Source organism: Gigantopelta aegis, chromosome 1, assembly GCF_016097555.1.
Source record: "Gigantopelta aegis isolate Gae_Host chromosome 1, Gae_host_genome, whole genome shotgun sequence".
Taxonomy (NCBI): Eukaryota; Metazoa; Mollusca; class Gastropoda; order Neomphalida; family Peltospiridae; genus Gigantopelta; species Gigantopelta aegis.
Genome location: NC_054699.1, coordinates 6722711 through 6779229, shown reverse-complemented (window position 1 = coordinate 6779229; position 56519 = coordinate 6722711). Strand labels below are relative to the sequence as shown.

Here is a 56519-nt window from a genome sequence, read left to right as displayed (position 1 = left end):
GCCACGCATCCTGAAAATGGCACTGTCCAGGCATCGCTGCTTATTGTCCGAATTTCTTTGAATTTTAGCCTGTCATCCAGCGTGGCCAAACTACGTCATAAGCAATGGGCTTTCCGTAAGCAGAAAACGGGCTACGTTACTAACAGTATTCATGGTGGCCGAGATGACCCGAATGCAGACACGTGACCAACTTCGGGCTGTGCTCACCAGCATGTCTAGACGATCGACCGGTTGACGGGAATACGACTTTAATACGCATGCCGCCGAAAAATGTTTTGACAAAATATTTTGTAGGAAAGACGAGCAAAATCAAAAACAGAAATTTTATAAACAACAAAACACGATTTTATAAGGACTTTTATTGACTTTTGAACAGTTTCCTGAAATTTATGGATATTTAAGTACTTAAATTTTACAGTTCAGAAATCTTGGACTTTTATGGATTTTAAGGACCCGTACGAAGAAGAAAGGAATGTTGTTAAGAAGAAGAAAGACATATGCGTTAAGGAGAAGAAAGGAATGTTTGTTAAGTAGAAGAAAGACGTATGCGTTAAGGAGAAGAAAGGAATGTTTGTTAAGAAGAAGAAAGGCATGTTTAACGCGTGACTGCAACTGGAAATAACACTTCAAACTAATCTATACCCAAGAAAAATAACTGCATTTTAAATAAAAATACCGTTCGCTTTATGGTAGAGGGTCATTTAATATAAATTTACCAAATGGTAAATACAAGGGGCGAGATGTAGGCCAGTGGTAAAGCGGATGCGCGGTCGGTCTAGGATCGGCCCCCATCGGTGGCCCATTAGGCTATATCCAACTAGTGCAGTATGACTTGTATATCAAAGGCTGTGGTATGTGCTATCCTGTCTGTGGGATGAATTGACAAATAAAACGCAGCGCACATATAGGTATTTAAGCAACATAAAGACATATGCGTTAAGGAGAAGAAAGGAATGTTTGTTAAGTAGAAGAAAGACGTATGCGTTAAGGAGAAGAAAGGAATGTTTGTTAAGAAGAAGAAAGGCATGTTTAACGCGTGACTGCAACTGGAAATAACACTTCAAACTAATCTATACCCAAGAAAAATAACTGCATTTTAAATAAAAATACCGTTCGCTTTATGGTAGAGGGTCATTTAATATAAATTTACCAAATGGTAAATACAAGGGGCGAGATGTAGGCCAGTGGTAAAGCGGATGCGCGGTCGGTCTAGGATCGGCCCCCATCGGTGGCCCATTAGGCTATATCCAACTAGTGCAGTATGACTTGTATATCAAAGGCTGTGGTATGTGCTATCCTGTCTGTGGGATGAATTGACAAATAAAACCCAGCGCACATATAGGTATTTAAGCAACATAAAGACAGAGAAACGTATTGCGAATGGACAATTTTAAAATCGTGTACATCTAATGGTGATTTGTTTAGTATGTGTAGACAAAGTCTTTTAGCATTATTTGGATAGACACATTTATAGTTTAACTTTGGAAGACTTTCATTGGAGGATTCTAAACATGCATTCGAAGCTTCAGAGTTTGCTAGAATACAACAACAACAACAACAGAGTGGTAAGGGATAGAAAACCACAAAACGAAAGAGTATAGGCCTACAATGTCAGATATCATCATCATTACGATTTGTTTCAAGCAGCCTCCTTTTACCATTGTCTATATAACCTGCAGGGCGGTTCATATACTACTCAACCTTTATATATACCAAATATATGTCAGCAATTTGTACACATCTAAACTTTGTGCAACTATGAGACTGTGTACATCCCCAAAATTATGTATGACTGATATACTGTTTTTCCTAATATCCTTAGCGAAATTTGAAACTTTCAAAGCATTGGCAGTATATTGCAGTGAAAAGAAAACACAGTGCCTACATCCATCGTTTCGAGCGGGACTTCTGTGGACTAGCGAAATTTTGGTTTGGTTTTTCATTTATTTCTAAATTACAATCACTACAGACAACTACACACACACACACACACACACACATATATATATATATATATATATATATATAATGGACACACGTTGGGTTACACCGAGAGGCCTTAAGGGAAACAGGTGAATAGTATTAGTGTACATTTCTCTTCGTCATCTTCGTCCTCATCATTATGGGTATCGTCGTCGTCTACTTCGTCCAAATATCCGTTGACCCATTAAAGGAGGGGACACTCAAGGCATTTGACCTGGTATGCGTATTCAACGATATATAATGCACATTATTGCTTAATATCAACAAGTATAATCGTATAGTTAATTAATAAAACGGTTAAATGTGACGGCTATTATATATAACGGGCGCAGCCATTTTGTACCATCCCAGTGAATACGCCCTCTGACGAGCTGGTGGTTACGTAATACCTAATGTGTCACGTCAGGAATTAGTCTTCGAAATGAAGAAACAAAACATACCTGATTTTTGCGGATGCATCGCAATATTCTGTAATAATAGTCATCCCAGTAAGCCAGCAACAATTATATATTATATTTAATACAAAATAAACCACCGTTGTCAAAGTGTTGAAATAACTGTATTATTGTTTGTACATAAATTAACCGACGTACTGAAATAATAATCGCAGTGTTTTCTTAGTTAATTGGTCGTTTCTTTCCGTGATCTGTACCTGTGGTTCCTGATTGGCATGTGTATATTTAGACGGTATCCAGACACTGTGTCTAGACATACTAAAAAGACGTGCCTTTCATTAAGAGCATAGGGTATTGTGTGTTAACCGCACGGACACCCCTCTAATCGTAATCGATCAGCCATCTTGCTTTATTATTGTAAGTAATTCTGTAAAACCCTTGATTAAGTAGGCTTTCCCATGTAAAATCACAAAACTGACCAATTAAGTAGTCCCAAAGAAAAGACAATTATCACTTGGGTATCGTGAGTGGTCGTTTTTGCACGAACGTAGCATACCAATAGGCTTAATAATATGCATTTTTTTCTTTGGATTTTTTAAAAGAGAAAAATACTATAACTCCATTTCGTTCTATTGATGCAAATTGAAATATATTTAGTAAAATAGTTTATTATACTATCAAGTCATTTATCTTGTTTTAGAAGTCAGGTTGATGAAAGCGAGGCGCCTTGTTGTAAATTAGAGCATTTGTTTACACTGCATAGAGCAGAAGGACGGAGCTGACGTCATTTCGCTCCAAGCTATACCACCGGACGTCACAAAAAACGAAATTCACCATCCACCATAAGATGTACACCTTCATTTTCCAGATCGGACGATGGCTCTTCATTTCCCTCCTCGCACGTTTTAAATCGCAGATGTTGCTGCAAGTCGCTTCCTTCTTTAAAGATCAGTCCACACGTATCACAAGACTGCATCCTCTTGACTTTTTCAGATAGGGTTCTTCCTCATCATCTTCTTCGTCGTCACTTTCATAGGCGGGTATGCCTGGTAGTTTTCTCTTGAATGCGTTCCTTTGCATGATTTGCATGTAGAGCTCTTTCTTCGACGGTGGTTGCAACTCTATTGAATTAGTTGGTAAATTCTGTAAAACCCTTGACTAAGTAGGCTTTCCCATCTAAAATCACAAAACTGACCAATTACGTAGTCCCAAAGAAAAGAAAATTATCAATAAAATTAGCTCTACTGGGTCTACCAGTAGTTCTAACAGCATTGCGTTGACTCCCATGTCCAGGTGACATTTCATCTATAAATGACAATTTAAATATCGACCAATTACACTTCGCCTTTCATAGCCTTATTCGGGAGCATACAAATTCCAAAAATATTGGGCTAGACTATTTATGCAACGGGCGAACTTGTTGGTCTATTTCAAGATTGAAAAAACAGCGGGTAAAGTGCAATAATAAACTCTGGATTGTATACTAGTATAAATAGATTTCATGGCTATACCATCACGGGGTTGTGTTTTTTTCGTCTTGAAACTAATTTTATATAAAGTTTTATATTGCAATTAGTTTGCGGATTACTTCGTAATGCACCGGAATCATTTCGTATACCCTCGGCATAATCCCGAATGTTTTCAAATTCTTTTCAAATCACTGGCATGATTTTGTAAGCAAGGTTTTGATTGGTCGAATGAAAGGTCAACTGGACATAAGCTCCATGTAATAGTGAAGCTAATTATAATTAGATTGCCATACAATAGGGTTGAAACAGATTTGAAAAATTGTAATAGTTCAGGTTCAGTTGTAATTCCATGGGAATATAATCAAGAAAGTTGGCAACATATAGCATTTTAAACTTTATTACAATAGCAGTCTGAAAGGTTTTGGTGCTATTCTTCCCCAAATATTTTAAGGTCATATTTCAGGTCAATGACATAGCACCAAAAATGCTGTATTGTGCGTATATGTTCATATATTTACACTGTTTTAGCGTATTTTGAGGAATTGTGGTTGGGACTGGTGTATATATTGTCTTTTAAATAATAAGACTTTAACCATAGTATTACAAATTACAAAGGTGACAGTTAATTTTATTCAGTTTGAAGGTGAGGTTAAAGTCTGTTCAGAAATACTCTATATTTTGCATGTTTGGTTATATCCACACATCTAGGTTTGATAGTTAATGCTCATAAGAGCAACATATCCAAATATTAGTAATTTCATTACAGAAATAGCCTGTCGCATTATGTTTGTGATGACTAGAATCCTGAATTCAAACAGTGTAACTTTGATTTTAGGAATGTCACATTAGAGCACTACTTATATGAATTAAATTGTACATATCTAAACACGATAACTGTCTTTTAAGCAGATACAAGACATACACTGTATTAACATTTTAAAAGTTTGATAATAATAAAATTTCACCTCATCCCTACTACCATTTTTTCCACAAACACCATAACTTAAATGCAGGCAACCGTGCTAACAGGGTGTATACTACCAAATCAAATCCCATTGACGACAATAGTAACATGTGGCTAAAACTCCTACATGAAGCGTATCAATCGACATAAACACCACATATATAAATCCTACCAACCCTCACACTTAAAGTTAATTTTAAAAATGGGGGTCAATTTGATCATTTCAGAGATAACAGGTAGCATCTATGACTACCCAAGTTGCGCACAAATTTCACAGGTATCCCTCACATGTTTCAAGCACAAGGCTAATTGATACAGTGGTACTAGATGATATAAAATTGCATACATTTTTTGCCCAGATGAAACTATTTTTTTTACACCGACACTCACATTTATCACCAATCACAGGACTTGTGTTGTTAACTTCGTTGTCAAAAGTTAAGTGCACCTCGAACTTTAACCCAGCCGGAAGTTATTTGGTTTAATACTACCTATAGAAACTTTAAGGACAGCGCATCTATGTTCACTCAGTTCAATGTTTTAAACTCTTGAAGTCCAATATAATCTCCCCCCCCCCCCCCCACCCCTGAAGTAATATCACTGTGTGCAGGTAATAATACTAATTCGTTTCCTCTCTCAATATATGTATGGTCCTTAACCATATGTCCGACATCATATAACTAATGAATGAAAAGTCCAGAAAATTGAAATTGTCAATGATAAACTGCAGCTTTATTCACTCTATCTAAGAAACGTTGTTCTACACTTTACAAGTGCCAACAGACAAATTGGTATTAAAACATTAAAAAGAACTGGATCAAAGTTAATTTATTTTAATTCACACAAACTACCTTGGTTCTGTTTAAAACATTTCATCTATTGAAGCAGAAAATAAAACAAAATAATTAATCACACGAAAATAATAAAAATTAAAAATCCAAATGTTTATTCTTAATATATCAATTTAGTGCCAAACACTATTTAATGTATCCGAAACCGTACATTAATACAAAGAAATGTCACGTGTTTTTCGAACACCGATACAGTTTCGATCACGTCACAGCGATTCGTAACAAAAGCGGATTTGCAGGAAACTTGGCTCGTTGTTTTGTCTTGCCTGTCCATCACTTTGATTTGGGAGTCGAAACCGGATATGACGTGTGAATGACGGGTGCATGACCTCTGTGGTAGTGTCAGTCCGTCACTTTGATTTGGGTGTCGAAGCCGGATATGACGTATGAGTGACGGGTGCGTGACCTATGTGGTAGTCACGTGATTGAGTCTCGGTAGAGAGATGACTTGCTCTCAGCCAGCGGTTTTAGAAATCTGAAGAAAGAAAAAAACACAGATTGAATTTTTGAATATTCACCCACTTTTTGACAGTCTGTCGTCATTTAATACAGATAGCGTTATGATCAGTAAGTGCCGTGATCATAGCTCAACATTTGTTTCTTTAAGCTAAATATGCCGCCATGTTATTCAAAGTATGCTACATTCAGTTAAATGGTATTTAATTTAAAACAAAGGTCTTTGTCATAAAAACATCCACTTGGAAAACATATTTAAAAAGTTTAAAAGATTTTGTTTTTAAACTCAACGTTTCGTCTTGAAGAGTAAATATTATTAAAATGCATACCTCCATAATCAATTTCTGGGCCGCTTTCTTTGTACCATATCTGGAAGCTGACGTCATCAAGTTGTCTTTCTGACCTTGACCCTTCATCCGTCGAACAAAATCCCAGCATGCCATGGACAGATCTTTCAACTCGTACTCGGAGGCTGCACACAGTAGACCTGAAATTGTAGAAACAATCAATTAATTACACTTATCTTACTACAGTGTTAATTATGTGAAGAAAAATAATCTTATGTAACTAAATGTCTTCATTTATGACACAACAGCTGATAGAAATGTTGTTTTTCTTTGATTAAGGACTATAACCAGTAACTAGTTCTGGTAAACATGTTGTCAACTCAACACGTCTGTAGAAACCTGCAAAACTACTTCACGACTATCACATATTTTGTTCAATATAATAATAATAATAATAATAATAATAAATCTTTAAAACAGCCAAAAATCATCTCGCACATAGTTACTCGACTTTTATGTTGCTAAGAAATTTCGTTCACAAACATGAAAGAATACTACTTGTCCCCCACCCCACCACACTCCCTCTACGGGCGTTGTTGACATTTTCGTCAATCATCGGTGACAACAAAAAATAATTTTGTGATATTCTCCTTATTTGTATATCAATTACTGTTGTAATTAAAAATCTGAAGAAAATTATATCAGTGTAATTTATCCACTTACCCACAACAGCTTTAGCGTCCACCTTCACTTTCCCACAATGTAGAAACGTCACCAAGCTGCGGAAGACGTCGATGTCGTAGTCAGGTACTGGAATGGTTAGATGAGTTCCCAAGGTCTGGCGTCTGGACTTTGACTTCTTCTTCGATGCCTCGTCTGTCATTTTCCTCTGGTGAAACAGTATCAACTGGTACAGAACTCTAGAAAAATAAAAACAGTATCATTACAAACACTGCTTAAAGATATGCATATTGTGAAGCTTGTTAAAACAGAGGAAGGAAACTTCAAAACACAAAAATTAAAGAATCTCAGAGGCCTTACTATTCACACACATAAAACTTTGTTGTTGTTTCTGTGTTGTTTTTGTTTGTTTTGGTGCGGTGGGGGGGGGGGGGTATGCTTTTTTTTCTTTTTTTTTACAACAGCAATAAAGAACATTGATTAATTAATCATCGGCTATTGAATGTCACATATTTGGAAATTCTGACACATAGTCATCATCAGAAACCCGCTACATTTTTCCCTTAGCAGCAAGGGATCTTTTCTATGCACAATCCCACAGACAGGAAAGCACATACCACGTCCTTTGACCAGTTATTCACACATAATTACACCAATTTAATATTAACAAATTCATGTCGATGCTTTTGGTTATGCGCAAAAAACCCACATTTCTACAGCTTCCATAAAAAGAGTTGTTATTCTAAGCATTTAACATTTTAATAAGTAACGTTACATTTATATTACTCCCCTGCGTGTGCTGTAACCTCACCGTGGTGCAGGGGTGTAACATTCTCTTTGAGAATGGCCAATACAGCACAAAATTGAAGTTTTGAGTAAAATTCAGTATCCGTAAAATTCTGATATTTGTGTTTTTGCGCAGTTCTTTACACTGTTTTTGTTTTAAGTCTTGAATTTTTATATTGATGTTGATCATCACTTTATTTATTTGCATTACCATAGTTTGACACCCAATGGCCGATGTATTTTTCGTGCTGGGGTGTCGTTAAACATTCATTCGTTCATATTACTAACGCCATTTTCGAATGTATGTATTATGGATTATGCATAAACGATTACTCCTGTTTCTCTGTAATTATTATTTTAAAATGTCATCGATATAATTACCTGCTTCGTGTGGCTAAGATGGCTTTAACTCCGTAAACTGGGACTCGTTCTTTTCCGACGAGGAACATGACGTCACACAATTCCGACATGGTGATGATGTACTTGAGACTGTCACACAGACCGCTCGTGTTGCTAAACAGCATTATCTCCCCTGGAACGCTGGGTGAACGGCATGTGGAGCTCACTTGGTCGTCACCGACAGAAGATCTAGAATCATCAGAGTCGTATCCAGAAGTGGAATCTGAAGAAGAAGAATTATTATATCTCACGATTTATACATACATCATTTTTTAGATATTCTTTTTCTCACATACTGTACGTAGCAGGCAAAACAAGCAATACAAATTATTTAAAGAGAATTTTTTTCTCCTTTTTTCTGAATGACACCACTAGAGTTCATTTATTAATTAATCATTAATCATGACATTTTTAAACTTTCAGTATGTAAAGCCAAAAGGACAGATAAAATATAGTAATGAAGGCTTTTTGTTTGAACAAACTGACTGGGAAAAATATTATGCTTTACCATTTCGATGTGTGAAAGATTCTAGCCTTCGATGGTTTCAGTATAGATTACTGCAAAACATATTAGCTACTAATACTTTTCTATACAAGATTAACTACACTGATTCTGATATATGTAACTTCTGTAATAATTTTCCTGAAACAATACATTTATTTTTCGATTGCGATAAGGTACACACTTTATGGGAAGCAGTAACAGATTGGATATTTACTCGAACAGAAACTATAATTCATTTCAATAAAATTATTATAATGTTTGGTTTGATAAATAATAATAAAAGTGATTTTATAAACTGGTTAATAATTAATATAAAATATTATATATACAGTATGAAAATACAAAAGAAGTGTTTAAGTATTAACGCTGTGCATGTCATAATGCAACATAAATTTGAAATTGAAAGATATATTCTTTTAAAAACTTGTAAATACGATGTATTTAATAATGAATGGGCAACGTGGCAAACACTATTTTATTGAGACTTAAAGATAATCTCGACATGGAAACAGCTTGTTTGAAAACAAAATTCAGACTACATTTTACAAATATAATACTTTTAATTTCATTTCTTCCGTATATATTTTCTGGTAGATGTGGGTACATCTGTGAATATATGTACATGTATAATATATATGTTTATTACCCTCCTGGTGAAGATATAGCGGTGTCGTACAAATTTCGTACGCACCACCAGGTGCGTATTACAAACTGTATTTTGATTTGTCAACAGGGAACAGAGTCAATTTCGATTGGTTGGACAGCGACCTTATTAGCATAACGGGACTATTTTTTTTCATTCATAATTAATGTCAAGGTCAGTAACATCCACAACTTTTACTACAAATGTCATTCATTAAAAGTTGATGTAAACTGGACCGCGCGAGAAATATTTTTAAATAAAAAATAAAAATAAAAGAATGAATAGAACAATAATTAAACATATTCATTTTATTTATTAAGTGGATTTTTTGTCTACAAATTGTTATTGTCAGTTGTGATTTGTGAATTCATCATTATTAAGGTCTACGACAGTCACTTTTTGGACCCTTGTTTTGGCTTCGTACACAATAAATGAAACATATCCAACGTTAATTTTTTCATATGATATATTTGACAAAAGGTAGTATTTTATTTTTTAAAACTTAAACTTAATATTTTTTGTAGAATTAAGAAAAAGTAAAATATACCGACCTGTAAACAGCGTTGTTTGCTTGTAGAAATTTAACAGGGGTCAAGGTTAGTAGACCAGTTTTTATTTTAATGTGGCGATGCATTGCAATAATATAGCTAATTTTGAATTTGAATGACGTCAGAATTCGAATGACGTCACTTTGCACCTCCTTACAATAACCACAAACTGGGTACATGACGTTTCCGTTTTAAGAATGCTGGAAAAAATCCAAAGCAAAATTCCTATTGATTTTTTTTTTTTTTTCGAACATTACTGAAGCACCTGAATGTGTTTGAAGAAAATTCTGTGATTGAAAAATTGTACCTTTTACGAAATATGGATTTCAAGTGAAATTACGGTTAAGATATGCTATATTTATTGTGTATAAAGAAAGCCAAAACAAGGGCGCGAAAAGTGACTGTCGTCGACCTTAAAATTATAACTTTAGTTTTCCCATGAACTCAGCTGCTTTTGCAAAAACACTTGTTATTCTCTTATTGGTAGGATTTTTGGTCAACAAATTGTTATTGTCAGTTGTGATTTGTGAATTCATCATTATTAGCATAACCAGTAGGGTAACGGGAACATTTGTTTCTTGGGGGCGTTTTGTTAAAATATGGAATTATGCATTAGTTTTACCCATTTTTCACCCAATATGAAAATAAACATATATTGATGCATGTACCTTACAGCTTTCTTTAAATTAAAAAATGAAACCCGATGGAAATTTATGGGGAAGTACGTCTACACCACGCCCCTGAAAACGTCACTGAGAAGTAGCGGAAGTACAACGAACTATTTCTCAATGCGGCGGTACGTAGTCGTGCACCGGCTAGTTATGCAAATCAACATCCGGTCTTGAAATAGGCTACAAAATTGATTGATTGATTGATTGATTTTTCATAATTTGCGTGATTTAAAGGAGGGTAATAAATAAAATACCACACTCGTTTTCGCTAGATATCATTTTTACGAAACTCGTGAACTTCCCAAACGTATCTGACCTCACTTTCGTTCGATCAGATACGTTTGGGAAGTTCACGAGTTTCGTAAAAATTATATCTAGCGAAAACTCGTATAGTATTCTATATGTATGCATTTATGTATGTGAGTATCTCTGTGAATATACTGTCATATATGCGCAATTATGCACGAAGTAACTCTGTTCCTTCTTTCGTTTCTTATTTCTTTTTTCTTTTCTTTTTATTCTTTTCTTTTTTCTCTATCTTTCTTTTCAATTTAGGTCAGTGCCCTAGAGGAGTTTAAAGAATATTTCTTCATACTAGATATGTCTATGTAATTACCTGTATATGTTACTACTAATATATATATGCTATGTATTGTAGTAGTGATTTAGGGCCCCAACCCTAACACTACGTATTCTTCTGGGACAATAATAAAAAAAAATAATAATAAAAAATAAAAATAAAAAAAAATTAATCATAAAGTATTGGATGTCAAACATACACTATTTTTTTCACATTGTCTTTGAGTAAACATGCTATATTTGTTCATTAGTGGCAAGGCATCTGTTATATGCATTTTACCACATCGAGAACAGCACATATCACGGCCATTGATACACCATTCGTGGGGGCATTGGTTAGAACGGGAAAGAACATAATCAGATAATGAAGTCAGAGAACAGCACATATCACGACCTTTGATACACCATTCGTGGGGGCATTGGTTAGAACGGGGAAAAACATAATCAGATAATGAGCTCATAGATGTGTTTCGATCCTACTCCGCAATCACCTCAGGTGAACGCTCTATCGACAATACAGCAATATCAACACATTTCGTTGATTGTAAGTACTCACCATTAAACTCTTCATTTTCGATTCCACCATTGTCCAAAACATCGATGTCTACAAGACATGTCCTTGAGGTATAGCTTTCCATGGTAAAATAGTTTATAATATGTCAACTGTTAACGAACTGCTATGCGTGTATCTATATGCTGAATGACTTTCTCATGGACTGTAATAAGAGTTTTATACGTTAATGACGTGTCAAAAATTAATTGGCGTTTATTAGGAGGGATGAGTGGCAATCAGACGACATTGAGCAAAGTGACGCGCTATCGTCATGGCAACTGGCATGCTCAAGATTGGCACGAGTCTGGCACGAGGAAGCGTGGCTTATGAGATTAAAACAAATAGTAATTAGGGATTAATATTAGGATTATAAGATTAATGTTAACAAAACGATTATTCTGGTTAGAGATCAGCATGTTAACGAGTTCTTAATTCTTTACTGACATTGAGTGTTTCAGCCCAAAGAGGAACAGGAAATACTGATGGGTCATTCTACAGAAAGCATCTCTTTTCAAAATACAAATTCAAGATAAAATAATTAAAAGATATAAAGTTTTTTTGTTAACTTTTGTAAACTAGTTGAACAAAGAAACATAAAATCATATCTGGCCACGCAGAACTGTAATCGGCCTGCACGTGCAGACACATCTTACTTTATGAACAAGCTCATTATTTCATTGGTGTTACCGGACAAGTTGGATAATTCAGCAGTGTTATCCAATTGGTTTTAAGTTATCAAAGGCACATGGATGTGTTATTTGCGTGTCCCTAATAATAAATATGGAATAACTTTAGCATTAAAAACTATTCAATGGTGTAAGTTTGCATTTCCACACAGGTATGTGTATTAAATTATATACTGTGGCAGTTTTAATTATTTAAAAATATGGAGTCCTTCAAAATAAATTTATTCAAAGTCATAAAGGTACAAGGTATACCAGCCACCGTATGTGTTGCGCTATTGCGCTACAGAGACTCGTGATAAGCCTTACTTGTTTGTTTCAACGAATTTAGCCTTTTCTATGTGAATTTAAGGTCCTATGTCAAAGTTGAAACTACAGTATTTTGTTATTTTCACATTTATCTGTAATAAATAACCACAAATTAATTGATCTCACGCATAATGTTTTCGTAATTAACCCAAGAATAATAAAACAAAATTAATCTTGCACTGGACAAGAGGGGTTTCCCGAATAATTCGAAGCTAAATATAAGATGGTCTTTGTTTCTTTGTTAGTTGTCTTCAAAGAATTATGGGAAAACGTAATGTGTTGAATGTGTACACATAAACAGCGACGTCAGTAGTCAGTGTGTGTGATACACACTCGAGATTCACCCTAAAATACGTCTTTATTCTTCTAGTAAATGGAATTATTTGGTTGTAAGTTTCATATACATATAGGTATACATTTTATGTTTCAAAGCAAATATTAATAAATATTTTGGCGGCAACCGCCATTATTGCAACTTTGACATAGTACCTTCTAGTGATTATATAGTATTCTATCACAATTTCTGGAGAAGAATTTCAGTTCAGTTTTGTAGACTGTAACGGTAGTTCGTAGAATACCACTGAGCTTTAAGCTAGTGACAATGAAATTATTTCACGAGGGACATAGGCTACTCTTTCCGATAAGCAGCAAGGGGACTTTTATATGCACTTACCCACAGACAGGACAACACATACCACGGCCTTTGATGAACCAGTTGTGGAGTACTAGTTGGAACGGAACATAGCTTCAGTCGTCATTTCTCTGGATCCATGGTTCTTTTATGTGAGTCGGGTCGGTGTGTATAATGCCACTTAAAGTTTGTATATGCGTAGTTGTAAAAGTATCTAATGTATAGGATGTAAATAACAGAAGACATTGCTTGCATTAAAGTGATTCGTTTTATTTCAGTTGGTCTGCTGATCACAATACTAACCACCTGTAACGGTTCTTTACCCGATTCACTAAAAACTGTATCAGTAAGTGGAGAAGAACCTCGAAAACAAGACAGGCACGTTCTAGAAACTCTGCCATCATCATCCCAGTGCTCGTGTGCTGCCAGCTGCAAGATGAATCATCGCTGTGAGTCAGTCGGTTTTGATCGTCAAACTCTCGAATGTCCTCTGCTTGGAGCAACACCTGTACAACCTGTACACGAAGGAAGAAAATCAAATTGTTTCAGACATATCAATGTGGGATGACTTGATTCCAGGGTCGTGTGCGAAAGGATTCTGCTAAGATGGAACAACCTGTTGGGTCGTCAGACGAAACCGTCCAGTTTGCCATCTTCAGGCCTAGTTGTCCTACGCTTCAAACACCAGCCAATGGTACTCTGGAATATTTACAGTCTGATTCGGGGAAGTATGCTCAGTTCAAATGCAATCCTGACTATATGTCGTGTTGTGAGAATCATCCTATTAAGTGCCAGAACAATGGTCTGTGGGAACAGAGCCACTATACGTGTTCCAGATATGCTTGGAACAGCACAGCATCGTCCTTTACGGTCTCCATTCCTTGTCCTCTAAAAGTTGGTTCCACTGTAGAAGTGGTTGGAAAGCCTTTCAAGGTAGATCGACCAAATATCTATTTCACCATATAGGGCGGGACGTGGTCCTGTGGAAAAGTGCTCGCCTGATGCGCGGTCTGTCTAGGATCCTGTAGTCCACACTGCTCCACCACCCCACCCCGAACCCCTTCTATTACACTTTGTTGGGTGACAAAAGAAACACTTGATACGAACACTATACTGGGTTCCTTTACATCAAATCAATTACCATTGTCAATAATGTTAACATTTTCTAATCAAACTAACATATTTTCTGTAAACATTGCTCCTCATTTCCCCTCAAGTGAGACAGCCTACCCAAGTTGTGAGCCAGGAGTTTGTTAACTGCCATGGAACCTGTCTCGGTTATAATTAGTATACATTGTAGATAGATATTAATACATCCATACAAACAATTTCTCGCTCCATCCAGTGCACCACGACTGATACATCAAAGACCGTGGTATGTGCTATCCTGTCTATGGGATGGTGCATATAAAAGATCCCTTGCTGCTAATCGAAAAGAATAGCCCATGAAGTGAAGACAGCGGGTTTCCTCCCTCAATATCTGTGTGGTCCTTAACCATATGTCCGACGTCATAACCGTAAATAAAATGCTTTGAGTGTGTCGTTAAACCACTTCCTTCCTTCCATACAAACAAATACAGACAGACAAACAGAGGCAGGCAAACGGACAGACAGAAATATTGACATACAAACATACACCCATACATACATAGAGGATATACTATATTCGTGACCGTTTGGTATCATTTATCTTACAACTCGTTGCTTTAAAAAAACAAAGAAAAAAAACACTATCTAACGAGCTAAATAATAACAGCCAATCTAAGCTGCCTATGTATTTTGTTTCGTTCCATGTTTTATATACTTTGTAATACACCGAGAAGTACATACCTAATTACAAAAATAGATGACACGTGCATCTGTTGTTTATTGCCAGATAGAAGCTGATCTTTTCATGGTTCAGGTGTCCTGTTCGGCACGATACTCATCATTAAATCATGATGCCCTAAGTACAGTTACTTCCTTATTTCGCGCCCGCCATTTAGACGATTACAGGTTCATATAGATTGGATGCGAAAAATCGAAATACATTAGTTTGAATGAGAGCGTCTACACTGGATGCGTGCGTCTGTAAAACGCTGCGGCCAGCCGAAATGAAATACTCCTATATGATGTATATGCCCCCACACCCCCCAAAAAAAACCCACAAAAAAAACAACCCCAAAAAACACACACACAAAAACAGCAACAACAAAAAAACAAAAACAACAACAAAACAAAAAACAAACAAAACATCAACAAACAAACAAAAAAACAAAAAAACCCAAACAAACAAACAAACAAACAAAACAAAACAAAACAAAACAAAACAAAAACACATACACAAAAACACATACACAAAAACAAACAAAAACGAAACAAAACGCAAGCCGCTGACGCATCAGATGCAACAGCTGGACCGCACATACGCGCCGCAAGCGGTCTATATGAGACTGGATCGAAATACATTAGTTTGAATGAGACAGTCTACACTGGATGCGTGCGTCTACAAAACAAATGCGGCCAGCCGCAACAAAATAATCGTATATGAGGAATATTCCCAAAACGCAAGTCGCAGACGCATTAGACGCATCGCTCCAGCCAGTGTACATCAAAGGCCGTGGTATGTGCTATCCTCTCTATGGGGTAGTGCATATAAAAGATCCCTTGCTGCTAATCGAAAAGAGTAGCCCATGAAGTGGCGATAGCGGGTTTCCTCCCTCAATATCTGTGTGATCCTTAACCATATGTCCGACGCCATATAACCGTAAATAAAATGTGTTGAGTGCGTCGTTAAATAAAACATTGCCTTCATTAGACGCAATTACTCGGAACGCACGCATGCGCCGCATCCAGTCTATATGCGCCTTAACGCTGTATGGCGTCAACGCCGAAGTGTGTGCGTTCGTCTTTCACCTGGTTTAATGTTAATTAAGAATTGAACGTGAATTTTTTTTTAGTTTCATGCTAGTATGAAACGCAAAACCGCTTTACACACTGTATGAATGGCGTAGCGCGTTAGCGCGAAGCCATTCATACTAAAGTGTGTAAAGCGGTTTTGCGTTTCATACTAGCGTGAAACTCAAAACTATTCACGTTCAATTCTTATAATTCCAAACACATAACCATGTCATTAATGTAAACCTCTTTAAAATAAAAAGTGAACTCTATTTTCCAACTATTTACTATTTTATTAACATGAAATTCATACTCAACATTAGCGGAATGCCTATGGTAGTTTCGGCTTTTTCCGTCAATAGCCGAATGAGAGAATGACAATGTTACAATCATTAATACAATTCATATTAATTTTTTGCATTAAATATCAATACCAAGTAGAAACATTTTGAATTCACTAGAAACATATAACGTAAGTAATTTTAATAACTTTTAACCTGTAATAAAAATGTCTGAAGCGACCTATTTTGTATGGTATAATTTATATGTGAAGCGGTTGGTGTATGAATATTTAACTACGAACTGTGGATGGGCGCCATTTTTTTATTACTGTCCAGATTTACCAATTACGACGTTGAAATTACAGTTATAAAATATTTGAGTGCGTGAAAATACCATATGTTGATAGATTTGACATGGAGAAAGTGGTTTCAATGTTTCCGGAAATGGATGAAAGAGGTGTGTCGCGAGTTTCTGTGTTTACTGGCCTTGTAATTGTGGAAGTGGCAACACAGGATGGTTTTGGCATGTGTGACTTCAAGTGGTGCGACACAAGTATTCGTGACATTTGACAGTGCCATGCTGATGTTTCGTTTTTGGAAAGTGGAACATTCTCTGTTGTAGCTTCGAATTGAAGCTTCGTTCCTGTGTCCCGACATGTACATGATATGCCTAGTTTCAAAACCCGAGTCGTTTAAAGATTGGATCGCAGTGGCTATGTGTTGTGTACCGTGTACGTCATACTACAATGCCGTTGAATGCGCGTTACTGCTAATGGTTGGCATGAACTGACTAAATTTTGTTTTTGAAATCGCTTTTGTAAAAGACCAAATTCCATTGGAATTATTATTATACACTTTTTTTGGATCGACAAAATAGATTTTTAGCTGTGGGATTTTGAATTCACTATAAACATGTAACGTAAGTAATTTCAATAACTTTTAACCTTTAATAAAAAATGTCTGAAGCGACCTATTTTGTATGGTATAATTTATATGTGAAGATTTTTAGATGTTTACAAGTTTGACGGCAGACGATTACTGTTTGATGTCTAAAAATAGAATCTCAAGGAAATTCCTCGGGGATTCCTTTGTTGACATAATTCATAAAGTAGTTCCGGCTATATAGCCAAAAATAGTGCTAAACTGAGATTCATGGTGCTATGAATGCCAGTTTTTATCACCACGTGATACGAATTTAACCAATCCAAGGGTTTATAATAAAGGGATTTTTAGAGATTGGAATTATACCTAAATGATGTCTAACACGCGGCTATTTACTGTAGCGAGTTGTTTACAGCCGTGTCCACATTTGTCAGAGACTAACGGAGTCTGGTCAAAGACAACGGGTCCCTGCGAAACTTGTTATCTGCCGATTTCTTTTACTATCTCATTTCATTTCATTTCAACTTATTTCCGTGCTTATATACAATTAAAGTTCAAGTACGCTGTCCTGGGCACACACCTCAGCTATCTGTCCAGGACAGGGGTTAGTTGTTAGTTGGTTAGTGAGAGAGAAGAGGGTGTAGTGGCCTTAAGAACCTACCCATTGAGGTCTTAAGAACTCGCTCTGCGTTGGAGTCGATACCGGGCTGCGAACCCTGTACCTATCAGCCTGTAGTTCGGTCGCTTAAACACTGTGCCACCGATTTCAACCCAGCACTGAAATTCAGCGGCCCGGTTGTTCTAACGTGAATTGGTTTAACCAGTGATTAACATAAATTCTAATTCAAAACAGCTGTAAGAACGAATCTGATTGGATCTCTACTAAAAATTTCAGGTGGTAAAATCACCGACATACCGGTCGCAAATTTTCTGGCAGAAATACGTCATAGGTTAAGCAAAGAACAGGGTTGTTTTGTAATGACGTCATAAAGACAATTTCTGTAGCGTTCATATTACGTACAGAAGTCGTTAAGTACTGAGACGTTTTTATGTCAGAAATGAACAAATTATTCTTTATTAGTCGTAATCTAATCACAAGAGCTGATTAAATATGTCAAATTACGCATCTGTGTTCGAACCGCTAACTGCCCGGCTACCCATCGTCTGTTAATGGGCTGTCTAATGACGTCACCAGCTGATGACGTTTATATGCTTATTCTTACTAAACATGTAACAATTTCCTATTTAAAATCGACCAGCAAACAGTTTAATTAGAATAGGGATAACCCTACTATGTTTTACGATTTGCGGACGTATATCGGTGGTTTTACTGTCGCAAATTTAGTGTTATAGGCGACGCGTTAGCGGAGCCAGTAAAACGGTAAATTTGTGACTGTAAAACGTCCGCAAATCGGAAAACACAGCGGGGTTATCCCTTAATTTTCAGAACCAAAGACTGAGTCAGTACATCTAATAATTGAAGACATAAAGATGAAGCTTGATTTAGAACTACTAACTAGAAACCCATAAATAATCAAATCTAAAGTATTTCTGCAAAAATAATTAAAAGGAAAATATTAGACTAACCCACGGTTTAACTTAATTTAACTATGCTTTGAACAATTGGGTCCAATTGATTGGTTGTTTGGTTTGATAACTGGTCGGTCAATCGGTTGATTAATTCGCTTGTTTCCTATTTACTGTTTTAGATCATTTTAAAGATATCTGATTTCCTGTTCCATTGTGATGATCTACATGCCCAAAAACAAACGGTCCACTGAAATTAACATTACAAAGAAAGAAAGAAATGTTTTATTTAACCACGCACTCAACACATTTTATTTACGGTTATATGGCGTCAGACATATGCTTAAGGACCACACAGATTTTGAGAGGAAACCCGCTGTTGCCACTACATGGGCTACTCTTCCGATTAGGAGCAAGATATCTTTTATATGCGCTTCCCACATGCAGGATAGCACAAACCATGGCCTTTATTGAACCAGTTATGGATCACTGGTCGGTGCAAGTGGTTTACACCTACCCATTGAGCCTTGCGGTGCACTCACTCAGGGTTTGGAGTCGGTATCTGGATTAAAAATCCCATGCCTCGACTGGGATCCGAACCCAGTACCTACCAGCCTGTAGACCGATGGCCTGCCACGACGCCACCGAGGCCGGTTTAACATTACAAATACCCATTGTTAACGACATACATACATAAATTAGTTAACTGTCATTAAATTAAATTAAATTAAATACCGATTGTTAACGACAACCATACATAAATTAGTTAACTGTCGTTACATTAACACTACAAATACACACATAAATTAGTTAACTGTCATTAAATTAACACTACAAATACATACATAAATTAGTTAACTGTCGTTAAATTAACACTACAAATACACACATAAATTAGTTAACTCATTAAATTAACACTACAAATACATACATAAATTAGTTAACTGATTAAATTAACACTACAAATACATACATAAATTAGTTAACTGTCGTTAAATTAACACTACAAATACACACATAAATTAGTTAACTCATTAAATTAACACTACAAATACATACATAAATTAGTTAACTCAATAAATTAACACTACAAATACATACATAAATTAGTCAACTCATTAAATTAACACTACAAATACATACATAAATTAGTTAACTCATTAAATTAACACTACAAATACATACATAAATTAGTTAACTCAATAAATTAACACTACAAATACATACATAAATTAGTTAACTGTCATTAAATTAACATTACAAATACATACATAAATTAGTTAACTCATTAAATTAACACTACAAATACATACATAAATTAGTTAACTGTCATTAAATTAACACTACAAATACATACATAAATTAGTTAACTGTCGTTAAATTAACACTACAAATACACACATAAATTAGTTAACTCATTAAATTAACACTACAAATACACACATAAATTAGTTAACTCATTAAATTAACACTACAAATACACACATAAATTAGTTAACACAACAAATACACACATAAATTAGTTACCTGTCATTAAATTAACACTTCAAATACACACATAAATTAGTTACCTGTCATTAAATTAACACTACAAATACTCACATAAATTAGTTAACTCATTAAATTAACACTACAAATACACACATAAATTAGTTACCTGTCATTAAATTAACACTACAAATACACACATAAATTAGTTAACTCATTAAATTAACACTACAAATACACACATAAATTAGTTACCTGTCATTAAATTAACACTACAAATACACACACAAATTAGTTAACTGTCATTAAATTAACACTACAAATACACACATAAATTAGTTAACTCTTTAAATTAACACTACAAATACACACATAAATTAGTTAACTCATTAAATTAACACAACAAATACACACATAAATTAGTTACCTGTCATTAAATTAACACTACAAATACACACATAAATTAGTTACCTGTCATTAAATTAACACTACAAATACTCACATAAATTAGTTAACTCATTAAATTAACACTACAAATACACACATAAATTAGTTACCTGTCATTAAATTAACACTACAAATACACACATAAATTAGTTAACTCATTAAATTAACACTACAAATACACACATAAATTAGTTACCTGTCATTAAATTAACACTACAAATACACACATAAATTAGTTACCTGTCATTAAATTAACACTACAAATACACACATAAATTAGTTACCTGTCATTAAATTAACACTACAAATACACACATAAATTAGTTAACTCATTAAATTAACACTACAAATACACACATAAATTAGTTAACTGTCATTAAATTAACACTACAAATACACACATAAATTAGTTAACTGTCATTAAATTAACACTACAAATACACACATAAATTAGTTACCTGTCATTAAATTATTGGAGGGGCGGGACATAGCCCAGTGGTAAAGCGCTCGCTTGATACATGGTCGGTTTGGGATCGATCCCTGTCGGTGGGCCAATAGGGCTATTTCTCGTTCCAGCCAGTGCACCACAACTGGTTATATCAAAGGCCGTGGTATGTGCTATCCTGTCTGTGGGATGTTGCATATAAAATATCCCTTGCTACTAATGGAAAAAAATGTAGCGGGTTTCATCTCTATGACTGTGTCAAAATGACCATATGTTTGACATCCAATAACCGATGATTAATAAATCAATGTGCTCTAGTGGTGTCGTTAATTTTTTGTAATTTTTTTAATATTTGATATCGATTAGCTGCCATACGTTGCAAACGGCCCGCTTGATACAGAAATTTGAAGACTCATTTGAAGACTAGGGGGAGTTCAGAATCATGCTCATCTGATAAACATTTTAATTTCGGGTTTTCCAGATGGCATTTCCACCTTTCTGAGCACATTAACAATTAGACAATATTACAAGAATTATTGCACTAGAAAGACATTTTGGGGGCCAGATCGCTTCATGGATTGGCGTTGTTTTTGAGACTCGTGTCAAAACAAACAAACAAATCTACAAAACAACTCGTCCTATAAAGTCCTATCAATTTAACATCACTAACAAATAACGATGTAGTAAGAGGTGTGTCACGTTAAAAATCTACTATTTCGTTGTATACACATAAGTTTACACTGGAATTCACTATTTGGTTCGTCATACATAGATCCTTCTATACATTATAATGTGATGATAATATATAGCGTGAAAACGGGACTTTACGACCAGTTCGTTCTGTGCAGTAGTTTGTTCTAAGCGTTTTCGTTCTAAGTGTACTTTACTGTGTGTATGTGTATATATACTCTGTCAAAAACGAAACGCATAGGTGATAGGGAAAGAAGAAAAGTGATTGATTTTACAAAATATCGGGGGGGGGGGGGGGGGGTTGTACAATGTTACTGAATGACCATGTTTGTTAATGTTCCTGGAATGGGACAGCATACCCAAATGCACCCTAAAACAAATTTAACGCACGTTGTGCGACAATTGCAGGCAATCGGCGTGAAATGGTCAGATTCTGGCGAATGCACGTGAAACTCGAGGAAAAGATTGGGGTAGTGATGGGCATTTAAAGCTGCAATGCTCGCAATGATGCCTGATTTCCATTTCGACGTAGATGAGTTACAAGATGCCAAGACTAAGCTTGCCGAATCGAAACATTGCAATAGGCCGCCTCCGGTTAGGTGAATCGCAGTCAGCAGTCGCACGCCACATGAACGTCCATCAGAGCACCATTGCACGTCTATGGGACAGGTACCAGCCGTTTCATAAGCTGAAGACCGGCCCAGAAGTGGAAGACCTTGCATAACAACTGCAGCTCAAGATCGCTACATCCGGGTCACACAAGGTACTGATTTCAGCCCCTTCGTGCGACGCTGTTTGGTGACGAAAACGCCTCCACTGCCTTCAGTCCATAGCAGGAACATTGTCACATACTCATGTCAAATTAGACCATGATACGTTCATAAATAACGAAATTCCATGAATATTTTGCCTATGCGTTTCTTTTTTGACAGAGTATATATATAACATAGTCGTTTTGAGAAGAAAAATATCTTTAAACTTAACTTTGTCATTTTAAATACATTTATTTAAATCTAGGTCGGACAGCATACTTATATAAGACGCCTACATCTCTCCCCGGCCAACTACGCTTTATAAGTGCTCGGTTTCCGGACCTTTGTGGAAATTATTAAACATTGTCAACGCCGCAATGAAAACGTCTTTATTCGATGTTATGTCAGGAAAGTCTACACTCTGAAAATAGATTTCCTGGGAAAGTGAATAAGGTGGGAGGAGGCTGGGTTTTTTGTTGTTATTGTTGTTGTTGTTGTTGTGGGTTTTTTGGCAAGAGTCTCGTGAGTATGAGAAAATGCGAGAAGACTCTGCTAAAATAAAACTGCTTCGTTACAGAGGAACACTTGGGACGACGTATTTAAAAGTGTTTCGGAAGTTTTAAAAGTTATAATTAAAATAGTTTTGTGATAAAAAAAAAAGAGGATATTTTATAATTACATCTTTCAGATCATTCTAAACTACCCGCTATTTGGGCGTCTGACATATTGTAACAATTGAGAGAGAGAGAGAGAGAGAGAGAGAGAGAGAGAGAGAGAGAGAGAGAGAGAGAGAGAGAGAGAGAGAGAGAGAGAGAGAGAGAGAGAGGGAGTGGGGGGGGGGGGGGGAGAGAAACCCGCTGACGCCATATGGGTTACTTCTACCGAAAAACCCCAGCATATGACTTTTATATGCATTGTCTCATTTTCCAGGACATTACATACCAAGGCATTTGATAAAGTGTGTTTGGTTTGTTTAACGACACCACTAGAGCACGTTGATTTATTAATCATCGGCTATTGGATGTTAAACACTTGGTAATTGTGACATAATATAAGAGAGGAAACGAACTACATGTTGTTGTTGTTTTTTCAATTAGCAGCAAGGAATCTTTTATATGCACCATCCCACAGACAGGATAGCACATTCCATGGTCTTTGATATACCAGTCGTGGTGCACTGGCGGGACGAGAAGCAGCCTGATGGACGGCCTTTGATGTCAACAGATAATGAATAACGCCGGAGGAGCGTCTTACGACGATGTTTCCCGGGAACTAGAGGAAACGCGATGCTGTTAGACGTACAAATGTTTCGTAATACCGAAACCCGTTGGGGAACAGCGACACAGTAAACGTATTTCGGTGTATTTAAAAAGGATTTCTCGGGGAAACCCGCGGAAGAAGAGCCACCCTATTTATTAGAGTGAGACGAATTCCATGGTCACGATGATGATTAGCAGCAATCAACCTCATCGTAAGATCTCGCTTGCGGAAGAATTTATATTTGATCCATTCTGAGTAAGTTTTTCATGTATGTACTTAAATAAAGTGTTCACTGATAATAATAATAATAATAATAATAATAATAAATTACAATAATAATAATAATAGCATATTAATAATAATAATAATAATAATAATAGATATTTATTTGCAGCGATCAGATGACCTACATATTTGTTCAGCAGGTTGTTTAAACATCACATACAAAAAGTGATTATATAATATACAGTAGCTTGTGGCCAGCGATTTACACACCCAGATATGACGTACACATTTGTTACACCGCAGGTGGGACAATCGAAATAGTTTGAAGTTGTTACGAATTCTGCTCTGCAGCAAAATATGCTGTTGAGCGAAGTAAAGCGCCATTTAGCTTTTTACTCGATGACTGACAAACATCTTGCTGGCACTGTATGGTCGTCGTTGTCCGATCAGCCTCGGAGCATCGGGTATGCATTATTATAAAATATGCTAAGGGATCCTTCATGGTATCCTCGACCATCGAAATTATATATAAAAGATCATACGAAAGATCCCCTTAAGAAAGAAAAGAAAGAAATGCGTCTCTCTCTCTCTCTCTCTCTCTCTCTCTCTCTCTCTCTCTCTCTCTCTCTGTCTGTCTCTCTCTCTCTCTCGAATTTCTCTCTCAGCAAGTCCTTCGGTTAACAAAAATACTGGAAGGGCACCAAGGCAATTTTTTTCTTTATCAACATACTTTCTATCAAATTCTGACAAAGAAGGATTATATATTATAATTAATTACATTTGTATATTTTAAAAAAGTGCAACGCAACTATATGTTTGAATTAAAAAAGGAGTCATGAAGTGATAATAAAAGTACCTAACATTATTATACCATGGTAATAGTAAATACATGATACAGTTACAGGTACAACCTCATGTCTAAGACTCATCACTTAATGTGGTCCTTAACCATATGTCTGACGCCATATAACCGTAAATAAAATGTGTTGAGTACGTCGTTAAATAAAACATTTCCTTCTTCTTATCACTTAAGTGTAGTTTAGCTAACGTCAATGATTTTTGTGTTAATAAATGATTGACGATATGTTATATATTGTATACAAGTAGACACTAGTACACTCATGTCACATTAGTCTGTGCGGCACATAAGCCTGCGCATATTTCGTTGCGTTACTTCCGTAAACAAGCGTTCAGGTATGTATATAAACAAACAAACAAACAAAACAATTTTAATTCACCCATATTTTTTTTTTTAAACAAACTATTTTGATTGTAAACAAATATAAAACTGTTATCAATAATAATTTAATTCAATATATAGCTAAATTAATGCATCAATGATATGTTTTTGTCAGCCTAATTAAAACAACGTTCACTCACCTGTCAAAACGCCATTCCCCTACCATAGCTACAATAGGCAATGTCTTATTTTACCTTACAGGGAATGAATAAAAAAACTGTTATCATATACATCATAGTAATTTATGACTCTATAAGTGAAATAAAAGTAAAACTTTACCTATTTAAATGAAAGACTGAAGTATATTTTAAATTTTCCTCCCAGTGACACGTCCAAATCCAACATGGCTGCTAGTCTCCTTATGATGATCAAATGATTCACTTTAGCTATAGTCTGTTTCAAAATATTGATTTATTATCTTTGTCTCAAGCGTATTGGGGTGTGTGGAAGACTTTTAAATCTTAAATCTAGTCATATATCTTTAGATATTAAATATTAAATCAAAACAGTAGATGAAAAGGGATATGTTTCACAATTAAATTAATACTTAAAAAATAATAATCTGATAGTAATATTATATATTGTTGCAGATGACAGATGAAACTGGGGAAGCCTCACTAAGCAATGCATTCAACTATATCAAGGATAATGGACAGGTCATTCGTAATGCCGCTAGGATGTTCAATGTACAAGAGTCGACCTTAAGGACTAGAATAAGCAATCCTTCATTATTTGATTCAAAAATAGGTAGGCCTGGGATGTTTTCCAGAAATGAGGAAATACAGCTGGCAAACCACTGTAAATCAATGGGAAAAATTGGATACGGGTATTGTCGTTGGCAGATAATGGAAATGGCAGAAAGTCTAGTTTAGCTAAAGGGAGGGAGTTCTACCTCAAACAAGAGGTGGTATTATGGATTTGTCAAGCGGGTCAAAGATCTGTCCAATATCTAGTGAGAGGACCACAGTGGTGTCTCTAGTTGAGGGGGGAGGGGGGCACAAGCCAGATTTTAAAAAGTTGTAGTTATAGAGTAGGAACAAAAAACAAACAAACAAAACACGTACACTTTTGTCCTCGTCCCACCGTCCCCCGTTACAAGTCACTGTGGTTGTTGACACACGAAGTAACAGGTACAAACCGTGCTAAAATACCAATGGTAATAACGCAATTGACAACAGTTAACGACATTTATAAAAATATTCTTTGCTATACTTATGCATTATTATTCATTGATTATTTAAGTTTAGATACGGCTCTAACTGTCGTGGTTTATAATAATAAATATATTATATGATTTTAAACAACGGCACGACATTTAGTTATTTTTAACAACCCCTGAAAGACGGAATGGCCGAGTGGGCGATCATGTGACGCAACGTCACGATATAGGTCGGCGAACTTAGAATTTTGCTGTCCGGAGTTTGCCGAAGCTTAGCTGAATGTGGGTGCTGTCGGGTTTCTTTCTGTAGTGTGTGTATTAGTAACTAATATCTGAATTTTGTTTAATCAATCAACTCGAAAATGATCGATGTAAAGGTATTTGACGTCAAACATAGGATTGTTGTGGTATTAGAGCGGAAATCTTTGACAACTTTTTGGTTATCGGGAATTGCCAAAAAAATGCATAGCTTGGTCTCTGACTGTAATGAGAGCGTATTTATGTCCAAATGTCCGTCTAGCTCTCTTACAGTCAGAGTACTCGGGCTAAACTCGGCCCAGATGATCCGATCACAAACGTTTCACGTGATTCTGAGGTGCTCGAAAGAGTTATTATTACTTAATTTGTTTGACGATGACGGCGGTATCCAAACGTAAATAAACAATGAATAATAAAGTTAAGTCACAAAGAATATATTTATAAACGTCTTTAACTTTAAACGGCTGTGAATAACGTTATTTCTTATGGGCATTTTAGCAAGTATTTAAGCGACCTGTTACTTCGTGTGTCAACAAGCAAGCCGACTTCGCTAGATGCGATTTTTCATGTTACATTTTGTGTCATCGCTAAATAATAAAATGCTGGGTTTTAATATATCATACCTGTCAACTGTCATGCATTTGGCGTGAGTCTCACACATTTGTAACAAACATCACGCTCTCACGCAACGCTACTACAATCTCACGCTTTTTAAATATATAGGCTACGTGTACAAATAGAAGTTTATATATATAAATAAATCAATGTGCTCTCCTGGTATTGTTTAACAAAAACGCACTTTTAACTTTCCTCTGAAGTGTACATTCTAGAAATACCACATGTTTCACATCCAATAGCCGATGATTAATTAATCAATGTTCTTTCCTGGTGTCGTTAAACCAAAAACAAACTGGGTTTTTTTTTTTTCAAACAGATAATTCAGAAATACATTTACCAATATTTAATAGGCAAACGACATCAATTCAAGATTTATTTTCAAGTCTATATTTAAAAATGACTTGATATAATAAACGTTTTTGGTGTTGTAAAATACTAGTATACACATAATATGCATCAGGCCTACTCAGTATAATTGGCTTTTGAGATCACAGCCTGTAAACCGTGTCAGTGGCAAGCTTGCCATAGTTGGGTTTTTCTGTTAATTGTGTTTTGGATCCAATATGTGAGAAATAAAAAATAAAAAAAAACAATTAAAATGTCAGACAGAATTTTTAAAATGCCGTTAAAACGACATATGGTACACGACGAATTCTATATCAATCGAATATTATAATTTTAATTTAATGATTAGAATAATTAACAACGAACATTTTTTTTTTTCATCCTCTCACGACCGTTTGTTCTGTATTTTAGCCATTGTAATATGTTTGTATGGGTTTGGAACATGAAATATGGCAATAATTCAATATGGCGAAAAAAATAAGCATATTTGGGTGTTTTGGTGATTTTTTCTTTTTATAAAACATTTAAATTTTGGTATTGGTGGGTCCATTGAGCTATTTCTCACTCCAGCCAGTGCACCACGACTGGTATATCAAAGGCCGTGGTATATGCTATCCTGTCTGTGAAATGGTGCATTTAAAAGATCGCTTGCTGGTAATGTGTCCAAATTACCAAATGCTTGACATCCAATAACCGATGATTAATAAATCAATGTGTTCTAGCGGTGTCGTTAAACAAAACAATCCTCCCTCCCTCCCCCCCCCCTCTCTCTCTCTCTCTCTCTCTCTCTCTCTCTCTCTCTCTCTCTCTCTCTCTCTCTCTCTCTTAAAAGTGCATATACCGCTAATATACAACATCCATTTGAGTTGTTGGATGCAGACCACCACCTGGAAAAAGTAATGGATCCGCGCCCGAACGTAAAACATAAAATCGGTGAAGCGAGCGATTTTCCTGTTCTTTTGACTGAACTTCCAGGCGACCATTTATCTAGTCTGTTCGCTGAACTCTCAGTGTTTGGAGATGTTATAGGATCATTGGGCCGGTTTATCATCTGTCGCTAAGAACTAACACACTAACCATAAACTCATCCCTGGATAGCTGACGTTTGTTCCAGGTAAGCATACTTAAACCTTAAAGTGATAGTCCTCCGGGGTTTGTTTGTTTGTTTGTTTTTTGTTTTTTGTTTGTTGTTGTTGTTGTTTTTTGTTTTGTTTTTGTTTTGTTTTTTTTTGGGGGGGGGGGGGCATTATAAAATATTTCCGACTTGTGAAATATTTTAACGACAAAAAATACATACAAAATATTGCTTCTTGTCTAAAGTATCAGTTTATTCAATTTTAATTGCCTTGTGGGTTTTTTCTTGTTTTTTCTTGTTTTTGTTTTTTTTTTTTTTTTGGGGGGGGGGAGGGGTTGGGGAGGGGGGGGGGGGGGCGGGTTGTCCTAATGTTTGAAGTAACCCAAACAGGATTTAGTCTCCCAATAAGTACGTACATATGCAGATTGTATATTGGGAAATAAAATGATGTTTGACCAAGTGCTACCACCAGGACGATAATAAACACGTTTAATATACAACTACTGATATCTAAAGCAGAGTTCATGTTTAACTGCCCATTTGGACGGAAGGAAAGACGGAAGGAAATGTTTCATTTAACGACGCACTCAACACACTATAGGGGCGGGACGTAGCCCAGTGGTAAAGTAATAACTTGATGCGCGGTCGGTTTGGGATCGATCCCCGTTGGTGGGCCCACTGGGCTATTTTTCGTTCCAGCCAGTGCATCACGACTGGTATATCAAATGCCGTGGTATGTATTATCATGTCTGTGGGATGATGCATATAAAAGATCCCTTTTGCTGATCGAAAAGAATAGCCCATGACGTGGCGACAGCGGGTTTCCTTTCTCAATATCTGAGTGGTCCTTAACCATATGTCTGACGCCATATAACCGTAAATAAAATGTGTTGAGTCAGATACAAAAACTGTTCACGAGTTTCATAAAAAAAGGTAAGACAGGTAAGCTAGTTTAGTATTTTATTTATTACAAACCAACTGCAAACAAGCCGAAACACATTCTAAATAGGCAGATGTCGAGACCTATTACACGTTATTTTTTACGAATTGGGTCAGCAAGTGATCTACGCCATGCTATCGTCACGCCAATATTACACTAGTAAGATATTGAGTGATTGTTATGACATAAGCAATATCTTACACTGGTGTGTAATAAAATAGGACTATACGAAAATAGGATTTACTTGTCAGTAAAAAGGTGTCGTTAAATATATAATCGTTTCTTTTCATTAAAGCGATGTTCCGGCTCTAAAATTTCAGATGTCGGAGAAAAAGAAAAAAAGCTACTTTGGAAATTCTACTCGGCGATCTGGGCTCGTTTGATCGTTTCCAGATAATAATGATGCAATGTTTGTTTATACCGACCGCTCTCGTGGGATTTAGCCTCGTTCTCCCGTCGTTTACTGGCGTGGCTCCTGATTGGTGGTGTGTACCTACTGGCGACAACAACAACCAATAGCAGCGCACGAATGTAACATTCAAAGTTTGTAGTGTCAATGGTACTGAATGTGTCCGAGAATACGGCTCCAATATGGTGACAACAGTTCCCGAGGTAAGACAGTTTTATTATATTAAACTTACAAAATCTAAAGTCAGGGCTTTATTTTTATTATTATTATTAAAAAAGTTATTTAATGTTATTATGCTTTATTGTGTCACTCATAAATGTCACTCTTTCATAGTTGACTTGAATATGTTCAGCAACTTTACAATTGTTTAACTGATGTTAACATATAGGCCTACCTGTATTTGATACCCAACAGCCAAAATATATTTTGCGTTAGGGTGTCGTTTAACATTCATTCATTGATTCATTCAATCATTCAAAGAAACAATACAACTTATTTTAGAAATGATTTCCAGGACTATACGTGCTAATTCCAAAGAATATTGTCGCAGTAAGGTCTGGCTTTAAGGACACTGAGTATCTCTAATTGGATAATTCTGCACGTGATGCTGTCTGTTTCAGTGGGATCTCGTGTGTGAAAACAAGTGGGTGACGAAGACCATTACGTCAATCCAGATGGCGGGAATTCTGGTGGGCGTCGTCATCACGGGTCAGATGTCAGACTCGTTCGGACGTAAGAAGATCTTCTTCTCGGGGGTCCTCGCGAATTCGATCTGCAACTTAATTTGTCCGTTTTCCGTTTCCTGGGAGATGTTTGCGGTACTACTGTGTCTCTTGGGTATAAACGCTGGTGTGATTCTGTATTTGTATTTTTCATACTTGTTAGACTTTGTTGGAGAGAAATGGCGCCCTGTTCTGTCGGCAATGCCTCACTGGTCACTAAGTGTAGCCACTGTTGCCATGCTCGCCTGGCTGATACCAGACTGGAAATATCTATATGCTATCTGTGGAGCAGCCGAAATTCCATTTGTCGTTGGATATTTGTAAGTTACAACTATTCTTGAATGTGTCAATCAAATGTCTATCCCGTCTGAAAACAAACAAAATAACATTAAACAAACTAAATAAAAACAAACAAAAACAGCACATGCACACACGATCAAAGCAACACAAAATATTGTGTTATTCTAGTCCGAAGGGACGTAGAAAGTGTGGTTCTTTCAACGTCCGAATATTTTTACATAGGCTACCCTATATATGGCTGGTATTCAAAACATGTGACAACAAATGGATACAAAAACCAAAATGAACAACCTACCGTACTCAGTAAATCCTGATTGAAATACTTGCATCATTATTAACAAAATAAATCTTCTAACAACAATATATGAAAAAAATTGCCCGCCATTTTAAAGTTGCTAAATAGAGAGAATCAACTCGCCCTGCACATTGAGATAAGTATTGACTTAATGTGCGCCCTGCACTAGTATTATTTATAGCACTGACTACTCCAGATCTAGGTTTCATCTTGTTCTTCATCCATTTCACCTTATTTTCGTGCTTACATCAAGTTAAGGTTGAGGCACGCTGTCCTGGACACACACCTCAGCTATCTGAACTTTCTGTCCAGGACAGTGGGTTAGTGTTAGTTGTTAATGAGGGAGAACTCGGTGTAGTGGACTTGCACCTATTTATTGAGTCATTAAAACACGCTCTGGGTGGGAGCCGGTACCGGGCTGCGAACCCAGTACCTACCAGGTATATCTCTTATAACATTATGTTTATTTAAAATAATATTAACCCTTATCACGTACATTGTATAAGGTGGCAATGGGGTGCAAAGAACTAACCAGCGGGACAAGAGATCATATCCATGGAATTCGGATTTGTAGTGCAAGGACAGAAGTGAAATAGCATTATGCATCTTAATTCCAGCTCTGAACATGGATGCCAGATTCCACACATTCGACTTTTGTTTCCCGTTATGTGTCATAGCCCTATAATGTAGCCAGCGTCAAGCGTACAGCAAAGTGCTCTTCGTTGCACGGGTACTCGAGTCCTGTGAACGGACTGGAGTCTTGCTAGACTCAGCCCCTGCCCGAGTACTCGAGTACTCGTGGAGACTCTACATGGTATATACTCATCTTTGTAGTGTGTAAATCGTTTCAGTTTTATGCCAGAGAGTATGCGCTGGTTAGTGGTACACGACAGGGTGGATGAGGCGGAGAAGTGGGAAACACTATCGCCAGGTACAACCGAGTGAAAACGCCTCACGATGTACGCAAACGTCTCCAGGCGGTGGCTGATGAGGAGAAAAGTGGGCAGCAAAAGGCCAAGAATTATTCCTACATCGACGTGTTCCGCGGGAAAACCATGATCAAAACGACCATCTGTTCAAGCTTTGTCTGGTTAGTATGCAGGACTCACACTGGAACAAATTGTGGTTTATCCAGTTTTTAGATACCGTGTGAATATGTATGTCGAGTATTTCCCTGAAAATTATTAAAATGTGGTTAATTTAAGGAATATTTTATTAGCCAAAAGTTAAAGGTACTGAATGAAGAGATGCTTCTCTCATAATGGAACATTTACAACTATATTCAAATGTAATTTATATATTATTTAACGTGCATGTATGATTCAATTAATTGTTATCGTGTAACCTGCCAATTATGCAATAACATTTTTTTTAATCCCACTGCCCCCTTTCCTTTCTGTCCTTTGAATTCCATCTCATTTCTTCCTGATCTGGCAACTCCTCCTATCTTTCAACTTCTTTCGCTGCCCACCTCCACATCCCAGTTCTTGTCTCTTCAACCGTGACATGTGCCACACACCTGCCATTCCCCATCAGCTTTTAGCTGTGGGATTAGTATGACCACATCGGGGAGTGGTCAGTAGTTACTGCTGGCATTGTTAAGAGGCACTTGTAACCACCTAGTATACACCCTTACTAGCGGAGGTCGTTAGTTCCGTGGGTCAGATCAGATTTATTAGCGGCAGAAAACGAGCATGCCAGGTGGGTGCAGGGAAGTACACAGAGACTGCATCCGTTGAGGAAGCTGAGACATGTGGGCGATGGTGTGGACAGCTCAGAAATTAGAGTCGGAGGAAACTGACAGAAAATGTATTGCATCGCTCAAAGAGGACTGCCACTCCCAGACTACTTTTTCTAACCCCAAACTAGCATAGAATAGAGCTCATTCGAATAAATATGGCTGAGATGGCATGCACCCATGGAAGATTTTACCAGAAAACGATGGGAGAATGTGCACAAGTTCAAAATATGGAATAGCATTGGCGTAAGTTTACTGTAAGGCACCTCGGATCCCGAACTCACAAATACCATTTGAATCCTTTAAATAATGGTACGTCCTGTTTGTACACTGTATCCTTCCTATGATAATAATCATGCAGGCAGTACTAAACCGAATAACTTCCGGCTGGGTCAAAGTTCGAGGTGCACCGAACTTTTGATAGAAAAGTTAACACCATCATTCCTGTGTCATCAGTCCTGTGACTGGTGATAAATGTGTGTTGGTTGTAACAAACCATAAGGTTTCATCTGGACAAAACATGTATGCAATTTTATTCCATCTAGTACCACTGTGTCAAGTAGACTTGTGCCTGTAACATGTATGGGGTACGGTTCCTGTAAAACTAACTACTCAAATGTTGTGCGGAACTAGGGTAGCTATAGACGCTACCCGTTATCTCTGAAATGAGCAGCTTGATCCCTAATTTTTTCTGAATCACTTTAAAGGGACATACCCTAGTTTTTAAACACTAACGCATATTTTTGACTATTATAACCGTTTTTTGATAACTTAAATCATACTTTACTTAGATTTTATTGTTTAGATTATCAATTTTCGTACATTCGAAGTGTTTTTGTTTATCCTGGGTTTTTAATATCACAAAATGCATTTCTCATATTTTTAAAAACGCACGTGCGTCTGAGAAGTAACAGTTATGGAGTCGAGTTATAGTCTATTTTAGAGGGTATTTCACCATTTCAAATTCACAGACTCCTGTTTCAGTCAAATTGTAACTTTATCCAAATGTGTTACAGGTTTGTAGATTAACTAAACTTAGTGTTAAATTTCACGGGTTGAAACTAGGATATGTCCCTTTAAGGGTGAGAGTATTTATATCCGTGGTGTTTATGTCGATTGCAGGTAGGAGGTTTAGTCACATGTTGCTATTGTCGTCCGTGGATTTTGATATGGTAGTATACACCCTGCAACACTCTAGGTAGGCTACACCTACATAAACAGTAATGCATAACAGTTGCGGCCGTAGCATATGTTGTTGTTTTTTCGATTGGAAACTGGCATTTTAAATTTTATTCTTAACCATGTTTCTGCTCAGGTGTAGCTGTTCTATCGTATTCTACGGCATGACGTTCGGGGCTCACGGACTCACCGGAAACCTCTACTTGAATATCTTCATCCTCACCATTTGCGATTTACCAATTCGTGCGTTCATATTTTGGTTTCTTAGAAGGTAATGTCTTTATCAAATCATAATAATCTATTACAGGATAACCCCAAAAACATTAATTTCAGCCATAGTTTAAAGGTGTTGTTTTTCGTTTAACGACACCACTAATGCACATTGATTTGTTAATCATCAGTTATTTTATATTGTCATTTTGACAGTCATAGAAAGGAAACCCGCTACATTTTCCCATTAGTAGCAAGGGACCTTTTATATGCACCATCCCACAGACAGGATAGCACATACCACGACCTTTGATATACCAGTCGTAGTGCACTGGCTGGAACGAGAAATAGCTCAATGGGTCCACCGACGGGGATCGATCCTAGACCGACCGCACATCAAGCGATCGCTTTACCACTGGGCTACGTCCCGCCTCGTCAGGCATAGTGACAAATGTTATCCTTCCAGTCTCGGCTTCTTAAAAACTAGCACCTTTTTTAAACCAACACTGCACAACTATATGTCCACATAGGGCTACGGGCGCTCATTTTGTAAGGGAGGTGGGGAGAGGGGCAGGTCACGTTTTGCTAGAATTAAATGAAAATAACCCGAATCTGGATAACAACATTTATTTATTCATATTAGCATTACTGTCAAACCGATGTATTTAGGTTTGCAAACCAAACACTACGCATTTTTACAATGGTTACAACCAATTATTGTGGGTAGAATGATGGAAAAAACATGCCAAGGGTGTTACAGGGCTAACGCCAGGAAGGGGTACAATATCCAAATAGGGCACCTATGATATTCGTGATGTTTAGGTTTTAATTCTATTTGTAGATTTGGTCGGAAGTGGAATAGTATCGCTTTCCTCTTTTTTGGTGGTTTGTTCTTAGTCGCTACTGTAATTATTAAAAATACCGGTAAGTGCTGTCCTGTTATTTCGTACATGTTCAACGCGATTCTAAATTTACTGTTTAGGGGCGGATGTAGGGGTGCAGTGTTTAAAACGGACACCTACAGTATTAGCAGAGGGGTACACTATTCCAAAGTATACGAGCACCACTGGGCTACGTCCCGCCTCGTCAGGCATAGTGACAAATGTTATCCTTCCAGTCTCGGCTTCTTAAAAACTAGCACCTTTTTTAAACCAACACTGCTCAACTATATGTCCACATAGGGCTACGTGCGCCCATTTTGTAAGGGAGGTGGGGAGAGGGGCAGGTCACGTTTTGCTAGAATTAAATGAAAATAACCCGAATCTGGATAACAACATTTATTTATTCATATTAGCATTACTGTCAAACCAATGTATTTACGGTTGCAAACCAAACACTACGCATTTTGACAATGGTTACAACCAATTATTGTCTATAGAATGATGGAAAAAAAACATGCCAAGGGTGTTACAGGGCCAACGCCAGGAAGGGGTACAATGATATTCGTGATGTTAGGTTTTAATTCTATTTGTAGATTTGGTCGGAAGTGGAGTAGTATCGCTTTCCTCTTTTTTGGTGGTTTGTGCTTAGTCGCTACTGTAATTATCAAAAATACTGGTAAGTGCTGTCCTGTTATTTCGCACATGTTCAACACGATTCTAAATTTACTGTTTAGGGGCGGATGTAGGGGCGCAGTGTTTAAAAAGAACACCTACAGTATTAACAGAGGGGTGCAATATTCCAAAGTATACGAGCATTCATTGTAATGCCAATACGTTAATAAAAGTTAGCTTGTTTTGTTTAATGACACAACTAAAGCACATTGATTTATTAATCATCGACTATTAGATTTAAAACATATGGTAATTTTGACATATTGTTTTAGAGAGGAAAGTCGCTACATTTGTTTTCATTAGTAGCAAGGGATATTTTATATGCACAATCCCACAGAGAGGATAGCACATACCACGAATTTTGATATACCAGTCGTGGGGCACTGACTGGAAAGAGAAATAGCCCAATGGGCACACCGACGCGGATAAATCCCAGACTGACAACGCATCAAGCGAGCAATTACCAGGCTGATGTAGATATTGTAGATGTAGATATTGTACTGCGATGGTGTTTGTGGGGGGTGGGGGAGGGGGGTGGGCTCCGCCGATATTGTAGATATTGTACTGCGATGGTGTTTGTGGGGAGGTGGGGGAGGGGGGCTCCGCCGATCTCCCCCGCCTGGAGGTGTTATACTGAATCAGAATCCGACACGATTGAGCATTATTCAAGATGGCGTCCAAAATGGCCACCATGATATATAAACATGGTACTATCTTGGATACTTTATAGCCTGTGACAACCATTTGACTTTACATTGGCAAGTTCTATACTTCATTCGTGTATATACGTAGCCAGCGTACTATACGAAATTACTGCATTTCGTATTTGGTTACCGTATCGATATTGTCGTTGATTTCATTGCTATTGTTGTTATTCACATATGTTGTTGTTGCTGTTTTGTAAATTTAAGTTCACACACACACACACACACATACACACACACACACACACACACACACACATATATATATATATATATATATATATATATATATATATATATATATATATATATATATATATATATATTATTATTATTATTATTATTATTATTATTATTATTATTATTATTATTATTATTATTATATGTTTTATTTAGCTGACGCACAATACAAAGACCATCTCATTAGAACCATGGCCGTTTTAGCCAAAGCGGCGATTGGTGGCGCCTGGACAACCATGTATATATACACCAACGAACTGTACCCGACAGTCGTCAGGTAAGGTATTATTTATTGTTGTAGTCTTGGTATATAGTGTTCCTACTGGCAGTAGCTTAGAACCGGCCTCGGTAGGTACTGGGTTCGCAGCCCGGTACTGGCTCCCACCCAGAGCTAGTTTTAACGATTCATTGGGTAGACCGCCGAAATCCTCTTTTCTCTAACTAACCACTACCAAGTACCCCACTGTCCTGGACAGAGGTATGTGTGCTCAGGGCAGCGTGCTTGAACCTTAATTGGATATAAGCATGAAAATACATGTAAGTTGAAATGAAATGAAATCAGAGTAGCTTAGATCATTTGGTAGATCGCTAGACTTCCATACTGATAGTCCGTGGTTCGCATCCCCTCAGTGGAGGTGGATGTTTATCTGTTACAATATCATGGGATGCTTTAAAATAGTTGTTTTGTTTAACGACACAACTAGAGGACATTGATTTAATAATCATCGGCTATTGGACATCAAATATTTGGTAATTTTGACATATAGTCTTAGAGAGGAAACCCGCTACATTTTTCCATTAGTAGCCAGGGTCTTTTATATGCACCATCCTGCAGACAGCATAGCACATACCACAACATTTGATATACCAGTTGTGGTGCACTGGCTGGAACCAGAAATACCCGAGGAATGACAAACTGATATGAAGGTCGAAACGTTCTGTTCTTCAGTCTGTCCTTACGTTCATATCTCCACATATTCACCCAGCCGTCTCCCCGTATGTCTATCTGTCTCCGTATATGTTCTCCCGTCCGTCCGTCCGTCCATCTATCTGCATGTTTTTCTATCCCTCTAGGCAATTTCTTGTTCCAGCCAGTACACCACGACTGGTATATCAAAGGCCGTGGTATGTGTTCCCTTGTCTGTGGGGTGGTGCATATGAAAGATCCCGTACAACTAGCAGAAAGTTGTAGCGGTTTTCCTCTATTAGACTATATGTTACAATTACCAAATGTTTGATATCAATTAGCCGATGATTAATTAACCAATGTGCTCTAGTGATGTGGTTAAACAAGAACGCTAACCTTTTATGCCTCTGTTTTTATCTGCTGCCCATGGTACTTTCTTTCTGCCTGCCTCTATGAATGGTTTTATACATATCTTTCAGGACAATTGGTGTTGGTGTGAGTCAAATCTTTTCACGGGTAGGAGGTATCATGGCACCATTGGTTCTGTTGATGGTAAGTTGACTCTACTGATGGTAAGTTAATTCTATTTACGGTACGTTGTTTGTATTGATGGTATATTGATGATACATGATTGTACCTCAAAATAATTGTGTATGTATAGCAAACATATTTTCGGCAGTCTGATTAAAATCAGCTCTACTGGTCTACCAGTATATCTGACAGCATTGCGTGGACTCCCATGTCCAGGTGACATTTCACTGTCTACCAGTAGATCCGACAGCATTGCGTGGACTCTCATGTCCAGGTGACATTTCACTGTCTACCAGTAGATCTGACAGCACTGCGTGGACTGCGATGTCCAGGCGACACTTCCGTCTGTAAATATTAATTTAAATATCGACCAATCACACTTCACCTTTTATAACGTTATTTATGAGCAAACAAATTCTAAAACATATTGAGCTCCACAGGTAATAGTTATTAACCAGTGGAGCTAATTTTAATCAAATTGATATTTTCAGCAGTAAAATAATGTTTGAGCTACTAGAAACATTAGAGGGGGTGACAAATACTTTGATTTTTTTAAATAATACAATATCACTCTGCTCAGACTGAAAATACCTTTCCAGTGAGACACCACATTTGTTGATACAGGCACGACTGAAGCTAGTAGACACTGGGGGACTGAGAGAGATCGAGGGTGCAAAGCAAAGTGTCTAGGGGCTTCTGGATATGTTCCCCCGTACAATTGTGAAAACTAGATGTCCTGAGATGCAATTTCCTGCATTCTACAAGTAAAAATCATCCCTGCCTTAAGATTTACTACCGTACCTGTCGCAGCTTTATTTAAGACCCCTCCTATCCCCCAAAATTGTTTTAGAGGTCAAAATGGCAAACTTAGGATTAGCATATATTTCAGAAAAACTAAAGAAGAAATGCAGAGAGGAATAATTTATTTCCAAAACAAATAAACTAATAAATTAATTTTCTCACAAATAGGAAGTTACAGAAATAGTTCCTTCAAGCTATATCATATACATATACATGAATGTTTAAATTCTGATTATATTCAGAATTGGCTATATTTTATTTATCCATTTACTGTTCTATGTTTCATTTAACTTCATTTCAATTTATGTTCATGCTTATATCCAAATGAGGTTCAAGCACGCTGTCCTGGGCACACACCTCATCTGTCTGGGCTGTCAGTGGGTTAGTTGCAAGTTTGTTAGTGGTTAGTGAGAGAGAAGGGGGTGTAGCCTTACACCTACCCATTGAGCCTTTAAGAACTCGCTCTTGGTTGGAGCCGGTACCGGGATGCGAACCCTGTAACTACCAGCCTGTAGTCAGATGGCTTAACTACGACGCCGGTACTGTTCTATATATTTTTATTATTATAATAATGGAGTTTTGTTCAAACGAGAGGCACTGTGAGTCGCAATTCAGAAACTGAATTGACTGGACAATAGCACTCAAACCCATGTAGAATTTCAATGAATGTATGTAAAATTACATATAACTATTTTTATCTGATGTCTGTATTAAATTAGTCGTTAAACAAAATAAACTTTCAACTTTATTCCTATCCTAGTAAATCTGCTTTGGTCCCTAAAACAATAAATTACGGACGATGTGTAGTGGTTGGTAAAAACAAGTGACTTACTAACATTTCATGCCAATGTAAATCTGTTTTGTTCCTGAAATAATACATTACTCGGAATATTGACGTATGCTAATCGTGGTGCATTGTTGAGGTGTGGTGTTTGGTAGCTTGTAAAAACAAGTTACTTACTCGTACTATGACATTGTTCCTTCTTAAGTGTCCTAGTCATACTGTTTATTAATCGTCTGCTATTGGATGTCAAACATTTGGTGATCTCTGACATATTACAGTCTTGGAGAGAAAACCCGCTACATTTTTCTATTAGTAGTAAGGGATCTTTTATATGCACGTTCGATCAGACAGCGCAGCACATACCACGGTCTTTGATATACAAGTCGTGGTGCACTAATTGGAACAAGAGTTTGTATACTACCAAATAAAATCCACTAAACGACGATTCTAACATAAATGGCAGAAGTTGTTGTTTCAATCAAGAAAGTGTACGGGGGTGGGGGGTCAGAAACACATTATAAAAATGTTGGAACAGTTTGACCCCCCACACCCCACCCGTCCTGCACACGCATTTGGTATATACATATTTGTAATACATCTCAGTCACTGATTGATCCACGACCGGTATATCAAAGGTTGTGGTGTATGATGTTCTGTTTGAAAATGCATATAACAAACAACAAAAAAACAAACATAAATAAATACATAAAATGTTCCTGACTCTGACCTTGAGTTATCGTGTTCTAAAAATGTAAAATGTGCGGGCGTGTTGTGCGAAAATGTAGCTGAATATTCCTTTCCTTTTCGACAACATCACAACGTGTAACGTCTGTACTAGAACGTCATTTTGTTGCAGGGCGAAGATAACATCGTCGTCCCCTTCGTGACAATGGGATGTTTCATCATCATCAGCGCCGCGTGTCTCTTCTTGTTGCCGGAGACCAAAGGGAGACCACTGGAGGACACATTAAAAAAGAAAGCGAAAGTCGAGTTTGTGGAAATCCCCAAGCAAGAGGAGGGCAGAACGTTCGAGGCTAACATCCCCGAAACAGAAACAGTAGCATTTTTGTAGGGGAGCAGGCTGATTTTTGCCAGAATTAAACAAACGTGCCCGAATCGCCATTCATTGTTACATGGATTACAACCAATATTGTGGGTAGAATAATGAAAATACATGGTGAAAAGTGTTTAGACCAGCTCATTTCGCCCGAATTTTAGGGTTTTCACCAGGGGACGACCCCCGCCGGCCCCCCCTCCACCACACCCCACCCACCCCAATCCCCGCCCCGTACGCTTACGAACAATACTGCTTAACTTGACAGTTATTACTACTATTAAGTAATGTTTATAGTTTAACGCTCTTGCATGTATGCACGTGCGTGCGTGCGTTTGTCCGTGCATTAAAAACATGCTCGAAGGTGGATGTTTATAGATCGGGGACAGAGAGAGATAACGTTACAATTTGTTTTGTTTAACAAGACAAGAATTTATTACGTTCAGGCCGTATTCTACGGCATATGAGGACACGTGTTCAATGCAATCTAATTAAAATTAGCTCTATTGGGTCTACAGCATTCCTTGGACTCCCATGTCCAGGTGACATTTCATCTATAAATAACAATTTAAATATTGACCAATTACACTTCGCCTTTTATAGACTTAGACTTAGATACGTTTTTAACGTGCCCATATACCTCTATGGTTTCGGGCACGCCTACCCCGAGACCGGCCTCCGATAAGATCGGTGGTCTGACTCGGGGCATCCTTTTATAGCGTTATTCGGGAGCATGCAAATTCTAAAAATATCGGGCGAAACTATTTATGCAATAGGCGAACTTGTTGGTCTATTGCAACATTGAAAAAACAGGGGTGTAATAAACATAAACAGATTTTATGGCTATACCATCACGTTTTTTTGTTTTGTTTTGGGTTTTTTGTGTGTTTTTTAGGAGGGGGGGGGGGGGGGGTCGTCTTGAAACGAATTTTATATAAAATTTTATATTGCAATTAGTTTCCGGCATACATCGTAATTCACCCGAATCATTTCGTATACCCTCGGCATAATCCCGAATGTTTTCAAATTCTTTTCAAATCACTGGATTTCCAGTCTGGAGCTCCACGCGGTAAGACGTGTTTGTTTCGCTGGTGCACACTGCACGTGTTTTCGTGTGCTCGACTTGGGGATCCTTCATTTCGTTGTTTTTGTCAGCGAAATGAAGTTTTCTTCTGGGATGTATGCGGCCATTGGAACTGATTGAACGCTGGAACGCTTCTCGTTTCGACAGTCTGCACCACCAGGTTGGATTCTTTTTTAGCGAGATTCCTCACCTCTACGTCATTTCTCCGTCTGACTATGTTCTTGTTTTTTCGTGACTCGTATGACGGCCATTCTGCAGAACGCCACGGTTGTTCGCGTTTAGTCTCTACATGTCTGAGCCTGTCCTAGCAGCACCGGAAGATTGACCGCCCCACTCTAAGAAGAAATAGGAAGCGGGATCGGCCCCTACTACTCTTTTCTAGACTTTACTTTTCTTTATAGTGATACCATCATGTATCCTCCGGAGTCGGGCCCGTCCGCACAACTATACCAACCCATGACGACTGGACTATACCCTAGTCTGATACTCTCTCTCGTTCAGACGGATCCAGCTTCTCAAGATCTGTATTTCAGCACAGCACTACACCTTCAACGTCTATCGACTGTCAATCTAGGGGTTTTCTTGACGGGATGCAACCCATCTCGTCCCTATAAGCTGTGCACCCAAACGGCCTTAACGAGGCCACTCGCGTGGACATATCGATCGGACTTTAAACTTTTAGATCTGCGTTCAAAAGTTTATGTCGAAATTACTCTTTTTTTTAAATTATTAAATAGTCCGATCCTCTTCTTTCTCTTATTTAATTTTGGACTGTACTTCTAAAATGCTCCAAATTATATAAATATTCGGCCGAGTAGTTAATTCTTTTTATTTTTGGCTTGTAACTTTATTTTTTCTTCTTTTTTTAAAAATTTATTCCATTTAACTTTTTTACTAATTGCTATTTTCAAAATTCTGCCCATTTTCAACTCTACCTCCTATACCCCCCCCCCCCCCCCCCCCATCCGAGTCAGGTCACCGATCTAATCGGAGGTCGGACTCGGGATGGGCGTGTTTGATACCCTGAAACCCTAGTGGTATATGGGCACGTTAGACAAGTTATCATCATCATCATCAAATCACTGGCATGATTTTGCAAGTAAGATTTTGATTGGTCGAATGAAAGGTCAGCTGGACATGAGCTCCAACGGGCTGCTGTTAGATCCACGTTTTAATTAGATTGTGTTCAATGGTACACACTTGAGTGGATATGAAGTTTCGGTACATCCATGTATCTGACATGCCAATATTATCAAGTATAGCTTAGGTATTATTAATCCATTTATTTTATGAGTGCTCTAAAGTTACAGTTCTATGGAAAGCAATATAAGAATGGGCATTAAAAAAGGTGAAAATTTTCACTTGGATAAAAATATGTTTTTATTTAGTATTATAACAAAAAAGCAGTGTTTTATTAATTGGTTATTATTAATATTAAGTATTGTATATATACAGAACGAAATTACAAAAGATCAGATTAAATAAAAACGCAATGCTAAGATTCATTATTGATAAAATACAGATTGAAAAATATATATTTTATAAAAATTGTCTGTATAAAGATTATAAATGGGAACCCTGGCAGCAGTTCCTCAAAGATATTGTATAAATTCATGTATAAACTTATTAATAACAAAATATACGAATATGCTAATAAGCATACTTTTATGCAAAATATCGCCAGTTCGGAAAACGTATCTCGACTTTTTATAAATCTTTTTAAGATCTCATTGATCTTATTTTCCTTTGAAGAAAGTTTTGTTTTCCTTCTCTCACTCTTTATTTCTATTTCTAGTACTCTTCTTCCTAGTCTCCAGAACATTTCCCCATCTGTTATGTAAGGCTTATGCTTTGCTAATATCCCGTTTTACAGTATCATGTTAAGCGTATCTGTTTCATCTTAATATTGAATACTATGTATGTGTGAATTCGGCTCGCGTCCTTTGTGTTCCCTTTCGTCTATCTTCGGCTTCATCCCTGTTACTCCACACGTCTATCTGTCTGTCTGTCTGCCTGCCTGCCTGCCTGCCTGCCTGCCTGTCTCTCTCTCTCTCTCTCTCTCTCTCTCTCTCTCTCTCTCTCTCTCTCTCTCTCTCTCTCTCTCTCTCTCATATATTCACACACACGCACATGCATATGTGTACAAATATTGTTTAATAAGTGCATTATATACGATTGTGTAGCTTTAATTATGTATTGTTTAGGTATATACAATAATACCATATACAGCAATGATTCAAGGCCCCAACCTTGACCTTGCTTATGTTTCTTGGGACAATAAAAAAACATAAATGAATCCATTTACAACAATGTTCATTCAAGGACTCGTCACAAAACATTACTTCATGCAGTAAGAATGAAATCTTTTGTTTTCCCCTTACAATCGTAGCCCAGAAGTTTCAGCTAATTATTTGTTGTTGTATAATGATTTTCTCTGGCTTTCTTCCGAGCTCGCCACATAGCATGAACAGCAGTGTGCTCTTTTTTAAAGGTAGTATGCGTCTCATGAAGTTTACATGTATAAGTTTCAATTATATTGGCATTTTCATATCCCTATATTTCAGAACCACATAGAAGGATGGGGTGTGGGGGGGGGGGGGGGGGTAACCATAGAATCGAATAGTTTTAATTTACATTCGATTGATAGGTTGTTATCTTTAGATTTAGATAAAATGAAATAAATAGCTTTTGTTGCTCGTTGTGTTAGCAGTTTTTTGGTTGTGTTGAATTTATTACGTTTGCTTAGTGTTAGTCCCAGGTATTTGTACTCCTTTATATTCTCAATTACCAGATTTCCAAATGTTAATACTTTAGCTTTGTCGATGTTCATTTTGAGTTTCCATGTATTGCAATATTCGAAATAAACATTTAATGTATGTTGTAGGTCACCACTAGGTACGACACCACTAGGGTACATTGATTTATTAATCATCAGCTATTTAATGTCAAATGAAACCGGGTGCATTTTCTTATGACAAAAGGACAACACGGTGCAGTCTAGGATTCTTTTACTGGATTCCCTAACCAACAGGATGTGAGGATCATCAACATCATCAAAAGGATTTCAAAAAGACCCTGAAATAATATTAAAAACCATAATCAATAACATGTCGAAATATACATATCACAGTCATCTACGTCCACAAATACAGTATATCTTTATAACATTATCTTAGTATTATCACACAATGAATAGGATTGACACATTCAAATGTATCAATACATAAATACAAAACTGCCACTATATATAGATACCTTAAATTCAATTGATAATTGAAATTACATAAACATTTACAGTACACATTACTGAATGTAACTTTTTACAAAGCACAGCATTGTGCTTATATCATAATGTTAAATAAATACTAAAATGCATATTATATGTACATTCAACTATTGTACCTACCGACTGTGGGTCAGGTCTTTAAGTAGATGCTGGTTGTGCTCTACATTACGGGATTATAACTGTTAACAAAATAAAGCCTTGTTAACTTAGGTACTAACTATTATAAAATACTCAAAAGTACATTACACATTCTTCAATAAATAAAATATATTAGTTATTTAATTATTACCATTATAAACATCCATTTTATACTTATCTTTGATAAATATATCAAGTTACATATAATTCAGTTATTAATAAAATCTTTACTTAAACCTATCATCATAAGAATGCACTAAACATTTAACCATTAACTACATAGCTTGAGTCATGTTATATGTAACATAATCAAATTATTATTAGCTAATTAATTATCCTTTGATAATGAAACTAGTTAAACACACACTTTAAACATTAATTCATTTAAAATTAATAGTACATTACGGGATGCAATTACCTTGGCTATGTGCTGTTAGTATTTGTGCTGAATGAAACTTGAAAACCTGGAGCTAAACCAAAAAACGTCTTTTCTGGTCTAAAACTGAATTGCCTCTGACTAGGTAAATTGAAAACCCCAGAAACAATGACACTGGGCTTGTCATTGAATTGGTTACCTGGCTAGGCCACAGAAAGTCAGTGAGTACTACCCATGCTGACTCAGCCAAATACAGAGTGAAACAAAAGAATAGCCAACCAAGACAACTTAAACAGAAACATAATAAAGAATAAAATACATGAATAGTGTTTTAAAATAATGCATGTTTGTCATATAATGTCTGTTAAAACACCCTGTTATACACTCCCCCTGCCAAATAAAATGATGTCCTCATCATTTGTCAGTAGACATCAAAATGTTAAGCATAGTCCTGCAAGCTTCCTTTGGCATGCGACAGAAAAAATCGCCATCAGCCAAACTACGAAGGAAACTTGCTCTGTCTCTCCAACCAGATCCTGGAGTACTTGCTATCTGGAGCATATTGTACTCCCCACTTCGGAATCTTGCTGGAGGATGTCTTTCCCTGTTGGATCGTCGCAATGGTGGATTATTTCCCGTTTCTTCAGTGCCTTGAAGATCATCTTGAGATTCTTGAGAAGAATCTTCAGAAACGACACCATCTTGCCTGCCATTGGATCCTTCAGATTCTGATGGAGAATCTTGAGCATACTCATGCTCCAACTCCTGATCCAATGACAAGGTCTCTTCATCTGCCGCTTCCTCTTCTGGTTACTCAACTTGCACTCCCTCTCTGATCTCAATGTCAGATTGGGTGCTAACCCCCGAACCTGTGTCTACTCCGGTCTCCTGGGCAGCAATGTCAGGATCACTGAACCGGGAGATCAACCACAAGCGCAGCAAAATCTTCTTCAGACAAATTATCCTCTTCAAATGGGGTTGCTCCATCATCTGATTTTGCTGGTTGTGGTGTACTCTCTGGTATCTTTGGCAAACGACGACGCAGCTTTGGTTTTCTCTTTGGTGTTTCAGGCAGTTGTCGTTTTGGCTGGTCCTTTTGAAAAGAGAAAGGAAGTGAGGAAATAGGCAGGAGTAGGTTGCAATGCAAAGTGCGACTCCTACCCTGACCACCCTCTCTCTTCAACACAAAAACTGGGATATCTGGATTTGGTTGACTCTGTACAATGTACACATCTTCCTCCCATTTATCCGCCAGTTTGTGTTTCCCATCAAAAGCCAACTGCCTAACAAGAACTCCGTCTCCAATCTGGACTGTTGTTCCTCTGGTCTTGATATCAAAGTTCTTCTTTTGGTGCCTTTGACGTTTCTGTGTCTTCTCAGATGCCAACTTGTAAGAATCTTCCAACCGTTGTCTAAGTCCAGAAATATAAATGGTCAGATTCTTCTTGTCCTGCTGGCAATCTGTACCCACGGCCACATCCACTGGCAGTCTTGGATGTCATCCAAACATCAAGAAGAATGGAGAATGTCCCGTTGATTCATACCTTGTACTGTTATAGGCGTGGACAAGCGGTGAAATGTGGTTCTTCCAGTCTTTCTTTTTATCTGGATCCAGTGTACCTGGCATACTGAGCAGAGTTCGATTGAACCGTTCAGTCATGCCATTTCCCATAGGGTGGTATGGTGTCGTCCTGGACTTCGTTATGCCCGCTACTGAACACAGTTGCTTGATATGTTGGCTCTCAAAATTTGCTCCCTGATCAGAATGGAGTCGAAGTGGAAATCCATAATGAATAAAGAAGTTATTGAAGAGAGCTTCTGCTGTTGTTCTTGCAGTCTGGTTCCTAGTTGGAATAGCCTGGGCATAACGGGTGAAATGATCTGTTATCACCAAGATGTTCTGGAATCCTCCTTTTCATGTCTCCAAGGTCAGGTAATCTATACACACCAACTCCATTGGTTGATTAGTTGAAATGTTAACCAATGGTGCACGGATGTTGGTATTAGATTTCCGTCTTAGACATCTTCCACACCCCTTTATCCAATCTTCAACTGCTTTGGACATTCCGGGGAAGTAAAACCTTTCCTGTAAAAGTGACAATGTCCTGTCTCGTCCCTGATGTCCTGCATCATTATGAAAACCTTGTAGAGCAGTCTTTCTATATTCTGTCGGAAGAACAAGCTGTTTCCTCTGCTCCCCGCTGACCAATGTTCTGCGATACAGAACTCCTCTTTCCAACAACAAATGATCAACTTTTCTAAACAGTGTTGACGACTCTGCTGAGACAGGAACTCTATCTTTGGATGGTCTCTGTCCATAAGTGAAAGCTCTTGTGAACAGGCCAATGATAGGATCCCTCATCTGTGCTGATCTCCAATCTCTGAATGACATGCTGTTAATATTAATTTCATCAACATCATCCAGAGACTGTGCTGACAAGCAGAGTGTTTCCAAATAGTTGGGAATCTGACAAACAGAACAAACAGACTTAACTGAAGCATTAGAAATGCTGCCAATTCCAGGAAGTCTTGACAAGGCATCTGCATCCAAGTTCAGCTTGCCTGGCCTGTCCTGAATGTCGAAGTCGTATGAAGCGAGCGCTGCCAACCAACGATGTCCCGTCGCATCTAACTTGGCTGTTGTTAGGACATACGTCAACGGGTTGTAGTCTGTTAAGACTGTAAACTTGTTTCCATAAAGGTAGTCATGGAACTTTTCTATGACAGCCCATTTTAATGCCAGAAACTCCATCTTGTGAATCGGGTAATTCCTTTCTGCCTTGTTCACTCCACGGCTGGCATATGCGATGACCTGTTTCCTCCCATCATGGTCTTGGTATAAAACAGCGCCAAGTCCTTCATGGCTTGCATCTGTGTGGAGTTCAAATGGAAGGTTATAGTTGGCATAACCCAACACAGGTGGAGTTGAAAGGGCTGTTTTCAACTGGTCGAAAGCTCTTTGTTGCTCTGAACCCCAAAACCACGATGAAGGAATACTTTGCTTCTTCTTCCCCTTGCTCTTAGTTGAAGTTGATGGAAGCAGGTCTGTTAAAGGTCGGGCAATCCGAAATAAATTCTTGACATACTTCCTGTAATATCCAGCAAATCCGAGAAATTGTCGAACTTGCTCATGAGTGGTCAATGTTGGCCAGTTTACGATCTTGGAAATCTTCTCCGGATCTGGTTTAATACCCTCTGCCGAAACAATATGTCCAACATATTTCACTTCACTTTGAAAAAACTTACATTTCTTTAGAGACAGCTTCAATCCATTCTCACGAAGTTTCTTGAATACAAGTTCCATCCTTTCCAAGTGTTGCTCAAAATTTTCAGAGATCGTCAATGTAAATCATACAGATTTTCAAGTGAAGTTCATCCAGACAATCTTCCATCAGGCGTTGGTAAGTCGCTGGTGAATTAGTAAGACCAAAACCCATCCTGTTGTATTCGTAGAATCCCAGAGGTCCAACTGTAAAGGCGGTTCTGGGCTTGTGTTCCTCTGTAATCTCCACCTGATGATAGCCACTCTTCATATCTAGTACACTGAAGATTTTGTTACTAGCTAAACAGTCAAACATTTCTTCAATGCGAGGACCGGCCTCGGTGGCGTCGTGGCAGGCCATCGGTCTACAGGCTGGTAGGTACTGGGTTCGGATCCCAGTCGAGGCATGGGATTTTTAATCCAGATACCGACTCCAAACCCTGAATGAGTGCTCCGCAAGGCTCAATGGGTAGGTGTAAACCACTTGCACCGACCAGTGATCCATAACTGGTTCAACAAAGGCCATGGTTTGTGCTATCCTGCCTGTGGGAAGCGCAAATAAAAGACCCCTTGCTGCCAATCGGAAGAGTAGCCCATGTAGTGGCGACAGCGGGTTTCCTCTCAGAATCTGTGTGGTTCTGAACCATATGTCTGACGCCATATAACCGTAAATAAAATGTGTTGAGTGCGTCGTTAAATAAAACACTTCTTTCTTTTTTTTATCAATGCGAGGAAGTGCATAAGAATCTTTGACAGTCCTTGCATTTAGAAGTCGATAATCAATACACATGCACAGGAGAGGCCCAGGGACTATAAGATCTCCTGATGACTCCACTAGCAAGTAACTGATGAAGATGCTGCTTGACCTCATACAACATAGAAGGTGGAATCCGTCTGTGGCGCATCTTGAAAGGGACTTCATCAAACAAGTCGATGCGGTGCTTCACTCTGGAGCAGAATCCAATACCCAGGTCACCTTTGGAAAAGATGTCCTGATACTGAAGAATTAAACCAACACCCTGTTTCAATTCCTCTTCACTGATAGCATCTGAAGACAAAGTCATCTTTTCCAAAATTGATTGCTCATCTTCTGTAATGTGAAATGGACAATCTTCTATCTTGATTGGTTGAAGTTCACAAAGAATACTTTTCGGCGGAACAACAACTGTCTGTGTGGTAATGTTGGAAACAGGAACATCTACCATGTAATCGCTCTGAAAACTGTAAGCAAAGATAGCAGGTGAAACCTCCAATTCAGAAATAACTGAATTCTGCGAAGGATGAAGTGCAGCACAAACATTTCTGTAAGGCACCTTTCTGTCGACATAACCTCTCAAGGTTACAGTCCGGTTTGGAGGAATGATAATGTTGTTAGTTGCACCACTTCGTACAATTCCCAATCTAAAATTGTTGCGAAGCAACTCCTTTTCTTGCAAAACAATTGCCCTGAAAGCCAAATAAAAAGGAGTTTGAAGTTTGGCACATTGAAGAAAGCGAGTTCCATACTCCTGGCGGCATTCTTCAAGAGCTGGCGTCAAGACATTAGTACCAATTAGAATTGGCACATCACTGTTATACTTGCTATCCAGAACAACCAGCAACAATGAATGCTGTGGAGATTCCGAAAGCAGGCCTCGAAAAACTAGAGTTGCTTCCACATATCCTCGATACGGAAAACTCTCTCCATCTGCACATTCAATATCCAACAAAGTATCCAAAGGATGAACCATCAAGTTAGAAAGAAACTCATTGCAGAATCTCTCACTGACAGTAGAAACTGTCGACCCAGTATCCAGAAGACCTCTGCCAATATGACCATCAATACTGATAGTCACCTCACTAGCATCACCCACTAGACCATCAGGTAAACTACGACGTCTAACAGATGTACTATTACAAACAGAAAAGGTAAAGTTGTCTTCCTGTTGGTATCTTCTGGAGTGGTCCAACCGTACTCTGCATCCTCTTTGGATATGACCATACTGTAGGCATCTATTAGCACTGTGGTCCTTGATCTTGTGACTGAAAACAAAACTGATCTGAACTGGAAACTGGGCTGGACGATGGTGACGTCAAAGACATAAACTCCTTCTCTGCATCATCTAACTGTTGGTCAAAACGATCCAACTTGGAAGAAAGTTGGAATACCATCTCCTTCAACTCTCTGATCCTCTCTGGACTACAGTCTTCCATGATAATTGTCCAATCAGAGTACAAAACTGCTGCATATAACCATCAAAGAGATTATACTGAATGACCATCAGCAGAATCCACCATATCTAATTCTAAGACAAAGGGCAACCAACAAAGGGTAAAGCAATAATTATTAAATAAAATCAATTCACTGCACTAAGAGGCAAAACATACAGTGAATAACCAAACATCTGTGACCTCATTGAAGAGTTACAAACTCTTTGAAAAAAAATCACAGCACCAATCAAAACTTCACAAGCTTGATAGATAACAGGCTAAAATAGTTTACTGTTATTCTTGTGCATGGGCTGAGGCCAACGTCAAATGTAATTTGACCTCGACACAACTGTGTATATTCCTACCCAATGATTGTGTGGTATGTGTGTATGTCAATATATGATAAAATAAAACTAAACAAAATCAGAACCCTAGAAAGATGGAAGGTTTGAAGGCTTACATAAGTAAGCTAAATAGAAAATAAGACAAGAACAAAGAATCAAAATAAAGAAATATCAGCCAACCATGAAAACCAAACTGTCCTGTAATAAAAACTACGTGCAAGTGTACTACATGTTAGTAATGTGCACTTATAAATTATATATTCACAAAAATCAATTACAACTAAGACTTTCTTTAATACTACCAAAGTTTTAACTAATTTTTATATAATTAGCTATTTAAATTGATATACACCTATTTAGTTTATTTTCAACTAATAAAATATTTTGTAAACAATTATCAAATTTAAATATCTGATTTAATTTCAATAAAACCAGAACTGATTATTTAAATACTAGTTAGAACTAATCTTAAATGTATAATGTTCACTAAAATATTAGCTAAATTAGGTTTTAATAGTCTAACTAACTATTGCTAAATTAAATATAATGTTTAGGAAACTGAGTTGGCACCGGTACCTTCATGTACAACAAACTATAAAGTCAAGTAACAACAACCAGCATCATGACATAATTCAGTACTCAAACACAAATATATATGATGTAAATCAATATAACATGATCATCCAAGTAGACATTTTGAGGAACAAAGGCACACAAAGCACAAATAATACACTTAAGTATACGTAATGTGTACCAAGATGCATACAATCATGAAACGGGTAGGCCAATCAAATAATCAATGATGAATACTTATATATTATTAAAAGATGGCTTTGTTCTGCTAGTTAAGTGACTATGACTATATTCCAAAAAAATTAATATTAACATACATCAGGGTTCTCCCTGGCAAATGTAACCAGTCTAAAACAAATGATCAAAATATTACAATTAATGTTTCCAATGTCTAAACTTTAGCCTGCGATTAACAAAGAGTGATCCAAATTGAATACACTATTTATAAAGCACTGACTAAAATTATACAAATTATTAAAAATATTTCAAGTTAAAGAAATTTTTAATTAAAGTCAACAAATTACTGAATGTATACACCGTCAATGAAAACGGTAAGTATGGCTATGCCTTAAGCAATAATATTCCTTTAAGAATTATAATTATCTATGAAGACAAAAACATCATTCAAGGGGAATTTTTTTTTTTTTTTTTTTTTTTTTTTTTTTTAAATTGAATTTGAAAATTAAAAAAAATTCACTAAAAAAATTATAAAAAAAATTAACTTTAAAATAATTCTAAATTTAAATTAAATTATTTCAAAATTTAAATAACAATTCAACTACCAAAGAAAAATTACATTAAATAGTACATAAGCACAAAAAAATTATGGAAATCAATCACATAATTTAATAATCTTGATATTCAACAATCTAATAAATAATCACTGCATAATAAAATAAATTAAACAAACTATCAATAAATTAAACTATCAAGAAATCAATTACTACTAAATTACTTAGTCTAAAAAAATTGAACAAGATTAATAAATAAAGAAAGAAAAAAATCAAAGTCAAATAGTCAAATGAGAAAGAAAAAAAAAAACATTCAGTTACTAATTTATGAAAACAATCTCAAAACAGTTAATTTCAAAACTTGTTCAAGATAAATGAGAAATAAATAAAGAAATTAATAAAATGAATAAAGAAAGTAACAAATAAATGAAATAAATATAATACTCACAGTTTAAGTTTTAAGAACATCACATTATTTAAACACAAACACACACAATCAATAAATCATTGTCACGTCCAGTGTTCACACATAAAGTTAGAAATAAACAAGTGTTTCACAGTTCCGGATAACACATAGTTCAAACGTCAAAGTGTCCAAAGTTCACGATAGAATGTCACGAGAGGTCACATGCTGAAGGTCAAAGTTCACAATCGAATGTCATAAGCACAATACACAAAGTCACAGCAGAGAAAGTCACATCTTAAAAACACAAAGTCACAGAGCACAAATCGAACGTCCAATGAGGGTCCCTACGTCGGCTCCAATGAAACCGGGTGCATTTTTTTAATGACAAAAGGACAACTCGGTGCAGTCTAGGATTCTTTTATTGGATCCCCTAACCAACAGGATGTGAGGATCCTGGAGGTCATCACATCATCAACATCATCAAAAGGATTTCAAAAGGATTTCAAAAAGACCCGACTGTGGGTCAGGTCTTTAAGTAGATCCTGATTGTGCTCTACATTACGGGATGATAACTTGGCTATATTCTGTTAGTATTTGTGCTGAATGAAACTTGAAAACCTGGAGCTAAACCAAAAACGTCTTTTCTGGTCTAAAACTGAATTGCCTCTGACCAGGTAAATTGAAAACCCCAGAAACAATGACATTGGGCTTGTCATTGAATTGGTTACCTGGCCAGGCCACAGAAAGTCGGTGAGTACTACCCAAGCTGACTCAGCCAAATACAGAGTGAAACAAAAGAATAGCCAACCAAGCCAACTTAAACAGAAACATAATAAAGAATAAAATACATGAATAGTGTTTTAAAATAATGCATGTTTGTCATATAATGTCTGTTAAAACACCCTGTTACACAAACATCTGGTAATTTCGACATATAGTCTCAGAGAGGAAACCCGCAACGTTATTCCATTAGTAGCAAAGGATCTTTTATTGCACCAACCCAGACAGAGACACATATACCACGGCCTTTGATATACCAGTCGTGGTGCATAGGCCTAAAGCAAGAAGTAACCCAATCTCCATTAAAGTCAAACTTGATCTGTAATAGTACATGATAAAGCTATACACACAATTTCAGGTTGGTATCTTAGGGCTTTCTGGGAAAAAGTCCGGAAAACACATTTTTATATCTCCTAATATCAAGGGCCATAACTCCGTCAAACATGGGTAAATTGCAATGAAAGTCAAACTTGATCTGTAACTGCACATGATAAAGCTATACATACAATTTCAGCTGCATATCTCTAGACATACTGAAAACAAAAACATCCGGAAAACTATATGTGGGACAGATGGACAGACATACAGACAGAAGGATGGTGATGAAACCTATAGTCCCCTCCGGTTGGACCAGTAGGGGACTAATAACCCAATGGACCCGTTGACGGGGTTCGATCCTAGACCGATCGCGTATCAGACTGGGCTACATGTCCTGCCCGCATAAAAAAAAGAAGCGAAAACAATTTCTGGCCCTTGATTAATTTTGTCGAGTATTTGTGCTTATCTTCTCACGTGTAATACACGTAAACAAAATAAAATTAAAAACGTGTGTAACAGATGCCATAACATTTATTATGATCAACATATTCAATATCGCATCTCTACACAAGATGGTGTACAAAATGCATTATGACAGTTAAAAGTTTGGATTGTTTAACGACACCACTAGAGCAGATTGATTAATCAACGGCTATTGGATGTCAAATATTTGGTAATTCTGACTCGTAGTCATCAGAGGAAACCCGCTACATGATTACGAGTCAGAATTACCAAATGTTTGACATCCAATAGCAGATGATTAATTAACCAATGTGCTTCAGTGGTGTCGTTAAACAAAACAATTTGGGTTTTTTTTTAAATCCCGTCACGTCCCTTAGGGGCGTGGTACATGTCAGTTACCGCATAAACTTAGGTATCACTACGCAGTTAAAGTCCGGGTGAGAGTTCCTTCATGACGGTCCACTATTATTAGTTGCCAAGTGTGACATATGTTGTGGTTCACATATTCACTTTTAGTAATTGGGGAAGAATTGAAACACTTCGTATTTTTCAATGGTAAGCCCCCGGGTTGGAGCTTGCTTATGATATTTTGTAATATTGTGCATTGACTTTTGGGGATATGGGTGTATAGCGGAACAGGCGGCCGTTGTGAATCTGTTCAAGTTCAAGTTCTTTTTTTTTCTTTTCTTTTCTTTTTTTCCCCTAAACCTTTATTACCCCCAGATCACTGGCAATGTCAAGGTTGGGGTGCCTTGAATCATCGTCTTACAATATACAGCAATAATAAAATTATAACATGATTATGCGTACCTGTATAACGGTACGGTAAAGGTTTTATATTTCATATTATGTATATAAACAATATGTGATATGTATGGGAGTTATATTCATTACATTTCTTGTCATATACTGCACAACCGTGTTCATATACATACATATATACATACATACATACATACGCATTTTAAAATGATCTGAGGGTCAAGAATAATAGGTGAAACGAGCTTGCATTGGAGGAGGGGGGGGGGGGGAGGGGGGGAAGAAAAAAAGGGGGGGACAGAGAGGAAGGGGAAAAAAGAACATAAAGAAAGGTTTATTGACAACCAAAAGGTTTTGTTGTTGTTTTTAACTGTTTTAAGTGGGTGTCTAATGTAGTAAGGACAACACGTCTTTTAACGAAGAAGAGGAAGAGCATAAATAAAAATAATAAAACGAAAAATTAAGACTTATGATAGGGGGA

General features: G+C 37.1%; 2 protein-coding genes across 3 annotated transcripts; one reads left to right on the top strand and one right to left on the bottom strand.

The window, feature by feature from the left end:
* Positions 1-3432: 3432 nt before the first annotated feature.
* LOC121369967 (serine-enriched protein-like) lies at positions 3433-9436 on the bottom strand. Of its 2 annotated transcripts, XM_041495060.1 has the most exons (4): positions 8254-9436; positions 7129-7325; positions 6448-6605; positions 3433-6137 (listed from the first exon to the last, which is right to left on the bottom strand). In XM_041495060.1, exons 1-4 carry the CDS (start codon positions 8394-8396, stop codon positions 6117-6119), a joined length of 519 nt encoding a protein of 172 aa, XP_041350994.1. In that variant the 5' UTR covers positions 8397-9436; the 3' UTR covers positions 3433-6116. The 2 variants fall into 2 exon arrangements, with proteins under 2 accessions (XP_041350994.1, XP_041350987.1); XM_041495053.1 differs by having other exon boundaries at positions 3433-6605.
* A 21494-nt stretch (positions 9437-30930) lies between these two features.
* Positions 30931-41391, top strand: LOC121369956 (solute carrier family 22 member 15-like). The gene is made up of 7 exons (XM_041495042.1): positions 30931-31162; positions 32480-32718; positions 34682-34816; positions 36230-36312; positions 37409-37529; positions 38639-38711; positions 41132-41391. The coding sequence occupies exons 2-7, from the start codon at positions 32684-32686 to the stop codon at positions 41345-41347; spliced, it is 663 nt and encodes a 220-aa protein (XP_041350976.1). The 5' UTR covers positions 30931-31162; positions 32480-32683; the 3' UTR covers positions 41348-41391.
* The last annotated feature ends 15128 nt before the right edge of the window (positions 41392-56519 follow it).

What these genes read in the sequence shown, in the direction of transcription:
- LOC121369967 (XM_041495053.1), bottom strand. Translation starts at nt 8,396, where the DNA reads ATGCTGTTTAGCAACACGAGCGGTCTGTGTGACAGTCTCAAGTACATC. An exon ending in ATCTTAGCCACACGAAGCAG is followed by an intron (nt 7,326 to 8,253) that starts GTAATTATATCG and finishes TTATTTTTCTAG; the next exon opens with AGTTCTGTACCAGTTGATAC. An exon ending in GGACGCTAAAGCTGTTGTGG is followed by an intron (nt 6,606 to 7,128) that starts GTAAGTGGATAA and finishes CTACAATTTCAG; the next exon opens with GTCTACTGTGTGCAGCCTCC.
- LOC121369956 (XM_041495042.1), top strand. Translation starts at nt 32,684, where the DNA reads ATGATCAAAACGACCATCTGTTCAAGCTTTGTCTG. An exon ending in ATCTGTTCAAGCTTTGTCTG is followed by an intron (nt 32,719 to 34,681) that starts GTTAGTATGCAG and finishes GTTTCTGCTCAG; the next exon opens with GTGTAGCTGTTCTATCGTAT. An exon ending in CACCATTGGTTCTGTTGATG is followed by an intron (nt 38,712 to 41,131) that starts GTAAGTTGACTC and finishes ATTTTGTTGCAG; the next exon opens with GGCGAAGATAACATCGTCGT.